This window comes from Talpa occidentalis, unplaced genomic scaffold (assembly GCF_014898055.3).
Source record: "Talpa occidentalis isolate TD23 unplaced genomic scaffold, MPIMG_talOcc4v2.1 talOcc4.5, whole genome shotgun sequence".
NCBI classification, from domain to species: domain Eukaryota; kingdom Metazoa; phylum Chordata; class Mammalia; order Eulipotyphla; family Talpidae; genus Talpa; species Talpa occidentalis.
In genome coordinates, this window is record NW_023604861.1 from 35,078,609 (window position 1) to 35,150,697 (window position 72,089).

General features: G+C 34.7%; 1 non-coding gene and 1 pseudogene across 1 annotated transcript; one reads left to right on the forward strand and one right to left on the reverse strand.

Moving 5' to 3' along the window:
- Nucleotides 1-25,385: 25,385 nt before the first annotated feature.
- LOC119258500 (60S ribosomal protein L6-like) lies at nucleotides 25,386-48,126 on the reverse strand (annotated as a pseudogene).
- On the forward strand, nucleotides 27,443-27,586 carry LOC119260080 (U4 spliceosomal RNA). The gene has a single exon (XR_005128697.1). It is a non-coding gene; the product is annotated as a U4 spliceosomal RNA (small nuclear RNA).
- Nucleotides 48,127-72,089: the final 23,963 nt, after the last annotated feature.

A 72,089-nucleotide genomic window follows, 5' to 3' on the forward strand; every position in this document is an offset into this window, starting at 1 on the left:
AGGACACAGAGTCCAAAGGAAGATCTTATACAGGCATACCTTGTTTTATTACACTTTTTTTTTGTTGTGATTTGCAGAAATTATATTTTAAAAATGGGAGGTTTGTGGCAAAACTGCCTGGAGCAAGTTTACCAGCACCATCTTTCTAACAGAGTGTGCTCATTTTATGTGTCACATTTTGGTAATTGTAACAACCCTTCATCCTTTTTCATTCTTGTAATATTTGGTATATGGTGTTCCGCAATCAGTGATCTTTGATGTCACTATTTTAATTGGACAGGGAAGGCTCCATGAATTATGCTATGTAAATAGCAAAACTAATTGATAAATGTTGTGTTTTCATAGTTCCACTGACCTGTTATCCCCTTTTTTCACCTCCCATCCCAGTCTCTCCCTATTCCCTGATGCACAACAGTATTCAAATTAACCCTGTTAATAGCCCTATTATGACCTCCAAATATTCATGTGAAAGACAATTTGTACTTTTCTCATTTTAAATCAAAAGCTTGAAATGATTAGGTTTTTTGAGGAAGGCATGTTGAAAGTCAAGATAACCAAAAAGCTAGGCCTCTTGGGTAAAACAGTTAGCCAACATGTGAATGCAAAGGAAGAGTTCTTGAAGGAAATTGAAAGTGCTACTTCAGTGAACACATGAATAATAAAAAAGCAAAATAACTTTATTGATGATATGGAGAAAGTTTGAGTGGTCAGGATAGAAAATCAAATCAGCCACAATATTCTCTTAAGCCAAAGCCTAATCCACAGCAAGGCCCTAACTCTTCAATTTAAAGGCTAAGAGAAGTGAGTAAGCAGAAAATGAGAAGTTTGATACTGATAGAGGTTGGTTCATACAGTTTAAAGAGAGAACCCATCTTCATGATACAAGTGTGCATGGTGAAGCGGTAAGTGCTAATGTTGATGCTGCCACTTAAATATCCAGAAAATATGGCTAAAATAATTGATAAAATGAGCTATATAAAATAACCAATTTTTAAAATAGGCAAAATAGCCTTATATTTAAATAAGATGCCATCTAGGAGTTTCATAGCTAGAGAGGAGAAGTCAATGCCTGGTTTCAAAGCTCAAAGCATAGACTGATCCTCTTGTTAGGGGGTAATGTAGCTGGTGATTTTAAATTGAAGCCAGTACTAAATTACTATTCGGAAAATTTAGGTGCCCTTAAGACTAATGCTAAATCTATTCTGTCTGTGCTCTGTAAATGACACAACAAAGCAAGGATGGCTGCACATCTGTTTACAAAATGGTTTACTGAATATTTTAAGCCCACTGTTAATACCTACTGCTAAGAAAAAATATTCCTTTCAAAATACTGCTGCTCATTGACAATGCACCTGTTCACCCAAGAGAGCTGATGGAGATGTAGAAGAAGATTAATGTTTTTACACTTGCTAACACAGCATCCATTCTGCAGCCAATAGATCAAGGGGTAATTTCAACTTAAAATCTTATTATTTAAGAAATGCATTTTATAAATATATAGTTATTCCTCTGATGGATCTGGGAAAGTAAATTAAAAAACTTCTAGAAAGGATTCACCATTTCAGATGCAATTCAGAACATCCATAAAAGGAGGTCAAAATATCTATCAATATTAACAGGAGTTTAGAAGTTGATTCCAACCTCATGGATGATTTTGAGGAGTTCAAGTCTTCAGTAGGGGAAATAACTGCAATATGGAAATAAGAAGGGAAGTGGAATTCAATGCAGGGCTTAAAGATGTGACTGAGTTTTAATTTGATGACAAACTTGATGAGGAGACATTTCTTATGCAAGAGCAAGAAAGTTGTTTCTTAAGGTGGAATCTACTCTTAGTGAAGATGCTATGAACGTTGCTGAAATGATGATAATGGGTTTACATTATTACATAAATTAAGTTGATAAAGCAGTGGCAGGATTTGAGAGGAATGACTCTGATTTTGAAAGTTTTGCCATGGATAAAATGTTATCAAAAAGCATCACTTGCTCCCAAGAAATCTTTTATGAAAGAAAAAGCCCATCATTATGACATACTTGATTGTTGTCTTATTTTAAGAAATTGCTATAGTCACTTCAACCCTCCACAACCACCATCTGATCAGTCAACAGCCACGATCCCCACTCACAAAAGTTCAGATGAGGGTTAGCATTTTTCAGCAATATTTTAAAAGTGGACTTTTTTTTTCATTCATAATGCTATTGTACATTTAATACAGAATAATGTAAATAAAAACTTTATGAACTGGAAAACCAAAACTAATAGTGTGACTCACTTTAATGTGACATTAGCTTTATTGTGGTGATCTGGAACCAACAAATATCTCCAAGGTATGACTAGGTTGGGTAGTGGGAAGTGAAAAGAGAGATATAGTTAGATAGAAAGCAGATAGATAGATAGATAGATAGATAGATAGATAGATAGATAGATAAGAAGTCTGCATGCTGTGTGCATGTTTTTGTTTTAATAGCTTGAGATTAATAGTAAGCAATAATCCTAGTATTTGAATATGTATAATTTCAGAATATTTAGGAAAAGAGCAGGGAATCAAATTCTATTGTTTTTTTTGTCAAAACAGTCAATATGCAAGACTGAAGAGTAAGTTTTGGGATTTGTTCTATTGAAACAATAGTTAGGGTCCTGTGACTTTAGATAGTCTCAGTTTCATACGTTGGCTTACAAATCAGTGACATAAATTGTTAATATAATTTTCCTGTCATTTCATGAATCTATTTTTGTGCTTATGTTCAATATAAATCAATAAATTTCTGAACTTAGAAGGTATTCCTATAAGTCCATAGAATATAGGTTATAAGCTGTTGCCAAAATATATACTGAGTGAGTTAGGTAAATAAAAACTAGGTTTTGTTTCCTTGAAATACTCTACATAAAAAGAAAAAGAGTTTTCCTACTTCAAACCCACTACAGAAAAACAAGTAATTTATATTCTTGACTTTTTATATCCTCTACCTTAAAATTATTTTATATTAAATAATATATGAATGTGCATAATACATAATATAAAAATTTTTGTTTTTCCCTCTTATTTGATTTCTAAAATTTTAATAACTATTTTCAGCACCATCAATAACTATACTGTCCTTCTGAGTTTGTACATGAACAGCATAAACTTAGCCCTGATTTATTCATTTCCATATTTTTTTGTCAGCAAATCTTACCTATATTGTTTGGAACAGTTTTTCCCTTTCCTTTGGTCTCATAATCAAAATAACTAGGTAAACCCTAACCAAATACAAACTTTGTTTGTATTTTCCCCATTCTTTCAAAATAATCAACACAGAGACCCTTATAACTTTTACCCTAATATTAGTCAAGGTTTTTCAGAGAAACAGAACCAACAGGAGATTTATTACAAGGAACCGGATCATGTAATTTTGGAGTCTGAGAATTAGCACAAATTGCTCTCTGTAAGTTGGAAACCCAGGGAAGTGGTGATACAAATCAGTCCAAGTGAGAATGCCGAAGAACCAGGGGAACCATGGTTTAAATCCGAGTTCAAGGGTCAGAAAGATAAGTAAGCCCAGCTCAATCGGTGAAGCAGTAAGAAGGGATCAATTCCTGCATCCTATGCATTTTGTTTCATTTAGGTCCTCAATGGATTTAAGGATGATCAGGCATAGTGGAAAGGATACTCTAATTTACTGAATCCACTGTTTGAAATGTTAATCTCATGTGGAAATATCCTCAGAGACAGCATTCAAAACCAATATTTAATCTGAGCATCCATGACCCCTTCAAGCTAATGCATACAATTAGTCATCACAACCCTGTACCTTCTTTTAAAATATTTATTCAGAGTTTCACTTATGCATGATTTTCCCCTTTTATCCTTTATAAGCCATAATTTGTATATGGCTTTTTTCCCCATGAATGGTCTATGTCTTGAATGAATCTTGATGACTCCTACCCTCCCCTGATGTACAGGCATAATTTTTTCATCTAAATAGTTTTAGTTCTAACTGGGATTCTCTAACTTGCATATCTGATGTTGGTTTACTGTTTCTCATATACTACACCATCCATACAACAATCAGTTATCAGCCTTCTCCTGTGTCTCATGCATCATCACACTGTTTGGGATACGGTGGTCAAACAAACAAGCACACCCAGATTCTTTAGTTTTGGACTTTCATTATCATGAGGGAAGTTCTTTAGTATTTGATAACAGTTATTAAACAATAACTAAAGTAGAAATTCAAAGGATAATTTGAGATTGTGACAAATTCCATTAAGGAAATATACAAGGTAATGTGTAAATGGGAAGCTCCTTCACATTGTGGATCTTTGTAGGAAAACTTCTCTGAGGAACTGAGTTTGAGCTAATATCCATATGGGAGTGAGGATCAGTCACTCAGAGGCCCTCAGAAAAATTCTAAGAAGGGAATAGAGCAAGGCAAAAGATCTTGAGGTGGGAATGATTTTGAGATTTTAGATAATCAACATGGTTATGGAATAGTAATAAGGATGGGAATAGGGGTTATAACATGTAGCATCAAATACGGGCAGAGTCCAATTGTGTAAGATTTTGTATGCCACAGAAAGAAGTTTAGAGTTTACTCTAGCACAATGGTCTGCAGGAAATGATACCTAAAGGTGCATTTCCAAAAGATCACACTGATAATGCTTTGTAGAATGAACTTAATGTGGTAAGGAGTCAGGGAAAACAGACATCTGCTACGTTAATCTAGGCAATAATAAAAACTAGCATGATGTGTACATTGTCATCCTGCATTTATGGGTGTTCTTAAAAAAATAAAAATAGAACAATATTATCAAGAAATTCCACTTCTGGGTGTTTATCTGAAGGAAATGAAAATACAAGCCCAAAGAAAATATGCACCTCCATCTTTATTGCAGCATTATATACAATAGCCAAGATGTGAAAGCAGCCTGAATGTTCATCAGTGAATGAAGTGATAAGTAAAATGTGATATATATACCCAATGGAATATTAGTTAGTGTTAAAAAAGATGGAAATAATTTCATTTGTTACAACATGGATGGTTTTTGCTGCATTATGATTATTGAAATAAGTTAGAGAAGGGCAAATACCGTATGTTCTCACTTAAAAGAAAACAAACACAAAACATTAACAACAAAAATCCAAGATCATAATGCACAGAACTGACTGGTGCTTGCCAGAGGTAGGAAGTCAGAGGTGGGAAAAATGAATAAGGGAGGTTGAAAGGTACAAGCTTCCATTTATAAAATAAAGAAGCTCTCAGGATGTAAAGTAACATGCTTGCTATAGTTAGTAGTACTGTGTAGTTTATTTGAAAAGTTGCTAATGTAGATTTCAAAGTTCTCATCACAAGAAAGAAGTATTATAACTGTATTGTAACTATGTATAGTATTGGATATTAACTAGCATTAACATGGTGACCATTTTGCAATATGTGCAAATATTAAAAAACTATTATATATCTGAAGCTAATATAGTTTGATACATCATTTATATCAATAAAATATTTTGCACAAAAGATTCAATATATCTGTGATCTCTTAGCTACTTTCTGTGCCAAGAATTATGCTATTTCTATTTATGTTATCTGACTATTCTCAAAATAGTCCTGTGATATGAGTATTTTAAAAAATAAAGAAATTTAAGCAAAAAAAGATTAGTTGCTTGTCCAAAGTGATAGTCTGTGGCACAACTTGGATTAAAATCCATATTGTCCTGGTAAATAGAGACCCTCTTTGTTCCATTTTCTTAATTAATATATTATCTTTTCCTGATGGCTAAAACACTATTTCAAACAGCTATATTATTATATATCCATATGTGTATATATACTTGTGTGTGTGCATGTAGTTATATCATATGTATGTAAGTATATGTTTTATATGAATAAATATACTTGAATATCATGTATGATTTTAAGCCTTAAAGCCATTATTTAAAAAATGTTAATGTCATTTCCTTCAGCTAGATCTTTAGAACAATTATTTAAAAAATTAAGTAAGCTTAATATTTAAAATTAGTTTGAAGTAAAACAAAATGAAAGTATAACATAATGATTACTCATGTTTTGCTACTGGATCATTTTGCATTTTAAATATCCCCTGTGTGTACCTTACCCCACTTTGAAAATTCTTGGAAGAGAGGTATGTATTCTTTTTATCCTCTGTCCCATAGAATTTTGTCTTCAATATATTCTTTCATTGACTAATACATAATTAGAAACCTATATAACATAAAACTGAATTCAACTCACAGTGAAATTCCTATGTTATCTAGACATGGAAAACAAACCCTGAATGTTATGTCATGAGCTCTGTGTGGTTTTTAGGTAAAGATCAGAGACAATTTTGTTAACTGATTAGTCTTCCCGTAAACAATGCTTTCTCCAATTATGACCTCTGCACTACTCTGCAAATGGATCCTGGCTATCTACATGCATACCCCATAAAGTCCCTCCCTTTCTCTTAGTCTCAGATATCTTACAAATCAATAGTCTTTACTGTGTGTTTACTTTCATCCTCATTCAAGTGAAAAATAGGATGTTAAAGTGAATGTGCCTTTTCAGCCATACTGCCTCCCACAAGGCAGACTTCTTTCTTGCAATTTTCTTACAATGGATAATGTTGATAAAGTGGAATATAAAGTAATGGAGGGTACTTTCTCTAGACATTTCTGTGGGTAATGTTTCTTTAAAAAATCATTCACATCCTACACTTCTAAGAGGTAAGGCAAAATTTCTCCTCTAGACAGCAAGCAAGTAAATGAGCACTAAGGTGGTAGCTGAAGAGGAAGATGGACAATCTGACACCTGATGGGTTGCGTCTTGCTGTAATCTCAAATTTGCTCTTGCCCATGGGGAAATTAGAAGGGAATAGCAATAAACCACTGCTTGCTGACAAAGCAGACTGCTTTGTGAAGGCATTCCAGCCTATTGACAAATACATGGCAAAGTATTTAATTTATCAGAGCACATGGTAGTTCATTTTCCATTCTAGGGTCAGCCGACTATTTATCTAGATCTTGAAATGCATATCCAGTGCATCAAAGTAAAGAGACTGTGTGAAGGCAATGAGAGTTAAATATAGATGGACATATAGGTCTTAGAGACATCTATACATATATATAATTTAGACATTATTTATAAAATGTAAATCATTTTATTTTTATCTTCAGTTTATTTCATTCATTCCTTTAAAAAAATAAATAAGGGCCTCCCACTGGTGCAGCGGCTTGAGTGCAGTGCTTTGAAGCTGTCCGAAGCCTCTGCAGTACATGTTTGATTCCCGGCCAGCCAGTGAGATACCCACATGGCACGGCATACCTCTCCTGTCTCGCCTGCTGCTCCCCTCAGCAGTATTTTTGGTCCGTCTGCCTGTTCTGCTCCCTGTGCTGTCTTTGGTGAATCCTCTCACCCTCCCGTGCTTCTGGCCTGTACCCCAGTTCTTGTATAACTAAATAAATCTTTAAAAAATAAATAATTAAGACTAGTCCAAATCTTACATAATGTCATTTGTTCAAAAAAGAATAGCAATTAGAATTTAGGGGTAACACAGATATTTGAGCACACACAAGAATTTTCTTTGCTTATTCTTCATTTTCTTTAAGGTTGAGACACAACGTTTAAGCTCTGACTTATTTCAAACAATGTTTGAAAATACTGAGTATTAAAATACTCAATTGAGTATTAAAATACTCAAATACTCTTTGCCTTGTGTTCCCTCAGATATTAAGATACTTAGCAATGTTGAACAAGAGGAAAGGGAAGTAGTTTGCTATAAATTGCAATTAAAACATTAGTACCTCTTTTTCTTTTTTTTTTCATATATTTTATGACTACTATCTGGATCCAAGAGAATGCTTTGAGATGTAAGATGTCTGTTGCTGGAAGAGCTTCTTTCTACCCAGCTTCACTTTGGGTTATATGGGGCAAAAAAAAATCTCATTTTTTAAAAATAATAATCATAGATTCTTCTCAATTTTCATGTAGCTATTTAAATAGGTGTGCTTTCTAGAATTCATTATAAGAAAATATTTGTTTTCTATGTGTTCAATTTTACAAAGAAAAATTTCAGTTAACTATTTTATAGAGCTACCTGTTTGTCAAGAACAATGTAATATTCTGGAAATACAAAGAAGAATAGGAATTCCCTTATTGATGATGAGTTTAAATTCAGTAAGGAAGCTGGAAAATATGGGGTTTAATGGGGGTACACAATTTACAATGTAAGAGATGGCAAAAAGATTGTAGAGTCTTGGTGATATTTGATCTAAGTTTTAGATGATGAATAACTGTCCACTAGGCAACTTGGAAATATTCAGAGTATAAATGTGTGTGTGTGTGTGTATGTAATGGCCATGGGTGACGTATTCAGAGAGTAGCTGACAGAAGAAGACAAACAAGCACAAGTGCCTGAAACAGACTGTCACAATAGAGGAAATATGAGGGATAGGCCTTTGGCCGACAAAGAAAAACAAAGAAAGAGGAATCTGGAGTTATAGGTAGGGACAAGATCAAGGAGAGACTGTGTATCATACCAAGGAGTTTTATTTATCCGGTAGTAAACGGGGAACTGTTACAGGGTTTTAATCAGGAACAAACGTGATTAGATTTGCATTTTAGAAAAATCAATCTGGCAGTAAAAGCCAGATGGATTGTGCAAGACTGGAGACAAAACTATTTAGGAGTTTATTATTATAAATCAGACTGTGACTAGGGTCTGCACTAGGGTAATAGCAGTGTCAATTGAAAAACAGAGATCAGATACAAAAATGTTAAGGAGGTACAGCTCTGAGAGAATCTGACAATTGATTTGTTCATGATCTGGTAGCAGGAATTGTAGACACAACTGTTCAGTTTATGGGTTTGAAGACAGCGTTGGACTCAGAAATTTGGAACCCAATATCTAGTACAAAGGCCAGAGTTGAAGACATGAAAGAGATTGAAAATACTCCAAAATCTTTTTGAATTATAAAGGTTAAGAAGAGCAATGATAAAAATCTTGAAGTGAAAAACAAATGCTTAAGACACAGGCAGAGAAATTAGAGCCAGCAAAGACAGAAAGACTGGTTGGTGGAAATGAAAGGGAACATAGAAATAGGGGTAATATTAAAACTCATAAGGGGAAGACTTTCCAGAGATAGCTAGTAGTATCAAATGCCTCATAGTGGTCAAGTAAGCGGAGGACCTAAAATATCCTTTGGATTTGGTAATTGCAGATTATTATACTCTTTATAAAATTAGAGTCAGTATAGTAAAGGTATGGTCACCAGATAGCAATAGAAGAAATAGTGGGCATTGTTAAATGAAAATAATGACAGTAGTGTCATACGTGATAGAAGGAAGAAATTAGAAATACTGCTGATAGCTCCATTAATTCCACATTAAATGGTATATTTTTTTTTTTAAAAAAATGGATCTAGATTAGTTAAAATGCATAGTAGAAACTAGGGCAACCACTAAAGTTTTTAAATAAATAGACATGAAAAACAAAGGAAGGAGAATAAAAGGGATCATATGTAATGCTCTATTGAAAGACAAGAAAGGAGAATAATAAGGAAAAACACACTCGCAAAATCGTATATTGCATGATTACGTTCATATAACATTCTTAAAATGAAATTTTAGAGATGGGGACAGTTTAGTGGTATCCAGGTATGAGGAAAGCTGGAAAGCATAGATATGCTTAAAAAGTATGTAGGGGATTGGGGCCTACCCTGGTGGTGTAGGCGTTTGAGCGCAGTGCTATGAAGCTGTCTGCAGCCTCTGCAGTGCCGGTTCGATTGCCGGTTCGATCCCCGCCGGCCACAGAGCAACCCACATGGCGCGTCACACTTCTCTTGTCTCACCCGCTGCTCCCCTCAGCAGTGTATTTCAGTCAGTCTGCCTGTTTCAGTCATCTGGCCTGTCCCCGGTTCTTGTATGCATGAATAAATAAATCTTTTTTTTTAAAAAAAAGAAGAAGATATGCAGGGTAAATGGTTTTCAGGTTTTTCTGCCCTTTGCTATTAGGGTTGCCCTGCCTGATGGGGGCACCTGCATTTTGTTACGTTGTTATAGTTGTGTTGTTTAATTCTGTGGGCCATGGCAGCAGCATTGAGATATCTGCCAAGAGAAGCAGAGGCAAGAGAGTGGCAGGAGAGAGAAGGGGAGAAAGAAGGCCAGAGAAGCCCAGAGTGAAGACTTGCTGGGGACTTGGAGGCCTGCCAGCCTCCTGGCCCCCTGCCACCCCTGCCTGCCATGTGCCTGGTTGCTGCACTAAACGTAAAAGCTCAATAAAAGCCTGAGAAAGCCAATGAGGGCTCCAGGACTCTCCTTTCCCAGTCTGTCTGCTCGAATCATAGAAATCCTGCACTGTCTCATCCTGCGCCTACAAGGTAGCACAAACGTGTGGTAATTGAACAGTTCTGTATGCTAATTAAAGTAGAGGTTACATAAACTTGCATATGTAATAAAGTTGTGTGGACAATACAATATAAATTCTGTGGATTGTAGCAATGTCTGTTTCCTGGTTTTTGTATTGTGCTAGAGTTATTCAACTTATTACATTGGGGAAAATTAGGTTAACGACTGTTAACAGACTTTCTTGCTACAGTTTTTGCAATTTCCTGCAAAATATTTACAAAGAAATTTAAAATAAAAAAATGTGGGCATTGTTTTTGAACCTGTATTGGATTCACAGGACTTAATTAGCTTAACTTGTCGCAATTATACACTAGGGATTTAAATTAGAACATTTAAAAAATATTACTTATCTACATGGGGAATTCTTTCCATGAATCTCAAAGAAGAGATAAATATTAGCTAGTTTATAGGTCATATTACCCTGTGCACCTAGGATCTTTATGAGTGTGCAGATCATTCTATGGAGGATGCAGCAGAACTCAGTGGTCTCTCACCTCTCTATATGGCACGTTATGTCTGTCAAAGTTTTCTTACGTGTAAAAACAAAGTCACACAGTCACAGGTTATCTTAATTTTTTCAAATTAGAATATTTGTATCATAAGTTAAACACTGCAAACAATAACATTATAGATAAAATCAGGAAAGGAAGTTATTTTCCGGTCTCATCCATTACAGAATGTAGCTTTAGTTACTACATGTCTGATTGTTGTCTTTAATACATGAAATATAATCAAAATCAGAAATTTTTAAGGATATTGTGCAAAATATTGGGCAGCACAGTAAGAAATAAATATAAGGGTTAATAAGGGTTATCTTATTAAGAAGATGAAAAGTGCAAGTCACTAAGATGAATGCAAATGTTAAATGTATAGGAAAAATATAGGAAGTATTTTAAGTAAAAGTTTTATGACTACCTAGAAAATAAAGTCATGAGCATAGAAAATATTATGACCATTCTAAGAACAATTTGTGCTAAATTAAAATTTATTAACTTTCTAGACACGGGTAATGATCAGAATGCATTTTAAATATCATTGCTCGGTTAAAGTGTTATATTTAAGGGACATTAAAATTAGAGTGAATCTACATAATGCTAGCCTGGACAGTACAAAATATGATGAGTCAATATGAGAAGCAATTGAAGGGACTGGATTTGTTAACTTGGATTTAAAAGGTAAAATTTCAAAGAGACATTAGAAATTTCTTGACAGAATTATTATCTATATTTAATGGAAGGGAAAAGGAAATTTCACTTTAAATAGCATGATTAGCCCAAATAGAGAAATATAGTTTGGGTTAAAATAAGGAAATTAAAATATTAAAATAGACAAAATTCAGAAATAAGACCTATGTTATCAAGCGATGAGTTCATATTATTAGGACGACTAATGAAAAGATGTCAAGACATTTCTCAAGTATGTGGCATATAGTTTCTTATCTTGAAATCATACTACCGAAATAATTTCAAGTTTCCCTCCAAATCTAACACACGCACTTCTTGGACATATAACAATGATGTACATATGTAATGGGTACATAAACATGAATAATTTGGAAAAATAAAAAATCTAGTACATAAATCAGTGATTTGAATAAAGTGGGGGTGACCACCTGTCAGGGAATAAGAGGCGCAGCTTTGGTATAGCTGTGCTCTGAAGCCTGTGTTGACATTATGCAGCAGAGATTCTGGTGAATGTCTTTTTTTTTAAGATTTGTTTATATATACAAGATCTGGGGTACAGGCCACAGGTGTAGGGGGATGAGAGTATTCACCATAGCAGTAGAGAACAGAACAGGTACATCAATTGAGATACACTGCTGAGAGGAGCAGTGGGCGAGGCAGGAGAGGTCTCCTGTGCCATGTGGGTCAGCTCCCTGGCTGGGGGCGTGCAGCAGTGACTGGATCACTTCCTTGCACTGCGACTTAACCCCTTGTGCCACCATGCAGGCCCGCTGGTGACTGGCTTTGAAGAGAGAATTCCTGCTAGCCTCTATGAAGTCAAATGTATGCAGGCAGCTGTAGGATTAACTAATAAAGAGATAAACTAGTGTAGCAATGAATAGTAAGAGAAGTGACAGACATTTAAATATATCAGTTTAATATTTCCCCTCTCTCATGCAGAAAATAGAAGTAAATGTCAGTGTAAGTTTCTTGTGGTCATTTGGTAGTAGGTGACAAGAACTTTAAAATGGTAACAGATTAACTTGAATTATGAGGGGAATTTGTGCGCCCTTTTCTTCTTCATACGTTAAATATATTAACTATGGTGGATTACAAATACCTTGGTGGTAGGTGTATTGTGGTAACATACATTTGAAGAGGTATGAGCCTATATCCCTAAATCATATACAGTGTTATAAAACTATGTGTCCTCAATACAAAACACAACTGATAATTTTTCACTTTAAAAAATAATTAGTAGAAGAACTGGGGTATAGGCAAGAAGTGTTGGGGGTGGTGGTTAGAGGATTCACTGGAGACAGAGTGGGGAGCAGAACAGGCAGATCTACTGAAATACACTGCTGAGGGGAGCAGCAGGTGAAGCAGGAGAGGGCTGCTGCACCCTGTGGGTTAGCTCCCTGGCCAATGATTAAACTCAGGCCATAGCAGTGATAGCACTGAGACTTAACCCCTAAGCCACCAAGGAGGCTCACAACTGATAATTTTTTAAATTCAAAATTTTTTCCAAAATTCTTACCTTTTAGATGTCATTTTTTATATTCTAAATAAGACACTGATATTAAAATGAGAAGGGAGAAATATGTTAAAATATTTTGAGGAAAAGATAATAGTAAACATGAACTTCAGTTTATAGTGTAGATTCTTCTATTGGTGACTGTCAAGCAGTTTGCTCATCTTCAACTCTTACCCATAGTAGATTATGGCACAGTGATTACTCAGTTATAATATTCTGAAAGGAAAACTCTTTTTTAATGTAAAGATTCATGTTGAGCTTGGGGCTGTTCTGTAGGACGAGGATCAGAAGAAAATGTCAAGGTAGCAATAGGTCAGCTGACATTAGTGAGTGTAGATTGGCTCTTACTGAGGCCTGTAGAGTCAGTGACTGAACTGAGTGGCAGGAAATCCTCAGGTTCCAGCTGTCTGCAGCCTCCGTGATGCTGTGTGGAAACCCTTCATGCGCTCACCTATCTCATCAGGAAAATGCCCCACTTTAGGACATTATCATTCCCATTTCTTCCTTGGCTCCATTTTTGCTTTTGGGGGTAAGAATCACCTCTTTGTACTACCTTATTTCATTCTTTCTATTATCTCCTTTCCTTTTTTCCTTTCCGAATTTTTTCAAATGACCGTTTCTCTCTTCCCATATCCACATTTTTCTATTTTTCTTTTCTAAATGATATTCTGGAAAGCACTAATGCACAGCAAGATAACTTTGAATATGCAGCCTCAGATCCCTAACTAGTAAGTTACACTTTTGTTAGTTTTATTAGAGTCTATAGAACATGAGGATGCATTCTTATTCTTTCTGGGGTTTCTGATCTTCCACCTATCCCCAGGGTTGCTATAGTTCCCCACCTGTCCTAATTTTGTGCAATTCTCTTTCAAGATCATTGCCTTTTGAGATATAGGAAGATCATTCTTTAGTATGATGTATACTGTTGGTTAAAGAGAAAAGAGTTTAAAGTTTCTAGCTCTTTCTCCTCCACCAATTATCACAACACCTATCACAACCACACTCTACCACCAGCAAAGAAAAGTGCTAATTGGAGCGATCAAAGGACCTTAATTAGACTTCTTCTTGTTGAGGAACATCATTAGTTGGAGGGACCACCTCTATTGGGGGAGGGATGGCTTTTTCCTTTTGGAAATTTTTAATAAATGCAGAGTGATAAAGTGGACTCCTCCCTCACAATCCTCAAAGACCCTATTTCATCTTTTTTCTAAGCACCTATCTCTATATCTTTTTCTCTGTCATGAATCTGAAGAAATATGGCATAGTTAGCCCCCTTATTTATGTGAACAGTCAGGTAAGATTTCCCTGAAGGTCACTACTATGGACACCGTTCCATTCCTAAAAAATCTTTCAGTTTGAAGGCTAAGACACCTTTCCCTAGACAGCAGGTAAATCTCTGTGTTGACCTATCTCTACTCTGAGAACTGATATGATCCAGGATTGCTTACTCCTGCTGCTGGAAGAGGAAAGTCTATGTATGGCTGTGAAAGGTGGAAGGACAGACAGTTCTGTAGTTCTGGACTTAAGGTCATCTTCAGTTTAAGAGAGGCTTCCATTGCTCCCAATAGAACTTCCACACCTGAGTTTGCAGCACAAATCTAATAGTGACTTGTTTCCTTAGGCACTGTAAAATCCTGACTGATAGATGCACTAAGATGTAAAACACACAGTATGTTCTCTTCCCCTCTCCTCCCCCATGCCATCACTATTCTATTCTATTCTATTCTATTCTATTCTATTCTATTCTATTCTATTCTATTCTATTCTATTCTATTCTATTCTATTCTATTCTATTCTATTCTATTCCATTATATTATATTATATTTGAACCAACTTAGAAAAAAAATAGAAGGAAATACTTCTCAACTAAAATGATTTGTATTCTATGATGCATTATAAATATTATAATAAAATATTATAATAAATATAATTATAATAATAATTATCCCTTAGTTAACCAAAAATCCTTGCACCCTCAGCTTTTTTTAGGAAAAAAAAAGTCAAATAACCCCAAAAAGAAATAGATTGATGCTAGGTTTTGGGTAAAAATGCAATTTTCAGAGTTTCACTTGTATTCACTGGAGTTTCAGTCTGATCTATGCCCATAAAATGAGGATTGATGTTTAGAATCATGTCCCTGAGGCATTGCCAGATTCTGAATCATGAAAGATTCAATTACCTTCAATAAACTGAACTTAACTATCTCAGGAAAGGTGATGAATACAAATTAGAAATATCATCAACAAACACTGCTGAAATACAGAAGTTTTTTGATTAAGTATCAAGTAATGAGCGTTTCTGATTTATTATAAACTCTATCTTTAAGCATCCCAGGAAACTGAAATTTACTATATTCTTTTCCTTATGGTTCAGCTGACTGTGGTACAACACCAGTAATATTTGAGCTGTCTAAAGGTTACTCCATATAATAAATACTACCCCCAAACCCAGCTATTTAGAGTTAATTGTGCTCCATCTCTTCTGCTTGAATCCCTGCACTGACTTTTTAAAATAGATTTGTTTTCTTCTACTGTCTTCCCCCAGATCAACCACCTGCACTGAAGATATGTTTTAACTGAATTAGTTCCCTTACTTTTAATTTATTTATTTTTTTTTTATAGAGGCATGCTTTATTTATTTGTTTGTTTTGTTTATTTGTTTTGTTTATACATGCACTGGGTACAGTCAGAAGCAAGGGAGGGCGAGAGAATTCACCAGAGCCAGAGCGGGGAGCAGAGCAGGCAGAAGGACCAAAGTACACTGCTGAGGGGAGCAGCGGGCGGCAGGAGAGGTCTGCGCGCCATGTGGGACCCTCCTCTGGTGGCCGGGGAGCAGCCGGGGATCAAACCGGCGCCGCAGAGGCCGCGGGCAGCTTCGCAACCCAGCGCTCAACCGCTGCGCCACCGGGGAGGCCCACTTTTAATTTATTTTTGAAGAGCCTACAAGACACTGTGATCTGGCTTTATCTTCTTATCCAAATTCATTTAATGTCACTCTCTTTCTGTTCACTATAGTACTGACAAACATGCTCACTCAGTTTCTTTAAACAATGCATCAAAAAGAATCTAGAAATGGATCCTTTCACATATGAAGATTTAATATATAATGATATTATATATTGCAATAGCTTTTTATTGCCATAGCTTTCATTACTCAATAAATGATGCTGACCTGCATGGATAGGTATATGGAAAAAAGGAATAATAGGCACTATCCTATATTATCAATACATAAAACATGATTATAAATTTATGCTGACTTAGTTATTTAAATAAAAAAGATGATTTTAATACTATAAATGTAAAAATATCAATACTATCAGTGTAAAAATAACTTATAAAGTACAGGAAACCTACCTGATTAAATATAAAATTAGCTAAGGGATTTTGAAAAAAGTATTCACAATGTGGAAATTAAATTCACATGAAAAATTGACATACATAAGTCAAAAGAAAACAAAAGATTTAAGGAAAATATTGGCAATGTGGAGCTTAGAAAATATAAAAAATATTTAAAGATTCAAAAGAAAGGAATAAGTTGTATGAAAGAAAAATGAAGAAAAGGTTATTACTGGGCATTTCACAGAAGAGCACATCCAAATTGCTAATAAACATGAAGAGATGCTTACTGATGGTGAAGGAAGTAAAATCAAAGTAACTCAAGGCATTGATTTATTTATCAAACAGGCAAAAAATTTAAAGTCTAAAAGGCCACATCCCTGTCACTCTCAGTGGTGCATAAGAGTGCTCTCACTCATTGCTGCTGGAAATGGGAGTTGTTGCAACCATTTCAGAAAACAGTCTGGTGACAGCTACTAATAAAATAATGAAAAATATTTGTCTACACAGTCAGGTAAGTGAAATATTTACTAAGGTATTCTGAACCATCTTTCAGAAGTGTGTGTGTGTGTGTGTGTGTGTGCTTGGAATTCTTCACAGTGACAATACCTGGAAAATAAATATATGTTGATATATATATATAAGATAGTAAGATAGTAAGAACAAAAATTGTGAAGGAAATATATCATCAAGACTAGTTATGGGAATGGAAGAGATAATGGGAAAATTATTTAGAACTTAGAATGTACAGAAGCAATTATAAAAAGGTTTACTAAGGGCCTCCCCTGGTGGCGCAGTTGTTGAGCGCTGGGCTGCAAGGCTGCCCGCAGCCTCTGCAGTGCCGGTTCAATCCCTGGCTGCTGGCGAGGGCCCCACCAAAAAAAAAAAAAAAAAAAAAAAAAAAGTTTACTTAAAAATATAGTGTCTGTATTATCTTATCATGCGTGTAAAATAAGGACATTTTAAAGTAACGTATCTCCTTGAGAAAGTTGATCAAAAATAGTAAGAGTCACCCCATAAGTAACTTTTGTGGCATGGGGCTTGCTTTCCTGGCTCTTCCCAGACTCGAAGAGTCTTACCTGCTTTGTATGCCTGGCTCCCTTCCCTCCAAATCTCTGTTTCCAAATGTGAGCACACTCTAATTTTCTCATTGTTTTTCATCTTAACACTTTATACACTAATCATTTGCTTCGTTGTTGCTTTTTTTCTCTACCATAAATGCATGCTTGGTAAACCCAGCCTGTCCCATTCACTATGGTTGTCCTTTCGGAACACCATGACTGCCCAAAGTAGATGCTAAGAACCTATCTGCCAAATTAAGGACTAAACATTTTTCATCCTTTTTTGCATTGAAGCAGTTCTTTGCACAGCAAAGAAATTGAGTCACTTGAAAGGGAGAGAAGAGAAATTGTTACAATCATATTCCACCCTAAACACTGGTCTAGTGTCTTACAAATTTTGCCTAATTTAATGTCTCCCATGACCTATATCATGATTCTTGTACTGAGATGGAAAAACAAGTTATTTCACCTCCCTGGTGGTGCCAGGGGTTAAGTTGCAGCACTATGAAGCTATCCACAGCCCCTGCAGCACTACTTGGATCCCTGGCCAGGGAGCTAACCCACATGGTGCAGCAGAAGTTTCTTGTTTCTCCTCCTGCTCCCCTCAGCAGTGTATTTCAGTAGATCCACCTGTTCTATTCCTTATTCTGTCTCTGTTGAATCTTCTCACCCCCTGCATCTCTGGGCTGTACCCCAGTCTTATATGCATAAATAAACCTTTAAAAGAAAATGTGGAGACCAAATTTGGAATAATGTCTATTTGTTTCCCCAATCTTTGACATTTACATTCTCCCATACTACCTGATTAAAAAAAAAAAAAAAAAAAAGCAAAATCAGAAGTTCATGGACATTATAATTTACTTTTTCTTGCTTTGTATGGTGTATCTTACCTAGTGTTCACATGCAATGACTTATTTAATTCATAGAAAATCTTATAATTTTTATTCTCATTTCATAAATGATGATACTGATAATAATTGAGGTTAAATAATGTGTCTAACACCATAGTCATAGCAGTTAGCTGAGTCAGGACTGAAACACAGATCATTCATATTCATATTGTGTGCCATGCAATCATCAAATCTTAAAATCTACTTTTGAGTTTAAAAGTTCATTGAAGTCATTGTATTGAATATCAATTGAATCTAAACATTTTAAAGTGAGTGTTATTAGCTTTCTATGAATAAGACTATGGACAATTTAATTAACCTGTCTAAGTCTTAGTTCCTTATTCATAAATGTTGATTAGTATCAATCTCATCAGATCATGTAAAGGATTACATAGTTAATGCTGTTGGAACTGTATGTTGAGGATGTGCTCAGCAAACACTAACAACTAAGAATTATTCGTGAAATTATTATATGGCACCTGAAACAAAAAAAGTTCAGTGGCCTATATAGAATAGTATTCAGCTCTAAAAGAAAGAAATCCTGAGCCTCCCTGGTGGCACAAGGGGTTAAGATGCAACCTATGATGCTGTCCAGAGCCTCTGCAGCACAAGTTCCATCCCAGGCCAGCCAGGGAGCAACCCACATGGTGCAGCAGACCTCTCCTGATTCACCTGCTGCTCCCCTCAGCAGTGTACTTCAGTCAATCTGCCTGTTCTGCTCCCCACTCTGTCTCTGGTGAATCTTCTCCCTATCCCACACCTCTGGCCTGTACCCCAATTCTTGTATGCATAAATAAATAAATTAAAAAAAAAACAACAAAGAAATCCTAATTTTTGCAATAATAGGGATGAACCTAGAGTGTATAATGCTTAGTGAAATAAATCAGAGGCAAGACAAACATTGTAATTCCACACATATGTGAAATATTGAGAAAACAAACACATGAAAAAAATAAAGCAAAACGAAACTTTTAGACTATAAGACCAACTAGCAGTTCCCATAAAGGAAGGGGGAATGTGAGGTATGTGAAAGGGGTCAGTTACATGCTGAAGATAGCATTGGGCTTGTAGATCTGAATTTAATTTAATGTACACATACTGATTTTTAGGGATGCCTATCTGAACTTACACAATGGCATAATGCAATGTTACTTCAATTTAATTAAAAAAAACAGATGGGAAAGGACTTGAATTTATTATATATTATTATAAGTCTTGTGCTCTTTTCCACTCACTCACACAAATGTGTTCACTGAAAAAAACATTATTACTTGATAAGCATTGCCATTCATCAAATGGTTAAAAGTGAGTATTGCCTCTAATCAGATCATGGCCTCTGACGTTTTCTTTGGACCACCTAAAGAAAGACTAGGGCTTCTCTTGTGTTTAAACAGTATTTGGAAGGGAGTTGAAAATGTGAATGTTCATAACACTGATTGTGGTATACCCTGGAATTTTTCACTATTGAATACTCTCAAATCTGTCAGAGCTAATTTTGTTTTACCAAGGTCACTGGTGTAGCATGTCTGTTTGTAATGATTGACAATTGGAGGTATTAAGATCCTGGGGTTATGCACCTCTCTGATCAGGGTTGCTGTAAACAAGTGTTGACAATCTGGACCATTTGACAGTATGCAGGCAAAGGGTCAAACAGAGCATCTGAGCCTTAATTACTTGCATTCACCAAATTTGAAATGGCACTTGATACTCACTTTAATTCAAAGATCCAAAATATGTTTTTCTTAAAAAAAAAAAAAAAACTTTTAATTGCAAATTGTTTCTATTAAAACAAAGACATGTTATATTTCCTTCATTGTATCTGTTCACTGGGTTGATCTATTTTTTCAACTTCATAGAAGCTTTTTGTAATGACTAATGTTGGATTTGTCATGGATGAATGTGGTGTTTGGAGAACAATAAAACATTATTAATGTGGGCCTCCCTGGTGGTGCAGTGGTTGAGCACTGGGTTGCAAAGCTGCCCACAGCCTCTGCAGCGCCGGTTCTATCCCCGTGTACTATCAGCAGTGTACTTCGGTCCTTCTGCCTGTTCTGCTCCCCACTCTGACTCTGGTGAATTCTCTCACCCTCCCGCACTTCTGACTGTACCCAGTGCTTGTATGTATGTATAAACAAATAAATAAATAAATAAAAGATTTATTAAAAAAATATTAATGTGATTAAAATTGTTTTTTTCACAAAAGCATACATAATTGATCAGAGTGTAAAATCTTGCAGACTGATTTATAACGACATTTACTCAATTCTCTCACTTCCTCCAAATTCAGTTTTTCTTTTTAAAATATTAGTTGTCAATTAAAAATAGACAGGCATTCATTTTGGTCACTCTCAATAATTTAATTATACCAGTGGCCAGAGTTCTCATTCTCTTGATCTATACAATATTTTCTGTAAAAGAGTTCAGAAAGAGAAGATATTTTGCCATGTGTAGTGAGAGGAAGGTCATGCATTTCATATTATTGTGATCTGGTTCTCTCTGAGAGTTCATGGTAATTCACAGAAGAATCAGAACCTTCTTTGGATTGAAGAATTTTAGGCAGTCTTACTAATCAATGAAATTTTCTGATATCTTGAAAGCAGGCAATGATAAATATTACTCTCCCTTGTCTTTTTACCAACACTATAATAATCTACATTTTGTAGTGTGGTAGGCTATAAGTGGCTCCCCAGTGATCTACATGACTCCAAATGATATACATGTCCTAATTACCAAATCTATGGCTATATTGACTTACATGTGATTAAGTGAAGAATCTTGAAGTAGGAAAATTATACTGAATTATTTTCATGGAACCAATAAATAACAAATGTTTTTATATGGGAAGCAGAAGGATCAAAGTAAGAAGAAAATAGATGTAAAGATGAAACCACCAGTTGAGTGATGCACTTTGAAGTTGAATGAAATGACCTGGATAAAAAGCATGTAGCAACCTCTAAAAACTGGAAAAGGCAAGAAAATGGATTTCTTCACTAAAAGCTCCAGAAAAAATACAGTCCTGAGTGCACCTTAATTTTCTGACCCTAAAACTGTTAAAAAAAAAATGCATTGTTTCAGCTACTCGGTTTGTGATAATTTGTTACAGTAGCTATGGGAAATTAATACACAAAACATGCAATGAAGATACTGTCAACAATGTGCAAGTACTGAATGGACTTTGCTTCCTGTAATAGATGTTTCTCATCGGGGCAATTCATCTCTTTCATGTGGGCTTTTGATAGCCTATAAAATTATGGCCATATGCAAGTAAACATGGTCATAATGGCCAGCGATAGATACTCTAGTTCATTAAATCCAGTTAAAATGAATTACATATGCAAATCTCATGGAAACTAAGAAGATTTCAAATAAAGCATTTGAAGATAGGGGATTAGGACTGCTGTGGGTGTCTCTGCAACAGGGATTTATAGTTAAACAAGAACATTAAAGTGAGGATGACTTGGTCTCTATCAACTTTAGGTTTCTGTGTCTCTCATATAAAAATGTTATAAACTCCTTATTGATCTGGATTAGACCAGTTGTTCCTACTCTCAATCAATGAAACATGGTGTAAAAAAAAAATCAGCATAGTACCAAGATGGTGACTAGAGTGTCACCCTGTGTGTTCCCAGCCATGCCAGAGGAGGGAGATCATATAAACTAAAAGACCTTGAGAGCTGACCACTCATGGAGGTGATGATGCCAACTATACTGTTAGATCCCTGTGTTTCTTTCCAGAGGCTCAAATTACAGAGGTAATAGTAGAAAAAAAAAATTAGCTCAATTAAAAAGGGAAGAAGAACATTATGACCTGGTAGATAAATAGGAAAATACTGAATGCTAATCACAAAACACTGCCTAGGAAAATAGGCAAATTGTTTTATGTAATAAAATATCAATGTAATGAAATATCAATGAATAAATATAAGTATAATAAAATCATATAAATAAAATAGAAGGGTAATAAAATGAAAGGTAATATTCTGCATTCAGATATTCATCACTGAATCGATGTGTCCAGAAAGATTCTCGATTTCATTTAGGTTGTCCTCGTTTAAGTCAAACCTAGCACACTGGGTAAGATGATGTGGGTTACGATCCTCTCTCCACTGTCAACCAGCTGTGTGGTTTGGGGCAAGTCTTTTAACCTCTCCATGTTGCAGTTTTTTAATGTACAAAATGAGGACATTAACAGTATGAAGGATTACTAGAAGTCATGTGAAAGTGGCTGCTACTTAGCAGGCATTCAATAAGTGCTAGATATATTTTCATTTTCCTCAGTACAATTTGGAGAAGTCAAGGTCTACATGTAGTGAAATAATCTAAATGCTGAATATAAAGAAGAGAAGAATTATCTTGAAGGACTAGTCTGTTCGGAAACTATTTCTAGTAAACAGCTCTTATTTTTCTGCAAATGTATTTAAAAATCATAAATAATTTATATACTTAAGGAGTACATGTGTTTATCTGTAGGGGTTGCCTGCTTTTAAGAAGCACATTGGTGTTTAATAACCTGTTTAAATATGCCCTTTATGTTACTGCCTTGCACTTTCATATATCTAGGAAGGCTTAATTTATACAAACACAGGAAAAGCAAAGTATATATTACCGTATCCCTGGAGAAATGGACATGAATAAGATGATGAAGGCATGGGATGATGAAGAATGACTAATAGAGGTGAAGAATTTTAGATACCTATTTTTCTCAGTGTGGTCACTTTGGGGCACTTGGACAGATTATCCTCAGAGGTAAGTCTTCATGTGGGAGGGGGTCTTAGCCCAGCTGATGAGTGCAGAGTAGTGGTTAAATAGCCTCTGGAGTCAGCCTACCTGGTTGCAAATCTCTGATGCTGCTTTCTAGCTATATGACCTTGAGCTAGTTTGTTAATCTGTTGGTGTCTATGTTTCCTCCTTGGTAAAATCATGATAGGTCCTTTGTAGGTTTATTTATGAAGATTTAAAGAGTGATAATATAGATACTTAGAACAGTGCATGGCATACAGTACATGTTGCATAAGCACTTGCTTAAAAAAGTAACATTTAAAAATGTTGATATTTAGGATTATAATTATCATTAAGATACATTTTACTCAAGTAGTTTAACATTCTTAAATCTATTTTAGGTAACTAATAATTCTACTATAACCTGCATATGAAAAATAAGTGCAGTTTTGGATTGATTTCTTTTTCCTCCACACTTGGAACAATAGTGGATGTTTATTATGAACTTTCTTGAATGGAATATAGATTATTGGAATCACCAACCAAATGGAGCATATGAATGGCAATTAAAAACCTTAACTACTTTAAGCACCTACAAAACACCAGTTTCCTTATTATAAACAGAATGCAATCTAACTTCTTTGTAAGGTTTAAATGAAGATTTTTATAATATCTGTAGAGAGCTGGAACCATCTTTGTCTGTTGTTATTGCTGTTTTGAAGTATTCTGAGTCATATGTGTAGCTTCCTGGCTGGCCAGGATCAAACTCGTGGTGCAGAGGCTGCACATAGCTTTACTGCGTTGAGTGTAACCCCTTGTGTGTTATTGCTGATTTGAAATACTAGATATCCTGTAGAGTAGAGTTAGGCTTGAGGATAATGGGTGTAGGGTAAGGAAAAATGTCAGGCTTTTCTGCCTTCCCGCCATCAGGATAGATGTTGGATCCTTGCGGTCCTGAATGCATGCCTGAAGGTGGACACCTGGAGTAGGGTGTGGGCATAGGTAGATGGGATTCACTTTGGCTGAGACTGGGCTTTTAAGGGCCGTGTCACGGGGACGCCAGCAGACACCAAAAGAGAAGCCGAGAGAGAAGCCGAGCCATAGAAAGAAGCAGAGAACGCCAGAGAGCCCAGATAGAGTGAAGACTTGCTGGGGTCTGGGAGCGCCCCTGCCTGCTGTGTACCTGGTAGATCCCAATAAAAAACCTGCAAAAGCCACTGAGAACTCTGACTCCTCCTTTACCCGGTCTGCATGGAATCAGAAAACCTGCACTGTGTCCAGTTCCTGACTATACAATGGGTTAATTCTAATTAAGTAAATAAGGGAGAAACGCAATACTCTTCAAATGGTGCCACTGGTTTGGTGGTTAGCATAGGATATACTTGAGTATATGGGGATAATACTGAGACTGTTTATACACTGATTCAACAAAATGCAAGGAAATTCATAAACCACTTCACAGACTCATTTTATCTGATATATTCGTATATTGTTATCATCTCCATTTTTCCCATTTGTCTTGGCACTAGAGTCTCTTTTCCACTATAACTGATAGTCACATCCTTTGTTGCTGCCGTTTGTGAGTCTCCTGCCATGTGTGTTTAACTATACACTTAGTCTACCCATTGGCACAAGTATCTCAAACAAATGAGAAAATTAGCTTCACTAAGTCAATAAAATACTAATGTAAGTGAATAAACCGAAAAAGATAATTTTAATGCTGGAAACTAAGTCAAATATTTATAAAAATTTTTGATTCCTTCTTATTTTATCAGAGTATTTAATAAAACATAAAGAAGACACTAAAATAGTGCAGTTTATGTGTTTTACCATCCAGTCATGGCAGTCCATAAAATCAGGTCGATACATTTTATCTTCAAACAGAATGCTAGGAATGAACGTCATGCTCTTTCTTAAAAAAGCAAACCTAGTTTCAAGGCTGGAAAGATTTATAAACATATTTAATTAGCTGATATCAATAAACTTGATTTTCAAGGTTCTGGGCCTTCAGCAAACCAATTGATAGTGACACAAGGTAATATAAATTGACTGAAGTATCCTCATAGCAATCCAAATGTACAGTAATTTGGCATATACATAATCTACAACAGTTTGTTTTTTAAAGTTTTTTTTTATAAAGTACATTTAATTTCAGGGAAAAATTTAAAAGTTAGATGTTTCTTTTAATATTTCTTTTGTAATAATTCAAAATTTGGGGTAGTCTTAAAGCTAGTGATTTTTTTTAGTTAGGTTTTCCTTTTAATGGATCAGTTTTTTAATTCGATTCTTTGTAAAAAAAATTAGAACACCAATTTGTAATGTAAATTCCATTTCTGAGAGCAAAAACAGAGCAAGGAAGCCCTGGACCTGAGGCATAGCTTTGATTGTTGGCAGAATTTGCCAGTCCACAGCTTTCTGATGGACCTTGTGCTGCTCTGTAATCTGTTTCTCCTTCTGTGTTGGAGATCTCACCTTTCTGATGTTAGGACTTACATAGCTTCTTCTGTTTGTTTCTTTATTTACTTTTTTATATTTACTTCCATGTTTGTTTATTGAAGTAAAGTTGATTTACATCATTGTATTTGTTTTAGGGTTTACAGATTCAAATATCTACAAATATATGTTTTCACATCATTCCACCACCAATGCCCTAATAATCCTTCACCATGCTCCACTGGGCCCCCTCAAAACATACCCAATAACAAATCCTTGACATTTGATGGCAAAATTGAAGTAAACTTCAATAAGATATTTGGGGAATTTCACACCAATAGCATCTATTTTGGTGGAGATAGTGATGGGAAATTACTGGTGTCTGCTGCACAGATGAATTCTACTGAGGAAAAGAGGTCCAGTCCCACTTAGCAGCTACTGCTCACCCGCCTTATGAAAACCAGCTGCTGGCCCCGATGGCATCCAGTTATGATGATCAGAATGGCCCCCTGGTAGTGCTAGCTCATAGATTTCTCATATGATCACTGGCTTCCCCGCACCCCGCCCCGCTGTGGCTCAAGAGCTTTTGAGACTCAACCTTCAGTAGGAGTATATCTGGCATTTTGCAAAGTGCTACCACTCCCGTACTGCCGTTCTTGTCATCACCAACTGGTTTTGTGATGGTAGCAAGAGCCATTGCCTTTTTCTTTGCAGGTCTGGATTTAGCTGTGAAATACTTCCTCTTCTGTGTGGCCTTGGAATCCATAGCAGATCAGGAATATTGGACAATTCCTCTAACTAGGACATGCTTTGGGCTTCAGTGGGGCTCCCCCTTCTTAGGTGGTTTGGTTTTGGAGTTATCTTTATCTTAACCTTGCCAAAGCTTCAGTTTTCTTGGCTTCTCTTTAGTAACTGGTTTCTCAACTTTTTCACCTGCCATCATGCAAGGTGGGAAATTCAAATTAGATTCTTTAAGGGAATGATACATCAATATCCTCTCTGAAAACTGAACTGTCTCTCCAATTTTGATGAATTCTATCTCAATATGCATACAGGAGTATAGTTTATGTCTTCCTCTCCCTCTTCTCCTCCTTTCTTTTAAGTTCTTACTTTCCAACTTCAATTCTTTCCTTTTTCTTCACTAAACAGCTACTGTAGGACAAGCATTGTTCAAGGGTTCAAGGATACATAGTGATCACTACATGGCCCTGGACCTTAAGAAGCATGTAGGAAATGTGTCACTTCAAACATACTCTGTTTATAAAGTAAAACTACAAAATAATGCATATGTCTATTATTTATTTTTCCCACATATCCCCAACTTCTTGAACCTAGCTACTCTTCTTTCTGATGTTATTCTGATTTAAATGAGTTACTACTATAACAGTTGTGACATGTTATTTTTCTAATATGGTATTATATTAATTTTCTAGGACTGTTATAAGAAAAAAGTACAAACTGCGTGGGTGAAAACAGCAGAAATTTATTCTCTCAAGGTTCTAGATACTAGAAGCCAAAATAAAGGCATCAGCAGGGCCATACCTCCTCTGAGGTTTTGGTAAAATACTCTTTGCTTCTGCCTAACTTCTGAATGCAGTAGTTAATCCTTGCTATTCCTTGGTTTGCACATACTTATCTCCAGTTCTTGCTCTTTTGTCAAGTTCTTCACACTATGTCTCTCTTTTCCTCTTGTCACGATGGATTAGGAGCCCACTCTATTCCAATATAATACCAATTTAACTAATTTTATCTCTTGAATATTATAGCATTATCCCCGAATCAGGCCATATTCTCAGTTTCCAGGGTTAAAATTTCAACATGTCATTTTGGAAAACATAATCCAACTTAAAATAGACTGAGATTCTAGCTGAGTGGCTTTATCAAAATTATGGCAATTAAAGTTCACGTTTGATTTTATAACCGGAGGTTTGCGCAGTGGCAGTATCGTAGCCAATGAGGTTTATCCGAGGCGCGATTATTGCTAATTGATTTTATAACCGGATTTGGAAACATTATTTTGTCCTGTCTGGATTTAACTTGCTTCCTAAATAGGATTATTTTAATAAATGAATGTACTTAGTTTATACATCTGCCCTACCTTGTAGTTTCTGACTTTTAGATAAAAAATATTTAGTTGCTTTGGTGTCAATATGCAACTGTTAAATCTAGAGTTAATTTGATTTCAAAATAGAAATGTTGAGCTAGAAGAGAAGTTAACAACATTAGAACAACCCTTTCTCCAAATACATCATTCCAGAATTCTGATCATCACAACGACCTGTAGCCCTCTGTAGTTCAGATGCTATGCAGTTAGAGGGAGAGGCATACATCGAATATTCTACATGTGACAGCATGTCATATATTATTTAATTTAATCCTACTACCTCCCAAGGAGGGAGTCAGCATGGCCCCTATTTCTGAGATGAGGAAACAGTCTGAGACATTTTAATTGCTCTGGGAACACAGCTACTAAGGAGCCAATGATGAATTGAACAAATGAAGTATGTACCTACCTGCCTGGAAAGTATAGAACTACTGTGCCTTTTACGGTATTTACTACCTTTCAAATAGCATAGACACAAAATATAAAGTAGCTGTAAATATATTAATTTAAACACATGATAGGTGAATAGCAAGAAGAAAAATAATATTAGAAGCCCCCAGTATAGATTGTGTCCTAACTTTTCCACTTCTCATCTAAACTATTCAAGAGGTGGGTCTCGCTGGTGGCGCAGCGGTTGAGCGCTGGGTTGCAAAACTGCCCGCAGCCTCTGTAGCGCCGGTTCGATTCCTGGCTGCTCCCTAGCCACCGGAGGAGGGTCCCACATGGCACGCAGACCTCTCCTGCCACCCGCTGCTCCCCTCAGCAGTGTACTTCGGTTCTTCTGCCTGCTCTGCTCCCCGTTCTGGCTCTGGTGAATTCTCTCACCCTCCCGCACTTCTGACTGTACCCAGCGCTTGTATAAATAAATAAATAAATTTTTTTATATATATAAATAAATTAACTATTCAAGAGGAAGGAGAAGGAAGGGCTAAATTATAATGCCTCAGTATAAAAAGATTACATAAAATTTAAGGTGTGTTTTCTACACTAAGATTTTAAGTTAAAAATTGAAAGACATGGACAGTCTCTAATTTAGTTTACTAAATAAGGGTAGTCAAAAAAAATCAAGCTTAAATCAAAATTTTTTCCTTTCTTTCATGCTTCTGCAGTAAAGGATAAAAAAAGTTTTCTTTGCTCATTTGTATAACTAATTCATAAGTAAGGTAGGGTTTCTGTATGGATGTATGTTCTACTAACAAGGTGTGGTGGGTTTTTATCTTCCTATTTAATTAATATTCAGTTTTGAAGAGTGGAAATCAGCTTACTTATTTTAAGTAAAAATAAAGGGCAAGGCTGTTTGTAACTAATTGCTAATTGGGCAATTACTTTATCATGTGGCACTGGTAAAAACCATTACTTGAGGTTTTGAGCAACTTCTGATTTTAACTTAATAATCATTTGAATTGAAATTATTTAGTAAATTAAACATTTCTTTACCAGACACTCTTTATACTTCAAGTAATTTCTAATTATGCTACCTAATGTAGTAATTATATCATTTGAAATTAGCCAGAGTATTAAGTCTCATTTAAAAGAATAACAAAATGTGGTGATGTTGTTTTCATTAAAAAAGAATCTATAGAAAGTACAAGCATTAAAAATACTTGCCCAAGTGTGCGTCGATTTCTAGTTCGTGGAGAAAAAATTCAGAAGAATCTTACCCTTACCTCTGTCTGGTGCTGATTCATAACAAATTAACCAGAAGGTCATCGGGGATCAACAATTCAGTCCTAACTACCTTACTCTCACTTCCATTTCCTCATTCCTGCACTGCTGGCTTCTTGCAGAATCAGAGTTAGAAAGACTGACCTAGGCACCCAGTTTGATCTGTCGAGTCTTCTGTCTGGAACCTTTGGAAACGGTCCAATTGCTAGAGCAAGGGATCAAAAACCTGCCAGGACTCATCAAATCTGATTTTAGTGTAGAAGAAACTATTGCAATTTTGCTAGAGCTCTTCCTAATTATTAAAACTTTTCAGCAAATAGAGATATACTAGGGCAAACTACACTTATGCAGCCCTGAACAAAAGGCATCTAAAAATGGAGAGAACTTTCAACCAATTTCTTCTGCTAAAGAAAATGTTGTATTAGTCTGCAGAGAAAATTGGCCATCACTACTCCTTCAAGTCCCTCTCCTGTAAGTGCTGCCAGTTCATTTAGCTCATCAGCCAAAGCTGAATTAGAAGCCACCATCATTTCTGCTCTCACTTGTGCTTTTTCCAATACCATTACTACAAAGCAGTACTGTCTGCTGGGATGTGCACTAGACTTGGCAAAAAGATTCTTAGATTGTTGTCCCCATTAACCAAAACTGACTCATTTTGTGAATTTAGATTTTTTTTGTCTCTGAAATGATGTGTTCTATTTTTAATAACAAAGTATACCTATTAAAATTTTAATAGACTATATTATACCATCCTGAAATTTCCACTTATATTAAGAAAAACCCTCTCTTATAGATCCTCAAATATCATAGCCCTAACTAATATGTAGAACATCTCTAAAGGATAAATTAAAAAAGGATCAAACTATATTCTCAATAATCTTCTCAATTGAAGTAAAGAGATTAAGAGGAGACACATAATAATGTCTTAATTACTACATAATGTATAGAAAGATCTGGTGCCTCCATATCTATGATAAATATTAGGATAAAAGCTTTAAGAAGGATTCACCTAGCAAATAAAGACAATAAGCATGGGAGCCTGATTAGCTACCCTTCTGAAGATGTGTTAGATTGCTTTTGTAAAATTATAACTTTTACTATGCTTTCAGCCACTTCAGATTTTATATTTAAAATCATTTGACCCAAATGATTATGGTTTACCATTTGGTGATTATTGGCAGTAAAATTCACTTTTGTTTTCTATTTGGCCCTAATATATTTATAATCAATGAATTAATTCAAAAGTAGTTGACAATATGCCTAAACTGTCCCAGCCATTTCTACCAGTATGCTCTGGTTTACCAATAGAACACATTTCTCCTTTCATTCTAATTAAGAAAAATAATCAAAAATACAAACACAGAAAGATTCATATTGTGGAATTATGTTGAGAACCACTGAGGAAACACATCAGAATAATGTGAGAGTATGTCTGCAACAAAAGACTAGTTTCAATGATGTTCTCAGGAAAAGGTTTTTTTTTTATTTTATATATATTTTACATCATTCTTCCTTTTAGTACAGTGTATGTTTTCTCCTCTCAGGCATAGTACCCATATAATTCCCCTACCAATTTACCCGTGCACCATCGCCATAGTCCCTTGTGCTCTTCCCTCCCTGTTTTTAATCCGTCTCCCTCCCCCCTCCCCTGCTGATTTATAGTTGCCTTTGAATTTCATTTTTTAATTTATGATATATTTTTTCTTGATCCCTTATTTGATTCCTTTACATTCCTCCTAGATATTAAACCATGCTATATTTTTATTTTTCTTTCTGGCTTATTTCACTGAGCATATTCCCTTTCAGCTCCATGCATGTTGCTGTGAATGGCATTAGTTTATTTTTTTTGATTGCTGAGTAATATTCCATTGTGTATATGTACCACGTCTTCTTGATCCAGTCATGTATTTTTGGGCATTGGTTGTTCATATCTTACCTATTGTAAACAGTGCTGCAATAAACATAGAGGTGCAGGTATCCTTACAACTCTCCAGAATGTATGGGACACAACACAAGCAGTTATAAAAGGTAAATTTTGAACCAATACCTGACAGAGAGTCATGCAAAGATCTGAGAGAAGCATTTGATGCAAGGGAAAAAGAAAGGCAATCAGACAGACAAAAATGAACTTGTGATGTTCAAAAGAATGCATGTAGGTAAGGCTGAGTGAGTAAAGAGTGAGGTAGATGAGGAAGTGAGAGAGGTAGAGAGAGGACACAAGTGTGGAATAAGTAGAAGCAAATAATATTCCTGAATTCAGTCCAGACTTTACGTTCTGTTAGATTCAAAGGGAAAAGTTGTAGTCTTTCTTTTGTAAGAGCTTTTGTTTCCGTCTCCCGCAATAAAAGCAGCAGTTAGTTTCCATGTATCTTAACATATGAAAAAGCATTCTTCTTTTGCTTTCATTCTTAGCTAAAGTTTGAGTAAAATAAGTAAACAAAAACCCTTCCAATTTCTGGAAATTAATGTCTGGAGAGGCAGGAAAATAATGGCCTGATGTAAAGACCTTAGAATAGTCAGTCTACTCGAAGGGTGATGTCAAGAGTCGGGGACCTACTGGCTTACGTGTGGGTAGTTATATGTTTGGCTGGCAACAAGTCCTTTTGTATGTGTTTTGTAGTTTGCAAGAAATACAAAATTGTGTTTTAATTTTAGTTATTCCCAAAATGGGAATAAATAGAATAGCAAAAGTTCACTTATTTGGGCATTGTTATCAGAGACACAAGTGAAAAATTGGATTCAATTTCTGTGTTTTTTATTAACTCCCTTTCTTATGTTTTTATTTAACCCCGTGAACAGTGCTGTGGCATTTGAAATAAACATTGAGAGGAGGAAAACAAACAAAAAAATTGAAGAAAACTTATTGATGCATTATTCTTAGAGCATTTATTCTTAGAGCATTTCAAATATTAAGGTCAGATAGTAATACAATGATTGATATTTTAAGGGGGATCATACTTGATAGGAAATGAGGACCCAAAAAATTTAAGAATTTTATTTTGCATTTTTAGGTGCCACTCCCTTAATCCTACATAAGTTCCTAGATGTAGGATAGATTCACCTCTGCTGTACCTTTAGAGATTTTTTGATCATTAGTTATCTGTCTTTTTTTTTTTCGTTCTATTATGATTTCTCACTGCTGCACCACAGCAATACTGAGAAAGGAAAAAAAAAAAAAAACTGAAACTGCTCTTATCTCTGGAGCACAGATAAAGGAAAGGCAGCCACTTTGCTCCTCAGACTCCCAACTCAATCTGCCAATTTGCAGAAGTGGGTTGGTTACCAGTTTCATTGCTAATGATGAGATCAGAAGATGCCATAGTTGCTCTCACTGCAGCAAGCAATAGCTATCCTCCTGTCAAGGATGTGGTTTTCTTGAATTTTTCTAAAGGATGATCTGTTAGTACTACTGCTAAATGCCAATATCAGAGAAGAAGTTTTAAAAACCGTGGGGACCATTTCTTTTCCACTACCCAGAAAGCAGCAAGTCCACCCATCTACAATCAAAACAAAAAAAAAATTAGACGGGATAAATTTAGAGGCATATTGAAGTGAGCAAATCCTGTAGTAGTGGAGACCATATCTGCAAACTCCAGAAATATTCTTATACCAAAAAATGCCATATGTGTCATAGTACTCCAGAGCTGTGAAAGGTCTCCTGTGATGCCTCTGTGTCTCCTTTCCAGGAAACCTGGAATTATAAAAGAAAAGGTCACCCTGAGTGAATAAACTCATAGGAAGAGAGACGTTTTCATATTTTCTGAAAAAGCTACCATAAATTTTCTCTCCCCCACTTGTCTGAATCCTCTGCAAACTCCATTTTGATTTCTTAAGTCATTTAGATTAAGTAATCAACAAACAGTGACCTGAAGTTAAGTAAGGTGCAATGTAACATAAACAAGTGATTCCTGCAATGTGGAGATGACTGGAGATTTCCCTGTGGCCATGTGCATAGAGCAACGGTGAGGCTGGTGGACCCTGGCCCAACATCTTCTTTTAAGAACATCAGAATGAAGCAGAATGTGCTCTATTATTTTAGTAGGATTTTCCTTAATAGAAGCAGAAAAATTCTCAAAGCATCTCCAACCACACTAAGAATATATACACTGAAGTGTCAATATACTTCCAGACCTTGATCTTAGGGACAACTTCCATAGCAAGAAACAATGAAGAAATAAAAATACGCAAAACCACAACCACAGCAGCACGATCCAGTGAGGATAGATATATCAACCAATCAATCAAATCAATACACATATAAACACATAACTAAACTAAGTATGTAAGTAGATTGGCCAGCAAGGTGAAGACTGCAGTCCTGAAAAGTTACTCTAAGGTGCTGATGTGCTTACTATGAACAAGAAATCTTCTCTGGAGGTTAAACTTACTCTTCCTTCTGGAATGAGTTTTAATTTTTTGAGATTCTTCATATTGTTTTCCATTGTGACTCCACCAACTTATATTCCCACCAACACTTTACAAAGTTTTCCCATTTCTTCACTTCACCAGCATATGTAATCTCTTGTCTTTTAGATAGTAGCCCTTCTTATGGGTATGAGGTGATGTCATATTGTGGTTGTGATTTACATTTATTGACTTAGTGCATTGATGTACATCTTTTTATCTCTTCAAAATCATCATTCTCGTGTCCTATCTCATTTTTTAAGTTTGTATCAAGATTTCCTTAATTTTGTACCTTTTAAACATTTAGATTTTGTTTTTCATCGATTGCCTTTTATAAACACTTATTCATGTTTTTAGTAAATTTTGTTCTATTTCACTCAGTAATTTATAGAATCAAAAGTAATGTTCAAGACTATAAACATATATTTTTCCTTCAAATTGCCAATATGATTTCCCAATGGTTTATGCCTATTAATTTACATTCTTGACAGAAATATGTCAGCATATTGTAAATATATTCAGTTTAAAATATATTTTTGCTGCATTTATAGATGTTATGATGACTGTTGTCATTTTAATTTTTCAGTAGCATAAAAAGAGAAATTAAAAAAGAAAAATGTGTTTCCAGAGTATCTTATAATTAGGTAACATTCAAAACAATATCTATTTCATCTACCTGTTTATAAATAGCTCAGAGATGATTAATGACTCTCTGATGATCCAATATACATAAAATTTTGAAATGCTATTTATATTTTCAGTTAAGGAATAAAAATGAATTTGTTACTTTATTATTAGAATTTCTCAAAGAGAATAGTGTATATCAACTAAAATATCTCTTTAGAACATAGTTAGAATACTAGATGGATGGACTATATTTGCAAAAGTTGATAACGTAAAGTTTCTTCATGCCTATAGTTAAAAAAATCAAAATCTTATTAAATAGAAAAAGAATCAATAAAAATGTAAGAAAAGTTCATGAAATTGGATGAAAATCAAAGATTATCTTTTGTAACCAGTACTTGATGAACAATTTATTGAAAACAGTTAACTGAAAATTAGGATATAAAAAGGAAAAGTATAAAACTAGTTAAAGAATAAATACAGACATTTCTACCCTGAAACTTAGCATCTTTCAAAGATGACATGAGGTTTTTACTCGAGCTGTCTGTGGTAGCTACAACGTGAGTTCCAAATATCAGGCACAATGTAAGTCACTTACAGTCAGAAATCAATTTCTTTAAGGGGTCTCTGGAACGAATCCAAATTCAATTTGAAAATTAAAGAGTTTCATGGTCATGATAACAGCAGACAACAGAACGGGGGTAGAAGAAATAGTGTTGTTGCACTGATTGACCCATATTGAAAAGGCAGCATGCAAGTCATAATTCTACAAGGAACAGACATTGATCACAAGCACAAGTTCTTATAAGCAAAGTAAAAGCATGCCTTGTTACACTTTGTGTTTCTTTCCTTTTCTTTTTTTTTTTTTTTCTTTTGGCTGTTCTTTCTCCAAGAGCAGGTCAATAATGATACAAATTTTTCTTTAAGAAATAGGGTGTCATTCTCTCCCTGGTGACTGGCCTTTTCAAAAGTATTCAAGTCAATGAAATCTGTGTACCTGAAAATCATGCAGAAGGAAAACAGCAACTCTCCATACTGAGTTGGTTAGACAGACATATTACAGCATTTATATAATGAAGATATTATGTTTTATATGTAATATATGATGTATACATATCACATATGATTGTTAAATGAACATATGTGTGTATGTGTGTATTTATAGTCATTTATCAGCACATTGTTAGCAACTATGTCTAGTATGGGAAATGATATAAAAGTATTTATATTGTATATGTGTGTGTGTTTAAACACACTTATCTTCAGTCCTCCAGTATGTTAAAATGTACACATATTTTCTTCTATGCATACATACACACATTTTAAAGAAAAAATGAGTTATGTGCAAAATTATACTTATTTCCCTGAATTAAATCATTTTTATAGATTAATATTAAAGCACACAAAACTATCCCAACCTAACGTTTTACATTTGAATAGAAAAATGATCACTTTTCTTCAATATTTGATAAGCTGCTCAAGGCTGAAAAAGGTACAGTAAAGTCTAAATGATTCCAAAAAAGAAAAGCGTAAGTCACTATTGGTGTTTTATGGAACATCTTCTAAATATAACTGGACTAGCAAATCCTTCTATTTCCACAGTGTTCAAGAAAAAAGAGAGCTAATTCAATTGCCATAGAAACTAGAACCTTGACATGGAATTGGAGATTATCTATGAGTCAGTAAATAATAAAATACTAATAGATCAGGTAAAAGTAATTGAATGAGGACATGGAAAAATCAGACTACTAATAAAAGTCTTGAACTACACTTAGACAATCTTTTTGGCTTCTTACGAAAGTTATATGTTAAAAGTAACACCTGCATCATTCATGATTAAACTACAGACATTGAAATGGAGATCATTTGTTGCTCCCCATTCATGAGTTGTGTGTGTGCATGAGTGAGAGACAGAGAGAGAGAGAGAGAAACATTCTGCTGTTTCACATCAGAATCAGTGGGGGAAAGAAAAAGCCAGTGTTTAAAGAAATTATTTTCCATTTATGTCTTTGTATTTACTAACTATTCACTACCAGACAGAGTACCCAAAGCTTCAAAGAATGTTTAAGTGAAATAAAAATTTATAGTTTAATTAAGAAGACATTTTGTATATTTTTGCCACTATTTTTTTGATACCATTTAGTTGAATCTTTCATTCACTGTTGATTTTTGACTTTTTGGAAAGATGAAATATTCCTAGTACTTGGTACTACTGTTCTATTGCCTTACTGTTATTCAGTTTCCTTCCATTTGAAATTCAAATTCCATTTGAAATTATTTTCCTATTTATATCCTTAAGTAATCATTTCTTAGCTTTTGGCACATAACTCATCTTTATGGATAATTTTCACATGTAGTTAACATATTTATCTTTGATTATACATCTACTGCCTTTCTGAATTTTTTTTCAGGTCATTTTCATATGCATAGAACATATTGTATAGTAGTTTATAATTCATCGATATTGTGAGATTATTGTCTTTATATATCACATGAATCATAAGGTGATTGTCCTTCTTAGAAACTTTATGTTTGTTAATATATTACATTACAAATGTTAGCAGAATCATCACACATTTTCTTCAGGGCTTTGAGAACATCACATTAATAGGTTGCTTTCTCTCTGTAAAAAAGAACTCCATCATGACATTGTCCTATTGTCTCATTATACATGTCACTGCTCTACTTCCATCTTAATATGGAGATCTTAATATAAAGTCAGTTGGATTTTTTTTTGTAATTTTTTTTTAGATTTATTTATTTATTTATACAAGCACTGGGTACAGTCAGAAGTGCGGGAGGGTGAGAGAATTCACCAGAGCCAGAGCAGGGAACAGAACAGGCAGACTGACGAAATACACTGCTGAGGGGGAGCAGCAGGCGGCAGGAGAGGTCTGCGCGCCATGTGGGACCCTCGCCCAGCGGCCGGGGATAGAATTGGCGCTGCAGAGGCTGCAGGCAGCTTCATAACCCAGCGCTCAATGGCTGCGCCACCGGGGAGGCCCAAGTCAGTTGGACCTTAATATAAAGTCAGTGGGACTCATAGGAGAGTCAAAACTTTTATAGGGACACAGAGGCGATGAATAAGTATAGAGAGTAAGCATAACACAGGAATACCTAGACAATATCTAGATTGAAGATGCTTTATAAACAGACCAAGCAGATGAACGCTTTCTTAAGGAAAGACTAGTACACATCCAAAACTGGGCTAAATGACTGTTTGTTAATAATCCACTAAATATCTTTCCTGCTTTCCTCTGTTAGCTTTGTGGGAAATGAGGTGTTCTTACCCTCTGTACAAGTACAGATTTCAACTACATTACCACATCATCACAAAGTTTTCTTGTATTTAAAGAGAATAGAGAATTACAAATGTAAGACTGACCCTTGAAAGCGGACCATAGATCTAAGACACACAGGGGAGAGGGTGGTGGACAGGGAGGGGGGAGAGTAGAGTGGAGGAGGAGAGCTCTGTGGAGTGTGGTGGAGGACTGTGGGCACTTGGGTGGTGGGAGAACTATGGTGACCACACTTGATGGGAGACATCCCATACTCTGAAAAAATAAAGATGTTTAATAAATAAATACATAAAAAAGAATAGAAAATGCTTGTGTGGATTTGAATAATGTTAGTATAGAAAAAAGTAGATTCAAAAACTGTATGCATTATTCAGCCAAAAAATAAAATGATTAATAAAATAATAAAATGTTCAACATGAAGTTTGCTTTCAGGATTGATGTTAATTATTTGAACATTGACCAAGAAATATTTTCCACATGTGCATTAATCTTAAAGTTGACAACAATATAACACTGTTGGTGTTATAATAAGACTCAGGTTACTTTGTTCAACCAGGAAATATGCATTACAAATCCTTTGCTCTGGGTACAGAGCAGAGAAGGAATCCCCAGTTCATTATTCCATCAATTCTCCAATCTTATGATTTCTTATTCTTCTCAGTAGTTTTCAATTTGGAGATATATATATATATATATATATATATATATATATTCGAAATATATATATTTCGGTCTTTTCCTTACATGCTTTATTTTTGTTCTCTCAGTATGAGAATTGTGAAGTGCCCTCAAGGTACATATCCACCTTTAGTTATTCAATTCAATTTCATTATGTTTGTAGATTTCACTCTAGAAATAATAAAGTCTGCAGCATGTGGTGGAACAATAAACTTTGCACCTTCTGGTGCACTCGGAGGCATGAATGTGACTATGCCTGTTTTACTGTCTTAAACAGCTACAGCTTTCAATTCCAAGTTACCAGATTTAAATTCTAAATGTTGTGTGGTGAAAAAATGGGACTACCCTGAACTGAAACTATATACTAAGTGTCTACACTTGGAAATGACAAAAGTAGATTTATATGGCATTGTTGGAAGAACATGCTCTAAGTAAAATTGCATTCATCATTTCATACTTTCATCACTACCTACAAACATTTTCTTTCTATCAATGCCATACTCAGCCAAATGGCAGGGTATTGACCCTTGAATTGAAAATTTTCTGGAAGGCAAAACATTCCTTGCAAGTACTTCAGAAAGCAGCAACAGAATTTGACATATATAATTGCCAGAAGTGACCAATTTTTCTTTGCATGTGGAGACCAATAAGAAGGTATGCATTTTCTAGTGTCATATTTTTCAAAAACCATTAATAATCACATAGAGCATTTTGTAAGCTCCAGTGGAAAAGAGAGATTAATAACATGGAGTCATGGAGTCAATCAGCCTACTTTCTAAAGGAAGGGGGAAGCATATAGGCATAAGCTTACAACCCCATAATGCTTACTAAAATAGACCTGTATGTATACACAGTGAGAATGGAGAGAAGTGTATAATTGCTTTTGACAAGTATGAACGTCACAGAGAGATGATAGCTCTGCTTAAAGCAGAACAATGCTAAACATGAAAGGTAAAGAAATGAGAAGGATTTCACGGCATGTAGAAAGTAGTATGGAGTGACAACTGTCGTGACAGTGTTCTACTTCAGTACTAGCTCATCTGTCTTTGTTATTCCCTTGCTGCCTTTAAATTGTAAGGCTAAGGCCTCCCTGGTGGCACAAGGGCTTAAGCACCACACTATGAAGCAATCCACAGCCTCTGCAGCACGAGTTCGATCCCCAGCTGGCCAGAGAGAAACCCACATGGTGCAGCAGACCTCTCCTGACTTGCCTGCTGCTCCCCTCAGCAGTGTATTTCAGTCATTCTGCCTGATCTGTTCCCCGCTCCGTCTCTGGTGAATCCTCTCACCCCCTGCGTCTCTGGCCTGTACCCCAGCTCTTGTATGCATAAATAAATAAATCTTAAAAAAAATTGTAAGGCTAGAAGGTAAATGAATTTATCAGAATAGAGGGAATAGGGTTGGGGAGGATAGATAATGTTGTGGTACTAGAATTTGAACAGATTTTTTTTTTTTAGTGCAAAGCACAGAGGACTATAAAGAAATATGACAAAAATATTTTAAATAAAAATAACCATAATTTATCATAAATTTTCTTTCAAGTCCTTTACATGTGTTTATATTTATTGTATACATTTTATATATAATTATATAATTTTATGATCCAAGACACAATTTAATTTCTTTGATACTTAAGAGAAAGCACACATATGTCACAGATCACATATGTCACATATCACATACACGATTCTGTAATAAAATCTAATTTAATATTGTGCAAGGGAAGTTCTAACTGTACTCAGACCATGGGTCCAAAAGAAAACAGTTGTATTTATGCTCTTCCTTGGTTTTCTAATTTCAGTCAATAAAATTTATCCGGCACACAAGGAAAATTTGCAGTATAAATAACAACAGAGAAAATAAATGTATGTTAATCTTAATAAAACTATTTTTTCTTTTTTTCCTCTAAGAGAAATCAGTGAGAGTATAGTAACAGAATTTTGTCTATGAATTGGACATAAAAAACAGAAAATTCTTTCCCTACCTGGAAACTAGCTATCTGTTCTTAAGTCCTTTAAGTCCTTTTCTTTTTCACATCAAGAGGCTGGCAATTGGGTAATGCATTCAATCTTGCACTTCTTATGTGCCTACTATACCTATTTATGTCGAGTTATAATTGTGTGTTCAAAACAATGCCAATAATTCTAGAATGTAATGGAACTAGACCAAAGGATTTGGTTCAAAGTAAGTGATTTTAGACTCATCATCTCAAGCATTTCTTCTAAGTAATTTTCACTGGGAAAAAGATCATTTGCTATAGCACATACCTTGTGTTGCTGATCCAAATGCACAGCATAACTTTCCTGATACTTAAGGAAAAACAATATATAGCACTGTGTGCATATGGAAAAAGTTTATGAACTGATTTTGTGGTTTATTACCTTCTAGTCTTCTCTTCCCATATTATGCGTTGATTCAATGTGGAAAGGATGAATAACACTTATTCTGATAGATGTGGATTTATCTATAATATCAATTTGCAGTATTATAATTATAACATACAATATACAATAATATATATAAATTCTGCCCTAACTCATTCAATATTACTTGGTATCTCATTAACTCAATAAAATTAAAATAAACCTTTACCCAATTTAAATATTAAGCACAACAATTCTTAAAGCAATTAAAACATATAGATTAATAATATATACTGAGCTTATTTCTGGAACTGTAAATGACATCTAGTTAGTACACAAAAGTATGGCAGGGAGAAAACATGGTGGAAAATAAAAAAGCTGGATTTTTCATCATTATAAGTGATAACTAGAAAGAAAAACTGTATTGACATTCCCAATGTTACTTTCAATAGGTTAGTAATTCTTTCTTAAGAAATTTCTTATTTAGAGAAACTTCAGATTTATAGGAAAGTTAAAGGATTTCATGGATACTTTCTATACAATCCTTACCCAGTTTTAATTCTCTCTATAATTATGATTTTTCATTTCTGAGGGTCCTTTGTCAAAACTAAAAGAACAATATAAGTACGTTACATTAGCTCATCTCCAGACTTTATTTAGATTTCAGTTTTCCCATTTATGTCTCTTGGATCCAGTGTGGAAAGCTGCATTGCATTTTGCCATCATGTGTCTTTAGAGTCCACTAAAGTTTTATGAGATTTTCTCAGGCTTTTCTTAATTTTCTTAAAATGACCTTGACAGTGTTGAAGAGTATTTGTCAAGTACTTTGAAGAATATCCCTACATTTGGTTGTGTGATGCTTATTCTTTGGTTAGACTGCAGCTTCAACATTGAGGAATCATACCACAGAGTTGAGTGCCTTCTCCATCACGTCATATGGTGGCATCATACTATCACCACTGATGATAAACCTGGGTCACAAAGTTTTGGTCATGCCCACCAGACTTCACCATTACAAGGTATACGCTGTTATTTGGAAGTGAGATACTATGTCCTGTCAAAAGCTAAGGGGAGAAGAGGGATTTCTAAGCTTGATTTCCTGGAGGACTATCCACATATATTATTTGGAATTCTTCTGTAAGAAGATTTGTCTGTTCCTTATGTATGTATGTAAGTATGTATGTATGCATGAATATAAACTCATGGATGTTTCTTTTAACTGATTTATAATCAAATACTATATTTTTTACTTTTTTATCAATTTTTTCTGCTTTGGTTGATTCCTGTGTCTCTTTGACATGAGCTGATTGTTCAATTTTTGAATATTTTTCTACTTTCTAGCTGTGCCAGACTTGTTTTATGTTCTCCTTGCCTCAGTCTTATATCAAAATTTCTTTAGGTATTCCTGGTTTCTTCAGTCAAGACATAATTAATAATTAAGCTAGTCCCACCTATATTAAAACATAAAGACATTTGTTTTCTAGGTCTATCCAAATAAACATCACCCTGTATTTATCTGACATCGACTCACAAGTGCTTTAACTATTTCACCATTTTCTGAAAGTAGCTACCTCAGCTAACTTAAAGATTTATTTATTTATTTTTTAAAGAATTATTTATTTATACAAGAACCAGGGTACAGGCCAGATGCGTGGGAGGGTGAGAGGATTCACCAGAGACTGAGCGGGGAACAGAACAGACAGACTGATGAAAAATACTGCTGAGGGGAGCAGTGGGCGAGACAGAACAGGTCTGCCGTGCCAATGTGGGATTCTTGCTGGGCGTGCAGCTGGGATCAAACCTGTGCTGCAGAGGCCGCGGACAGCCTCACAGTACAGCGCTCAACCGCCTGCACCACCAGGGAGGCCCCTGAAGACTTATTTTGACCATTTGTACTTCTTTACATGTATTTTAGTCACCATGGACTAAAGCAATGACTTTACTCTGCACGTCTAAAGCTAGATTTCTATTTAAATCTAATATTCTTCTTCATTTTACATTCTAAGCATAGTCCTCTCAGGTGACTTAAAGGGAAGAAATTATTCAGTAAATATTTGGGTTTTCATAACCTTTGAGGACAAACACACAGTAAAGGCACATACAATGTTTTTATGATTAATGCATGTTCTGTGGCCTCAATATTTGATGGCGTATATGAAAATCCTGCCTTATGATTGGCTGCCAGTACTTTTATGACTCAGGCTATTTCTTTTGCATTTCATTTCAGGACTGTGCAAACGAAAGTCTGAGACAATGCATGTAGCTGATTCATGCCAATCAGCTAGACCAGAGTTCAGATCATAGCTTCACACTCTACAAATTAATGTCCACTCTAATTTTAAATTTGTCTTTCTGATGAAAAAAGTAGAATGACTGTACTACACTATTAAATTCACATTTCATGAAATATCAAGAATCCTTTCAGTCAATATTACTAATCCTCTGAGTAAATATGCCTTGTCTCTCCCTTATAGAAATTGGTATTTCTTTTTATCTGTCCTAATGTCCATAGATGTTTATTATTTATTTCATTTTAGAAATAATCCAGATAAGGCTTTTATGGTTAAGTACCTGTGACAGTCAAAGATCTTAGCTATTATAAATTCAGTTATTAAGTGTTAAATTTACTTTATCAAAATAATGAAAACACATAACATAGAATGTACTTAAAATAGCTGATACTTTTTCATGTCTTAAAGTGTAGGTATAGTTTTCAATCACAAGCATTTATTTCTACAAATTTCAGTAAAATATTGTTTTGTATTTTAAAATAACATTTATTTTAGAGTTTAGAAAATAAATAACATTATAGTGAGAACATGCCTGGGGAAAAAAAATCTCATCAAAGTATAATGCAATCCCATTCTGTAAATAATTTGTGAGGCACAAGCGCAAAGATTCTTGAATCCACTTCATTGGCCCCATTTGAAGAATCACTGATACAGGTATATTCATGTATACCTGTTTCTTTTCTCTTTGAAACTTGCATAAGCAACGTCAATGCAAGCTGTTTTCTAAAGATCAATGTCTCGAATATGTATGATTTCACAAAGCTCTTGGAATTAATCTATGATACTTAACAAATTGAAACCAGAGAATACTGCCCCCATACTAGCTCCCAGAGGGTTTGGAAAACTTGGAAAAACACTTTAATTTATATGACTTCACAATTGCTAGGCTGCTGAGACTCTCCAGTAAGATTTGGTGTTGATGTTTTTGTCTGTGAAACTGGAATTCCATTAGTTGATCAATGAAGGATATTTTCTCTATGCAGACCTCAGGGTAAAATCTGAACAGGATCTCTCTCTGGCCAAAATGCAGCTTCCCAGACGTGTACTACTTTAGATTAGATAGCATAATACAGAGGTGTGAAGGGAGAGGTGAGGGGGAACATTTGCAGAAATTTACCGATAGGCCAGACATTCCCTACAGTCCATTGTCTTTTCTCTGGCATGTGACAATGTGTCTACATGATTTAATTACACTTGGAAGGCACACAAATGGCATTTATTTTTAACGTCTGTTTTCATTCATGCTTAATTGGGCTGATAATAATAAAAAAAAATCTATAGCCAATTAAAGCAAAACGGCCTCTGTTTAATTATTATATTGGGCAGATTAGCTGATTTGTAGAAAATTCTATAACATAAGCATTTTGTGCATATATAGGCTTTGTCAATGACAGGCCAAGGTTTAGAAAGACAGGTTCCTCCTCTGTTCCTGGGAACAAACTCTGGAGATTAGAATTAATGGAGCTAATAAGCCTCAATCACTGTTAGTAGGACAAGCGCTCCTAGGGTCTAGGATAGAGAGCTGGTTCCTAGGCAACCAGTCCCAGTTGTCTTGTAAGCAGTATCCTTGGCATAAAGTTCACTTGTCCAGATATTGGTACCATGGACTCCATAGTGTCTGTGTGTGTGTGTGTATGTGTGTATATGTATATATGTATGTGTGTATGTGTGTATATATATATGTGTATGGTGTAAGAGTATGTGTGTATATATATATATATATATATATATGCACACAGCCATTATTGGGAATAATGAGCAAATGTTAAAGCCCCTTTCATTTTCCCAATATTATTTTTATTTGTATTTGAGGTGATCCAACAGACTGTATTTTACTATTACCTAAAATAATTGAAAGACAAAGGCAAACATATAATTGAGACTTTTTTAAAAGGAAAGAGAGAGAACTAATTAGGATTTTCAAAGTCACCAGACATACTTTCAAGACAGGAAATTTAAGAAACGGAGTCAGAACATGACAGACATTTCAAGATGTAGAGAATAACTGCCATTTTAGGAGGAGGAAACCCTGAGTGAACCCGAAGTGCCTTTCAAACTTCAGTTCACCCCAGGAAAGTAGTGGGTGAAGTAAAATCCCTGGCCTCAAACCAGGATTCCCATTGTGGAGTTTAATTTCCATATGAAAGGATTTTATATTATCCTTTGTGTTCTGACTTTAAGTTTTGGGTGAAGACTCTCTTTGTGTCACTCTTAATATCAGCTGATACATTCTTCAGGTACCTAACAGCAACTGCATTAGCAAAAACCTTGAGTGAACCATAAATGATCTTTTATAGCTTTTTACTACACAAGTTATAACTAGTACAGAAGCTCCATAGTATGAGAGGACTTGGTTTTTTGTGTGTGTGTGTATTTTTTTTTAAGATTTATTTATTTATTTATACAAGCACTGGGTACAGTCAGAAGTGCAGGAGGATGAGAGAATTCACCAGAGCCAGAGCAGGGAGCAGAGCTGGCAGAAGGATGGAAGTACACTGCTGAAGGGAGCAGCAGGAGAGAGGTCTGCGCACCATATGGGACCCTCCCCCAGGAGGCCAGGGATCGAACTGGTGCTGTAGAAGCTGCGGGCAGCTTCGCAACCCAGCCCTCAACTGCTGCGCCACTGGGGGAGGCCCAGAGAGCACTTGGTTTTAAGTAGCCTTTCCCACAAAATATTCCAGAATAAAATGTCAACAGCAGGTTTAGACAAAGGAATATTTGCTTTTGTCAATGGATTAAGAGAGGAGGAATTTGATCTCAAAAAGTGATTTGATAAATTGATCATCTTGAAAAATGTTGCATTTAATTACCCTTTTTTATTCCTTTTCTTAAAAATTAAGCATTGGAAAAGATACAAATGTCTACTTTTGAGCTATCTTATCATTGAAGTGAGCAAAGTATTTACATGCCTTATAAAATAATGTAAAAGGTATTTTAAATAACATAAAAGATATTCAATAAGATACAAGGGTTTTTTGCATAACTAATCTTATTTAGAATTTTTCTATAAAAATAATTTTCTTGGATATTTAAAATATTTTCAAACAATAGTAATAGATAATTCATTTATTCTGACCATATTTTGTCAGTGAACTTGCTCTTTCTTTAGTAAGTTAATTTCTCTTTCTCACTCTCTGTCTCTCTATCTCTGTCTCTCTATCTCTCTGACACACATACACACACACAAGCACCACATTTCTAAAGAAATTCTTGAGTAGTTGCATCTGTCGTATTTCCTTGTCATTAACTTCTGACAATTTCCCAAGTTAAGAATAATCTGTGCGCAAGATTTCATCAAAAGCAGGGTAGATTTCCTTTTTCAACTGTGCAGGGACTCACTCAACAGTTTCTCTATTATTAAACAACTCATGGAGGATATTAATGAGTGCAAAGAGTTGCACAGATGCCATCAAACAAAGTGACCAGAAAGCAAGAAACAATAGAAATGACGGAAGGGAAACAGCCAAGGACAATACATACTTAGATAAATGAGGAGACTAAATGTCACAGGCAGAAAAACAGATGAGAAGGCAGAGAAAGAAACAAATGAGCAATAATACAAAACACACATGGCACAGAGGCATGTCTGAGATAATGAAGGCCAGCTGTATATTTTGAAGACACAACAGGAGGAGAATCTTATACAAAACTTTGAAATGGCTTCAAAATGATTGCTATAAGCACAAAGATAAGAAATAGATTCATTGTCATCACTATCACCAATAGCAAACTTTTAAGGAAGATAATATTAGACGTGGCGCCAGTTATGGTTTGTAAATTGTGCTTGTCACCACCTGCTTTAACAAAAATATGTGTTCCAGTCTAGCAAACAATAATGAATTGTATTCTAATTTAATATGCTGAGCAGGAAAGCAAGAGCACTTTCTAGCTCAAATTGAACTGAAAGCAAAACTACAACTTCACAAGAAGTGACTATGTGGATTTGAAAGCACTTGGTGCTACTCAAGAGGAAATGGACTCTTCATCATTAGAAGCATATTATTACCAACTGAATGAATCCTTGGCAAAGAAGTCAGAGAGGTTAAAAATGAATAATATTAATGATAGCTTCCATTTGCAAATTTTAAGCACTGTGATTAGAGCAGCTGAGTTTTAAGTGACTCACAAATTTGAGAGTCTGATATTGTATATGAGGAAAACTTGTTCTTGTAAGCATCACCAAGTGACAAATGTTATGACAGATCAGTTACATACACTTTACCATTTGCTATTTACAACACCCCTTCCAGGTAGACATTTTTCACCTTCATTTACCAAAAAAGAAATGAAAGTTTAGTGAAATCAAATTATTTGCCCACGTGCACACAGCAGTCATTGTCAGAGCCAGATGTTCTCTGATCTTTGATGGCATATTTAGCCCATTACACTGGTGCCTGCCATGGTAGAATGTTTTTCATTCTGACTTTTTCCATTACTTTTCCTGCCACAGAACCTTCCAATATTCAAAATTCCTTTATAACTTTACACTTTGGAATCATTAGTTCATTTGCGTATCAGGAACTCAACTTAACATTTAACTTGTTAGAAATTCTCAGTTTACACAGTCTGTATATTTCTTCCCTCTTCCGTGAACCATTCTGGCTAAATTTCATCACATCCCAATCCTTCATTAACTGACTTCTTCCAGTTGTTCAATTTGATTTTCCAGAAAGAATGCGTTTGTACAATACCTTTCCCATGGATTGAAATATTTACTTTTTACTATTCCTTTAACTAGCATCTGTACATGAACATCATGTTCTTCCCTTATGCATTTTATTTCTATTGCTTTATTAGCTGATAGAAAACAATGAAATATGGTACAATATATACAAGAAGTTTTGGAAAATGATTTCAATCATTGCTATATACCAGGAAATTCTTTTTTAAAGGTTTAATACGGTAGGATCAGAGGGTACAAATGAAATGATTACCTCATTTGGGATTATCTGGTGAGAAGCATAGATGATATTATAGCACCCTCTTATTCTGTAATCTTTAATGGCAAAATCTTGTTTATCAAGAAGAACTCTGAGCAGCTGCAAACAATTTGCCTTTATTGATTTTACTGCTAAGTCTGACTGACTGCTGCACCCAGTCTCCACAGGCCTGGTCAGAACCACGCCCCCTTCGAGAGCATTTCCATCTAGTGAACCAGACGCATTTGCCAACTCCACCATCTCAATCAAAAGCCTAGTAACCAATTAACTACTCACTTCTGCTGTCGAAAGACATCTTGCCTGTAATTGCAGTAATAGAGCAGGATAATATAGGATCTTAGCATTATTAGCCTTGGTTTAGATAAAAATTTACCTGAATTTCTAAAGGAGGGGATAAGGAGGGGTTGGGAGGAGAGAGAAGAGGGAATGGAAGGGAGAGAGAGAGATTAAATATTAAAACATATGAAAGAGATAAAGACCAATTTAAAGTGTAAATACTATTTGCATGTTAATTCCAAAGCAAGTAAACAAACTGAAAACAAAATTGAGACAGAAAAATTTGAATATGGATTAGATAGTTGAGAGGATTAAAGTTTTGGTTGTGAGAATGGTATTTGGAATATGTGCTTTTTTTTTTTTAAAGATTTATTTATTTATTTATACAAGCACTGGGTACAGTAGAAGCTCTGGAGGGTGAGAGAATTCACCAGAGCCAGAGCAGGGAGCAGAAGAGGCAGACTGATGAAGTACACTGCTGAGGGGAGCAGCGGGAGGCAGAGAGGTGTGGGACCCTCGCGCGGTGCTCGGGATCGAACCAGCACGGCAGAGGCTGCTTCGCAACCCAGCGCTCAACAACTGGGCCACCTGGGAGGCCCTGGAATATGTACTTTTTTAAGAGTTCTAACCTTTTAGAAATATATTATGAAATATTTATGAATGAAATGACAGCATTTATTTTCTAATAATCCATTACTAAGGAGAGAGGCGTTTGGGGTTGAATATAGAGACACAAAGGCATTTATTGTAATATTTTCTTTATCCATGCATGTTATTTAAATTTTCAGTATTAAAAAGGCATTAAACCATAATTTAAACTGTAGCTTTAAGTCAGTTTAGCAGAATATAAAATTACTAATGATAATTGCTGACATTTTTAACACTTAAATGTGTGCTATGCTAAGTAGTTTCCATATATTATTTCATTTAATTCTATAACAGTCATTTTACAAATGATGAAATTATAGCTTAAGGAATTTAAGTAACTTGCCCAACATTATTTACCTGACGACTGGCAGTCAGAATTTCTATACTACCTGATATCATTGCCGTGGATAAGGTATATACTCCTTCATTATTGTTTGGTTTTTGGTTGATAATTGAAATTTCATTTTAAAAATAAAATGTATAAAATCCACATATCATTTGCTTGTTTTCAATTTTTTATTACTAAAAAATTTTATACCCATGAAGCATTTTCATCAATTTTGCCTTATGAATTGTGAACTGATATCAACTCATTGATAACTCTTTAGCATTTTTATTAAATAAAACACCACAAATGACATTGATGGATTCATCAATGTGATGATGAATATGATCACTTTCATAATTGAAAGTTCTACTTTATCTATGGAAGTTATCGAACCATTCTGCACCTCATTTTTCTCATTTAAACAAAACATAAATTGACTTTTATTTTTATTTAAAGAGTTTATTTTTGATAGAAAAACTGGGGTGTAGGCCAGAGGTAAGGGTTGTCAGAGGATTCACCAGAGACAGAGTGGGGAAAAGAACAGGCAGATCTACAGAAATACACTGCTGAGGGGAGCAGTGAGCAAGACAAGAGAGATCCGCTGTGCCACATAGGGGCAAGCTCACTCACATTTGCTATTTCCGTTGTCTGGAGTGTTCATCATTCAACTTCTAGGTACTCCATAGCTCCTCTTTCCTTTTGGTTTCTGTCCAGAGATCCCATTATCAGAGAAGACATATTCTAATACTCTACATAAACAGTGCATCTTTACTCTTTCTCCTTATCTTACTTTGTTTTTTGTTTTTTTATTTTAGCCCTAACAGTTGTCCAAGCAACTCTGGACAAAGTTAAACTGACAACAAAGGCTTTTAAAAAGGCTCTTACAGTAGGGGAAAATAAGAGCACAAGTTGAACCCAATACCTTTGAAACAAAAGACACCAAAAATGAAGGATTAGTACATACTGGAGTGAGGTTGTAATCTTGGCCATCTCTGAAATCTAATTAGCATTACCCCCAGAGGGAAAAGAAACTTCCACTTACCATCGCAACATAAGGGAGTTTTACAATTTTCAGCAAGGTGCCCTCAAGTACTAGGTTCATATATTTTCACAGAAACTGGGAGATGGGGAGGTAGTAAATTGACAGGATTTTTTTTATGAACTTATATCTCAAAGGAACAGAAAAATAATTTACAATTATAAATGTTTAAAGTTAATGTTCTAGGAAAAGGGAGGTGGGAATGGGTGCACCTAGAATTAAATAAAAAGCTGTGTAAAATTTACTCAAGCTCTGAGACACACTGGTGAGCCCTCATACTGAGAAGTTCAGGAAGAAGCCTTAGACTTTCTCTCTGTGTCACTGTCCTCTCTCTCTCTCTCTCTCTCTCTCTCTCTCTATATATATATATATATATATATATATATATATATTCACCTAACATTTTTGATTTACAGTATATGATATACTCTAGCCCTGTGCAACATAATTAGAAGACAGGAGAGTTATTGGTATTTCTTTATCATTTTTTCTCCCTTCTATATAAAAACTTGATTTTACAGAATTAAAATAAAATGACATGCATTAAGCTTTTGTAACACTGAGACTTGAAAAATTCAATATTTGGGGGTAATCTGTGTTTTATGAAGCAATTCAATAGATAATACAGTGAAAAAGAGCATTCTTGGTTCCTATTAGGCAATTAAAAGTTACTTTAAAGTCTGAGGTGAATTTTCTCTGAAATCAATCATTCCCATGAGATATGGTTTATAATTTAGCTTTTGTCATTAAAAAAAATCCTATTTAGTTTTCCATTGTCAGGTTTCATTCATTTGAGGTAATTCTTTTCTCTAGTAACTAGTTTTGCACTGTTTAGAAACATGCTTCTTTTTAACTGTATTTACACAAGGCTTTTTATATATAAGTACTATATAGTTGATAGTTGTTTTCTCTGCAATCACAATTTTTTTATTCATAACCATCCATAAACCAGAATTTTCTCTTATAGTTTAGAAATTCTTTGAAAGAAAATACATATTTTGAGATCATTTTGTCTTTTAAAAATCTCAATGATACAAAGGGTAACATATATTTGTAAATATTTACTACATTCTACAAAAGGAGATAGTTTTTTTTAATCTTATTTTTCTTTAACTCACATGATATCCCTCAGTCGTCATATGTCCAAGGACACTGGCTAGTAATTGCTAGAACTGAAATGAAACCTTTTCACTGAAGCTGCTTTTCCCCCTGTTATGCCCCAGTGCCTGTTGGTTATGCTTTTGTTTATTATAACAGTCACTGACTTTAATATAGTTCAGTTACTCAAGTATTGTAAGTGATTGTATGACCTGAACTACAGAAAGTATTTTATGCATAGATAATTATACTTGTGGGAAGTGTTAGAAAATAGAAACTTAAGTAATGATTAAAGTGTATTAGAGAAGTAAACACATTGACTATCCCCATAAAGAACATATAACCTAATTAGAAGAATATACTAACCAGCTATATAGTATGGTAATTAAATATTGAACAGAAGGAAATTATATGGATATATTTTCTTCTGAAATATTCTAGTGTATCAGTTCTTTCAAGTGCTTTTTGCTAAGTGTCTACACATTTTGTACACACTGTGAAAACATATATCTTTCCCAGGTTGATTTTATTGTTTCCTTTCCCATGTAAGAGATGTTTCAATCAATGATTAAGTCGTATCAAAGGAACTGGATGGAGTCAAAGTTTTGATCAAGAATTATAGGTGGAAAAGAGAAAGCAATTATCCTTTGATTAATCATAGAAGAAGAGAATACTTCTGAAGTGAGCTTGGAAAAGAGAGAAAAGAAGCAGAACCTATTATGAGTTGCTCTTTTTTTTTTTTATGAGTTGATCTTTGAGAAGATTATGAAGCTGAAATTTTAGAAGTCTTTTATTGAAAAATCTGGATATTCCATCCAGCACATGCTTTTCAGACTTCACACTATATTTTGAGTTTTGAGCTTCAGAGGTAGCCAACTCTGGGCTTGAGAGGCTGCTCATTAACCTTTTAAGTTAATACTGGCCTCCTATAAAACTAAACCTGACCACCAACTGAAAGTATAAGATATTTATTTCTATGTTATTTAAGACTTCTCTGTGGGAATTGTGATATATTATGGACCTAAGAACATCCTATGTAAGTGCAATGGAATGAGGATAACAATAAAAAGTTGACATATATTTTACAGAAGCCATTGCAAGGATATTGGGTTAAGATTTTCTGTGAACATCAACTTACAATAGGACTCATATTAATCAAGGTTTAGTAATAGACAATAGGACTTATAATTAAAATAAAAAATGTTATGTCAGTAGGATGTAGTACTTGGGGATTTTAAGCTGATCTGACAATTTGATTTTTTTTTAATTGCTATTAGTCATTAGCTCTTAGAGTGAGAGATCTAGGAATACAAAAAAAAATTTAAAAAACAAACAAAAACTGAATATCTCATGCTAGGTTAGCCCATCCATACAAAAACACCTATAGACATACAGCACAAAAGGGATGCAGCCTTTTACTGTAAGCTTGATGAGGGCCAAGAGGACGGCTTTTTAAGCACTCCACTATATACCTTGCATAAAGGTTCTTTGGAGGCAGCTATAATGATATTTTAACTGTAACATCAACTATTAGCAATCATCAGAGGACATAATCTCTTTTAATTTGGCAGAATAAAGACTGAGTTAGAGTGGGGCATCCAGTGCTACTCCCACAGAGTGTTGGTTGTCTGTGTTTATCAGATCCTATACACCAATCATCCAATTACACCAGTGCCTGTACAATAGTCTCGCTAATTTACAAATTGAAGTCTCCTTCATTAGTGAAAAACTATTTTTAACACCTCTTATGCTAATCAATGAACTTCTTATGATGAGGTAGTAAGGGTCAGTTGAAGCAGTTGTAATGGTCATTTCTAGAACACTGATGCTGCTTAATGTTTTTCAAATGTTAACTAACCATCTCTAGAGTGTTGATTCCATGTTAGAATACTTCAACATAAGTCAACCTCTCCTAAAACATGTAGATTAAAAATCATATACATTTATATGCAACAAGTGGTCTATGTTGAAAAATTGTGTGTTAAAATTTTGAAATTAATTATAGGCAGTCTAATGGTCCTACTATCTGTTAGAGCACATGTGTAGGTAGTTCACTTGGATTCTGTGAGAAATGAAGCAGCAATTCTATTTTCACTTTAGTCTCTAATTTTCACTATGTGATTAGGAGTCTATATTATTTATTCAATGGAGATGACAGTGATGACAAGAATTGTTCATGGTCACATACAACAAACACAGACAAATCTACTTCTCTGTTAATGGTTGTGGTGGAAAAGGCCAAATAATAAATTAGATCACTGTTTGGTCATACTTCAATGCAAGTGCTTTTTCCCAATATTTCTCATTCAAAGTACATCTTTCTATGATGACATTTTCACATTTTCTGTCTCTGCTCCGGACTGTAAAGAGAGAGAATCCATCATGATCATAACTCATCATATTTTCTCAGGTGGTACCATGCATACTTTATAACATATGCACATACAAACATTTGAAAGTGGTGTACTTATAAGTTCTAATGAAAGTAAGATAAACAGTATTTCCAAGTTGGAAGAAAAGATGAGAACTGGGAGTTAAGAACTGTAGACGAAACTCCAACTTTTTGTCAAGACTATGTTAAATCCCAGATTTCCTATATAGTAACTGCATGAACTTAGAAAAGTTGTTTAATCCCAAATATGTAGTTTGTCATCCTTAAATGATATTGGTGACATCTTCCCATATATCATATAGAGATGTGATTAAATAAGAGAGCACACACCTAATTTAGAACTGGGGGGTCAATTAGAGCTATCACACAATGTTAGTTTTTGTTGCTGTTATTGATATTAGCAATGGTGGAGGTAGAAATATTTACTAATCTATCTGGTCTTCACTTTCTTAATGATAGTCTAAATCATAATTATCCCAAATGATAATTTATTATTATTGTCAGAATAGCCCAGGAATTCTTTTAATTATATATTATATTTTCCTTGCTATGTTTTTTTTTCACTTCAAATTCTGAAAAAGATGAAATGATTTTGCCAACATTCCATTTGCTAATAAAATCCATCATGATAGTGAAGAATTGGGATGGATAATTAAATCAAAACAATAGAAAGATTTTGGTAGTAACAAATACATGGGTCATAGAATTATAGTACCTTTTTCTTTCTAAAGAAACATGATGGTTGGTTTAAAAAACTAGTTATCATTGAGTGCTATTAAATTTCTTAATCATTATTATGGCATTATTTTTATTTTATGGTTGAATTTAACACATGATGGATTATTGTATGTAGGTATATCCTCTTATCCAAAAATTGGATCAAAGAAAATGCACTGTAAGATAGACTGTGATAAAGCAAAACAAAAATATGCTGCTGGCTCATATGTTTTCAATGATGCTTAGCATCATTGGTATAAATCATTGAATGAGTAAAAAAGATGAGAACAAGTAAAATGTAAGTGCCTATTAGAGTAAAATGAATAGAGTGATGACATGAAAAATTGCAAAAAATCGGGAACTAACTGTTTAAATACCAATCTGCCATAGCCATGACCAATGGACTAGAGGAATTCTAATGACCCATTCCAACATTATGCTTCCTGTGTTAAAAATGGAGGATACACAGCCAATTCTACAAGATCTATATGATTCCTATCTACCCTTGAGAATTATTCTATTTCTTGTGATGAGAGAGAAAAAGGGAGGGGAAGAGAGAAAATGGTGGGGAGAGGAGGAGGAGACAGCCATAGAGCAGAAGACTATGTGGAAATTTTCAATCTATAATATGACAAAGACATCATATGCTGTTAAAATACAGGTTTGAAAATGTAGTTAGAAGCTCGTATTTCTTCATATTAGGTAGGTCTGCAATTAAGTGTTGTGGGCTACCTTTGATTTTAGAGAAGTGATAATAAAATTGAGGAAAAATTGCCCTGTAATCTCAGGGGGGTATATAAGAATCACCTGAATTCCAGTCCCAGACTCTCACCCACCAGATTCAAATGTCTAAGTTTCCACACTTACCAGCAAGAATCACTATTTTGTGAGCTACTGGTGGTATCTTGTATGCCTTAAATATGTTCAATCAACAACAAAAATGTGGTAATTCATTTCTGAAAGACTGAATAAGTCAATCGCTTCCATCTTGACTAAATTATTTCAAGATGTTATTATTTGTTTAGCTATTAAACATTATCTTGCCATCTGATTTTTAAAAGAAATTCACTTCATCATAATTGTCCATAAACACATATTACTGAACATTTTTCTAAATTTTAATGTCTTATTCAATCTGCTGGATAACTCCAGTAACTCAACTATAAAGATGCCAAAGGCATTAAGAGAGAAAGTAAAGAGTCTGAGCAATTAATGCAGAAACTCTGAAAACCCCTGAGTAAGCAGGCAGGGTGGCTTTGAATGGGGGGCATTATAACCTACTAGAAGAAAGCTAAGCAACATTAATTAATGGGACAAAATATAGACATCTCTTTTGTTCTTGTTTTCCCCATAATTGCATAGGTTAAAGACCCTCAATTATGTGGCAGGAAGGAGTCAAGTAAATTGTGATGTTGTATTCTACTTTGGCTGTAATGGATGCAACTTGTTTAGGTAAGTTAATCACCCCAGTATCTCCCTATATCCCAAAGCTGAAGGACATAAAGGTGATTAGAATCAAGGAAGCAGTGAGTGAGATGACAGGAGTTTTCCTGAGGGAGCCTGGTAGGAATAGACAATATACATTTTTAATAAAAATGACTTTTCACTCTTATATAAATTTCATCACTGTACCAACTAATTTTATCCATCAATTTGGGTAAGTTATAGTTCTGAGTTTATGTACTCATATATTAATTTAGAGCTTATTATCAAGATATTTTGTAGACGTAATTAACTTCTACCATCAGTTGACTTCAAGTAAAGAAAATAATCCATTATTAAATGTGACCAAAATGAACTAGTTAACAATTCACTCAAGAAATTAGATAAACAGCCTCCTTGGTGGCCTAGGGGTTAAGTGTCAGTGCTATCACAACCATGGCCTGGGTTTGATTCCCCTCCAGGAAGTTAACCTATCTGGTGCAGCAGACCTCTCTTATCTCAGCTGGTGCTTGCCTCAGCAGTGGATTTCAGTAAATCTGTCTGTTCTGTCTTTGGTGAATTCTCTCACCCATCACACCTCTGGCTTAGACCCTACTTCTTCTATGCAAACAAAAAGTTTAAAAAAAAAAAACTACATCAAGAAAATCAACATAATTTAAAGACAAAAGGAAACAAATGCTATAGCATTTTGCAAAAAATAAGTTAGAGAAAAAAGGTAAATATATAGATAAATTCAAGCCATAAATCCCTGAAAAAAAGAAACATTACTAGTCATTTAATCAATAGCAAAAATATAAAATAAGAAAAAGTACAAGTTCAGAAATTAAACTGACGTATTATTGCAAGAACCAAGGAAACTGAATGAATTGTAAGATATGCTATATTTAATTCTATACCAAAAGTGCTGAAAAGATGAACTGGGAAGGGACAGAACTGTTTTATGAAGCAGTTATCAAAGCAAAGTATAATAAATGTGATAAAACTCCCCTTTTGCCTATATCTATATTCTAGGAACTTATAGCCACCAATTTCACCAAATAATAAATTATGAGAAATAGAAACTTTCACAATGGATTTATATTAAATATATTTAAGGAACTAATAAATCCACCTATATTTAAATTTCCAGCATATAAAAATATCTGTAAAACCTTTATAAAAGCAATTGTAACACTGTGAATATACCAAATATGCAATATATACTACAGTATACAATAAAGAAAACCCAACAATTTACTTCAGAAATACATAAAAACTTTAATGATATATTAAGGAATAAAATCAGTTAATAAAAGAATTGTAAAGCAAGAAATATAATTCTAGATTTCAAAAGTAGTTCAAAATTGTGAAGCCTCAATATTTGAAAGGCTTAAAGTCACATAAGTTATTAATAGCTTAGTGCTTAAACAGATGTATCAAAATATCAATGCATAAGAGCAAAAAATAATTGATGGCTACTCTATTAGGTTAGGAATAGAAAAAGTGAATATATCTAGTATTGCTTAAATTTTTTCTGCAAGTATAAGCGAAATTTTGTGAAATATAAAAATTTTATGAACATTTTTTAAATGAAAAATGTATTTTTCTGGTGGTCAGAGTCTATATATGAGGAAGCACAACTAATCTAAATACTAATAAGTTCTGATTATTTGAATTTGTTGAAACTAATAATATACTTTAAATCCAGTAAGGTGTACAGTAATAAAATATTATAAATCATCAATAAATAATAGCAGCAAACAGAATTTTCAGCACATTGAATGTCAAACATTGTTTTTTAGAGAATAACTTGACAATTTAATATTCTTAAATATTTTTAAATTTAATGTGATTCTCCAAATATACCTAACTATTGGCTTTACAAACAAAACTCAACTGATTCCAGAATACATATAAAAATTTAAACTTGGAAAATAACACAGTGAGGGTATATCTGTGTGTAGAAGTGATACTAGCTTAGTTTTTCAGACATTAAAATACATTGTTTTTAGAATTGAGGTCATTTGAAATTGAGAGATACAGATTAATAGTACAAAACAGAAACACCAGAATATATATATGTATATCTATTCTAAAAATTAACATATCATAATTATAGTGTTTAAAATCAATGTATGGTTAGAACAATTGAGTAGTCATTAGAAAAATAAAATAGAATCTTATTCCTATTTGTGTCATAATAAATTCCATGTGAAAAAGTTTCAGAATAGGAAGAAAATAGATGGTTCATCATTAAAAGTACCTATTAGCATAGTCTTTTAATAAACATGCAGTAAAAGCAAACTTTTAAAATAAGACACAAGCAGTCAGAGGAATGAAAGAAAAGATTGATGATAAATTTGACTTTTATAATTTAAAAATTCTAGAGGGTAAACAATTCATAAGCATGTCAAAAAATTACAGGAAAAAATGTATATAGCAATAAATGATGGACCAGGACCTGATAACCTTATCATAGAAGAATATTTAAAAATCAGTACGGAAGAGACAAAAGTGACCAAAATTAAAGAGAAAAACAGACACAGCATGAAAATTCCATTCACTGTAATAAAAAAAGATAAATTACTTTTAAATATATGAAAGATAATCTTGTGCATAATTAAATGAAAATTAAATAAATAACGAGAAGCCATTTTTTACTTTCCACATTAGCACAAGTCAAAAATATGTGACATTATTATGTAGGTAAGGAAATGAGGAAATAAATCACACAAGTCTATGAGAGTGATAATGGTGAAAACTATTAGAAAGCAGTAACATAAAAATATGAAAATTCAAACCACATATTCACCTGAGAATTACATTCTGAAGAAAGTATTTTGTAGACATGTACATCAAGATGCATGTATGCCTGTATAAATACCTGTATTGTTTGTGATTAACAATAGAGTGAAAAAATATCCATTGAAATATATGTATAAGCCTTGAAAGAATATGCAACTTTTAAAAAGTCAGAGGTAATATATTTACATGTCTGTAGAAATTGATCCTTAATATGTATTTTTATGAATAACAGATCATGTAACTGGGAAAAAGGAGGTCCTAAATTCCTGTGCTGGCCATATTTCTGTGAGTATACACATGCACACGTACTCATATGTACCCCTTGTGTGAACACTGTATTCCTGAAGGGGTACACGGTAATGGGTCAATGTTAGCCTTACATTTGAGGATGGGACACGGAGAATTGCTGGGTGTTACTGGGAGGAATATTAACTGTATGCGGCATTTCATTTTATATTGTTTAGTTCTTTATCATATCATTTTATCATGCATTTCATTAGTATTTCAATGAGGCAATATTATAAATAAAGAATAATGAACATTTCTGAGTAGAGATTGAAGATGGAAAGGCTGCTACAATTTGTGAACCAATTTCACTACACCTTTTGGTTGTGAATAGCAAACCTTTCTCCATAGCTTTGATAAAGGAGCTTTAAAACTTTGCTATCTGTGGAAATATCAATGTTTTAGAGCAAAGAGATCATGGACTTTGAAGTGCAACACTCAGTGTGCAAATCACAGTTCTGTAAAAATAGTATGAACTTAGAAAATATTATTTAATGTCCATTTTCAGTCCACACTGTTTGGTTATCTAAAATAAGGACTCATTTAAAAAAGGTTTATGTAAAAATGAAATGAATTAAATTGTGTCAAGTTTTTAGTGCCCTGTGAATTCTTGAGCAATTCTCAATGGTTCTTGGCTATCAAATGTTTCTGACTCAAGGAAATTCATCTGCTTTGCAGTTTATATCTTCATTCTCCACTGTGGTGTTAAGATGGTAAACAATATAGCCTTATGCCTGAGCTTATTTAACCCAGAAAAGATTTAATTCAACTTCCCTAAATCTTGTGCATGTACTAGAGTCCTTATTGTTTCACTCCATAGGCAACAGAAAACAAATATGAGAAGACCACAGTTTATCACTATAAATTCCTCATTTTTCATACCAAAAATTTTTCTATCATGAAAACCTCTCTTCTTAAGTCATTTTTTCTGAATGGCTACTGTCACAACTTCTAATTCTGTATTCATTTTATTCATCATGTGTACATTTTTAACGTTCATTGAGTAACTACAATTGAGAGCATTATGCTAAAATATAGAATAAGTAGTATTAGAATCCCTGTCCTAGGGGAGTTTTTAGCCAAGTAAAGAGATGGTTATGTACCTGAAAATACATAAAACAGGAGACATGTAAGCACAGTCAGAGACTAAAGTCATTCCAGAAGTAATGCATGAGCAGAAGCACACAGGTAGGAAAAGAATCGACTGCATTGTTTTGTGTTTGTGTTCTGTCTCCAGTCTGCATGATAACATTCTGGTTGGGCTTCCCTGGAGTGGTTGGCTTGTTTGAAAGAGAGCTGTGCTTGCTTTTGTGTGACAAAAACTGTCCTTTCAAATCTCTGCCCTGCCATTAAGACTTTTAGTCTCACTCTGGGTCAGTGTCTCCTTATCATTGATGTGGAATATGTTTCTTCAGTTGTATCAGCTTAGTATACAGGATTTTTTTTCTTTTTTTAAACATCAGCATCAGGGTCATAAATGTGATTTTGAGGATGGAACGAAGAGCATTTGGAAAAGAGGAAGGTGAAGAAATATAATCTAATTCTTATTTAGCTGTAAGCAAAACGCTGACTTTATTTTTAAAAATATAACCAGGGTGTGAGAGACCGCAGTGTGATTGTGTGTAAATGCCAACAAATGATAAGAAATTTATTCTTAAATGTATTTAAATTATTTTATCTTTTCTGCTATTTTACTAGATTAGCATTTGAATGGTATTTTTCAACTGTTCATTTTCTTTTGCTGCATATATACAGACTCCACAGTTTTTCTCCTTTTCTCATTGACTTCCTTCTCTGTGAACCCAGAGAGAAAGTTCACTGGACTAACAAATAATACTAGGCTTCACCATAGAGCCCAACTCACATTTTCAGCCTCCGAGTTGGTGACTGTCTTGCTTGCTGCATGAATCGCTGCCTTTACATTTTCTTTTCATGGCCTATGCTTTGTTATAGGCAATTGTAATAAGCCATTTAAGTAAATCAACAGGAATATGCAGGTTGTTTCCGTGTTAAATTTTCCTTTGCAGTGACCTGCACATATCTATGTCTTTTTATTTTGGCTGTTCTCTAAATTTCAAGTAGGGATAACAATGCCATATGTAAGTAGGGATATATGATGCCATTTATATATATGGGATAAGAATGCCATATATATATATATATATATATGGTGTTTAACTAAGAGCTTTTCTGCATAGGGGAGTTCTGAAGTTTTAGCCAGTTTTGGTACTCCACAGATTCTATTGTATCTATTCATACAATATCATTTTAAACTTACATTGGAAATGTAAAGGTTCGCTGAACATCAATAGCTGTAGGAAAATCAAGCTAAGCTGCATAAATTATGTTTTCTGTAAATTATGTGTAGGTTGATATTATGTTAAAATAACCTGATGAAATAATAGTAGTACATTACAAATCTTCCCTTTTAGAGTAAAAGCTATTTTCTTAATCTAAAATATATCCAAGTTTCTTCCAAGTTGAAAACTCCAGTATTAACTTAATTTTTTTTCTTTGAACATAAAATTCATTTCAATGTAATATTTTCTTGCATTCCACTGGGATCCCCATATTTTAAATGCTGAAATTTCCTTTTCGGTATTACTTCAGTATATTTCCCCATTACAGATTTCATTTTCAGATATCTGCATATCTAGTTTGCAAGTGGATTGTATGGAGTCTCAATATTCAATTTATATGTAATAATAGCACCATTTGTATCAAATGCCATTTTATTTTGTGGACTTTTTTCTTTTCTTCACTTTTGACAGACACAATGAAAATCAATTCCATTTTAGAGATCTAGTCATTTTCTAGTATATCTTTTTTATTCCTATAATGACAAATTCCTTGTTAATGATGACTTAAATATTTTAGATTTTGGACATTTTCCTTAAGTTAGATATTAGATGATAGTCTGCTGTCATAATCTTTGATTCCAAATTTAAACTCTTTTATATCTTTTAAAGAAAATTTGAACTATTTACACCTTTTTCTCTGCTTATTATTGTACATTTGATAGTTTATATCCATAGATATGCTATAGCATTTTAAATCATGGTTTTTTTTTTCCCTTCTATTTTGAAAATTCATTCACAATTCAAACATATAAGATTTTGTGTATACTCGCTTTAGGCTGAATATGATCTACAAATTTAAGTGAACTTCTCCTTCCTTTTAGAATAGTAGCTTGTCATTATTTATAGATATAATTTCTTACTCATTTTCTGTTTTTTCTTTATCTTGAGTCATTTTAATGACCTAAAATTAAAATCGCTTTTCTGACATTATCCCTTAAAACATATAGATGTTTTGCAATAAGATTTTGAAAAGAAAAGAGGGAGAACTGACTTTTGGGGACAGTTCTATATGTCCCTCCTTAAGGATTCTGTATTTCCTGAGAAGGAAGTTGCCACAAAAGAGAATGAAGTGGTTGAAATTTTCAACTTGCTTGGCTTTGTTGTTATTTTAAAGGAATGTGGAAACTTTTCCTGTTTTAGAGAGAACACATTCTTTAATCAATGTATGAAAGTAATTTTGGGTTCAAATGGAAATATATTTGCATTTTAAGTATATAATTTTAGAATTGAGGATAAAAGATATCATTTCTTACATTATTCCTGACAGATAATTATGTGCAAAGTCAAAAATGTCATTACAATACATGCTGCATGGCATAATGAGCAGCATGGACACAGAATCAGGATCATCTCACATGAATGTAGCTTAGTTATTAAGCATTTATAACACACAGCAAAACATTCATGTTCTATACACAAAGCTCATGAAAAAATGTATGCTATTCCCACTAAAGTTTACAGTACACATTAACTTTAATTAATGGGATAGAAAAGTCAAACTACATTGATATTTTATAAATAATGTCTTGGAGAATCAGATTCTGGATGTTTTTACATTTGAACTGAAGGGCAGGTGTTGCTGATTTAACTCAGAATCTGCCCTTTAGAACTGTCTCCAGTGCAAATGATAACCCCACATTCTGGCATTTTAATCCTCCAGTGACAAAGCATATAAACTAACCAGAAACAGAATTCTTCCTTTTTCCTCCTTCTACCTTATCAAAGTCAAAGGGATTAGTGCAACAACAATATAAAAACAAGAACTCTTCATGAAAGTTCAGAGCTTATAGTTTATGAAGTGTTTTTGCATACAATTTTTTGGTTATAAGAGGACTCATAAGACAATGGGGATGGGGGAGCATCTTTCATTTTAAAGATAAGAAAATGGAATTAGGATAAGTTACACAGCATGACTAAGATTAGAGGAAGTAGTGAATAGAATCTGACTTTACTTCCAACATACTAAGACCATCACAATACCCTGTGTTGTCTAGAAAAATAGAAAAATGGGATTTCTGAAAAACTGTAGATTAAAAGGTTTGAGAACAGATTCCTGTCTTGGCATTGGTTTCATTAAGATCAATCAAGCATTGGCCTCCCTGGTGGCGCAAGGGTTTAAGCACCGCACTATGAAGCCTTCCGCAGCCTCTGCAGCATGAGTTCGATCCCCAGCCAGCCAGGGAGAAACCACATGATGAAGCAGACTTCTGTCTCGCCTGCTGCTCCCCTCAGCAGTGTATTTCAGTCAGTCTGCCTGTTCTGTTCCCCGCTCTATCCCTGGTGAATCCTCTCACCCCCCACATCTCTGGCCTGTACCCCAGCTCTTGTATGCATAAGTAAATATATCTTTAAAAAAAAAGATTAATCAAGCATTATTTCCCTGAGTTTTTGTTGTGAAAAATAGTTTGTCAAAGTCCTATGCCTCTAAATAATATACAGTACTGTAAACTGATGCTACTTCAATGAAAATAAAAATTAAAAGAAGCATTACCAGTGAAGAACAGGGAATTATTATTTTTTTATTTGCATACTTTGTGTACTGAAGGTCAACAAGTTTTTGTTGTTGTTGCTAATGAGTAAATGGATGACAGGAGGACTGATTTTTTTTTGAGAAGAGAAAAAAAAAATGTGTCAGTAAGAAAAACAATTTCCAATCCTCTAACAATTTTGCCAAGGTTAATCAGTCTCTTGCTTCATGTTTCTGGATAAGTTTTATTCACTAATTCTTTGTCTTTCTCTAAATGAGGATTTGGTTTATTTATAGATAATGCTAGAGATGCAGCTACTATAGCTCAGCAAACTGCTGGAGGAGACAAGGCATGACCTTCTTTGGCTCGCATAAGTGGATGGTTTGACTCAGGCCATCACTAGCGTGACCTTAGTGACCACTTCAACAAGACTCTGGAGGATGGAGCTAGCATTGTTCTACCAAGAATTCACTTGGCAGGAACAATTGCTAGCATTCAAAATAGCATGTCCTATTAATTGAACATTTTTGAAAGGCTTCCTCTATTATGGAAAGAGTGAGAGTCCTCTTATGTTATTGGTTCTAAACTGTAGTTTCATAAACAGTGATGGCTCTTGGTGACAGTTAATGAATATATGGATAGTTATCTGAGTACTTTCTAAATTATTTTTGCTGATTTAATAACCAAGTACAAAACATAGCCCATAGACAAATTGCCCATCTCAGGTGGCATATAGCTTGCTCAAACCTTAATATTAGGAGAGAAAAAACCCAAGAGATAGAGAGTCCAAGGATTGAACTACTCAGTAATCTTGTCATGCACCTTCTGCCACAAATTCATTAGAACACCAGAGTTTTTAAACCAGAACACGTAGATTGCTACTTGCTGGTAGACATCGGTGGGTGAATGAGAATTTTGCAATCTCTGCCCGAAGTGGTTTAAACAATGGAAAATTCCAGTATGATGAACTATTACTGATAAAGAACACGGTGGATTTGACCACATGTTCATGATCATTTGTATCTTATTCACTTTATTGTATCAGCTTCTTGGAAATAATTTCTGTGAGCATTTGTTGAGCTTACTGAATTCTCCAGAGAAGATGCTGTGACCTCTGAAATTAAAAATGGCTGTTCAGTGTCTCCACGATATTTAGGGCAAATTTGTGTTTAGAATGCTGATTATAAAATGATTTTGTAGTATTTTCTTTATCTCTAAAATCTCCTTGTAGAGCCAGATAATATCATCAGTTGGGCAATTTGCCTGTATGCTCTGTTAAATTTTTCCATTGTTTCCCATAAGTCTGTGTTTTATAAATGACAAAGGAAAACCAGGATTTAAATTATTCAAAAGTTCCCTGAACTTGTTAGTGATGTTAGTGGTTCCATATCACTATTTTTCCTTCCTTCTGGGGAGAGATAAATGTTTAAGTGTCATTATTTACATGAAATTATACATATATTTTTTAGATTACTCATAACAAATATATCTATATGCATATCATGTATATGTTTATATAAATATGTATTTGTTACATTAATTCCAGACCATTTATATTATTAACCCCAACTGAATCCAGTGTCTCATTTATCCATTAGTGTAGACAAAAACCTGAACTGGCATTCAAATATTTAATAATTAGTTTAGCAGAGCAATCATATTTGTTATCTACAAACACTAAACAGTATGGCTTTCCTGAAATGTAATATCTAGGCACCAGTCTGGGACACAACCAATAAATAATTAAATTGAAAGAATTTATAAATGGTCATTATTGTAAGATCATTTAATGATATTTATATAATATCACTAGAACATTGGTTAACATTTGCTGAAGTATACAAAGGCAAAACATTAATGAACCCTAGTTAGTGTCTTGTGCCAGAGGCAATAAAGATAATATTTGTGACAAATGAGGATTTTTTTAAAGATTTATTTATTTATACATAAACAGGGGTATAGGCCAGATGCGTGGGAGGGTGAGAGGATTCACCAGAGACAGAGTGGGGAACAGAACAGGCAGACTGATGAAATACACTGCTGAGGGGAGCAGCGGGCGAGGCAGGAGAGGTCTGCTATGCCATGTGGGAGAACTAGCCCGGATCAAACCAGCGCTGCCGAGGCTGCGAACAGCTTCACAGCACTGCGCTCAACCACCTGCGCCATCAGGGGAGGCCCACAAATGAGGATTTTACTAGGACTTAAAAATTTGTACTTTAGTACCTTCTCTGTTACTACGTGGGAATGTCAGCAAGTAATTTACCCACTGTAGATTTGGTTTCCTTAGTGAAATTTAAATGATGTGCGCATAAATGTGGTGACACCTTAGATATGAATCTTGTTCACTGCTTGAAAGGCCTGCATAAAGGGGAAAAACAGGGAAGCTACTCTTTCACTGAAGCATAAGGACAATGAGAATACATACAGGCAAACATAACACAGGGTTTGTTAATAGTCAAAGTTATGCAGGAGCTTGGGCACCTCTCACAGTCAATGACAGGATGTTTTGCAGAGGAGCTCTGAGGGGACAAGCAGCAGCAGAATCCAAAAAGAGTTTACAGAAAATGTCTCAAGCTCAGTTACCTATCCTGGATAGCAAGTGAAGTGCTGAGATGTAACTTAACACGTCAGGCAATGTGCTCACCAAGCAAAAGTAGAGAGTGAGGTTATCAGATTACATGCATGTGATTTACCTTGGATTCCAGCAAATGTTGGTTAAGGTGGTCAGTGGGAAGCCATTGTGTGCAGGGTAGGGACCACAGCCTTCCTAAACCTAGACATCTTCAAAGAAACAAAATGGAAAGCTATAAAGGAAATATTTTTGTTTAAAGATTTACTTATTTATTTATGCATACAAGAACTGGGCTGCAGGCCAGAAGTGCAGGGCGTGAGAGGATTCCCCAGAGACAAGTGGGGAACAGAACATGTTGGACTGACTGAATTACACTGCTGAGGGAGCAGCAGGCGAGACAGGAGAGGTCTTCTCCGCCATATGGGTTAGCTCCCTGGCTGGCCAGGGATCAAACTTGTGTTGTAGTGGATATGGATAGCTTCATAGTGCTGTGGCTTAACCCCTTGCACCACCAGGAAGGCCCCCCTTTTTTCTTTTGATTCAGATACTGAAGGGGTAGTTGTAGAATTAGAACACCTGGAGGACAATCTTAGATGCCATCAACCCCAGGCAAAATTAAAATAAAACTTACCAAATTCTCAACTCTGTTAACCATTAATAACTAAAGAGGAGCCAGTGAAATAATACTATAATAAAAATTATGTAAAAGAGCAATAAAACTTATAGAGGGGAAACATTCATCAATAAATATGCTGTTACAAAGAAGAAAATTTTAACAAAGAATTTCACCACGAGTTATATACATGAAAGAATATAAAACTAAATATAAGAACTTTTGGAAGATAAAGCCTGAAAATAAGAGGAAAGTATGTAAAGTGGCAAAATTTTGAACTAGCAAAAATTTGGCAGAAATAGAAGGAAAATAGTTTTAGAATTTAAGATCAAATTGAGTGAGACACATATTAAGAGATAGTGGGAAATACTATAAGAGATATGGAGGATAATAATGAAGAATTAACCACTCCCCACAAAACACACACATACACTGAAAGACTTAAACAAGAATTAGAAAATAATAGATTTATGATAGTCAAAAGGAACTTTTTCACACCAAGGGAACAGAACAAATGGTTTCAAAATATAATAGGTTATCTAGAATATATATATTGAAGACTATATAGTGCCAAGGAAAAGTGGTTAATATTAAGGGAGATCCTAGTAAACTTAGTGGAATTTAAAATAAACATTTTGGCAGTAAGGCAAATGATCAAGTCACTTGTAAAGAGGAAAAAAAAACTTTCCCTCAGGCTACTCTATCTAATTATTCAACTCCAGAAGACACTGGGCTTAAAATATTCTTAAGAAGTTAAAGGTTGAACCAAAGATTTTATATCCAACCAAGTTCTTTCAATTATAAATGCTACAGGCAATAGTTTTCCTCAAGAATCTCTTGAGGAATCTAATAGAGAATGAATGCAGACTGCCGAGAGTTGGCGGTTAAAAATTTAGCCAAAGCTACAACGACAAACATTGAATGATAAAACTAAGCTCTAAAGTAAAATGTAGACTAGAGTGAGAAAATATAGCCTAAATATAATTCACTAAAAATATTTAGAATGGGATGAGGGGAAATATTGATAACTTACAAATTACGTAATGTGTCACAACAAAGATTACAGATTATGATGAAATTCTGAAAAATCAATTAGTAACGACAAAATAATTTGCTAAAAGTAAGATCAAACATATTCTTCTATCAATAAATGTAAATGGTTGTAACTTATACACAAAAGAAATAACTGAAACTTTTGGACTGATTATAAACCAAAATTCAAAGCTATAAAATCTAAGTGATTCAACTGTAACATCATTTAAATCTTTACAGTGCTCTCTGATCAAGCTACATTAATTTCAGTATCTTATAAATTAGGACATATTCTTTGTTTTTAGTTCCATGAGATATATAGTATAATGCAGTATTTTATGTGTGTTACACACATACTATACACACATATACATATATAAACAGAGAAAGGAAAATATTCAAGGACCTGTTCACAATTGTCAAGACTGGCAAGTGTAAGAATTACAGGGTAGACAGGCAGACTGGAGGCTGAGGGATGAGCTGATGTTGCAGCTTGAGTCTAAAGACAGTGTAAGCAGAATTTACTTTCCTAGGGGGATGTCAGTCTGTTTTAAAGCATTCAACTGATTGAATTAGACCCATCCATATTAAATCATGCTTTACCCATGATTTCAATGCTAATCTTATCTAAAGGATACCCTTCTAGCAAGATCTAGACTAGTACTTGACTGTATCTGGATACTGTGATGTAGTAAAAAACTGACATATAAAATTAACCATCCCATGTAGCTATATGTGTGAGTACAAAGATGAAGCAATTGTTTTCTGTGCTACAATTATTTTTGGTAAAATTGCTTACTGACATCACTCCCTTCCATCAAATAGAGATGTCAAAATGTATTGACATTACCCTCTATCGTTAGACTTGATGACCTATTTTCCCTCCTTCCTCTTCTTGATATTTGAACTATCACACCACCAAGGTTTAAATGGGCACATAGTTACACACTTAAAAAATCTACACTTTCCAGCATTCTTTGTAGATAGCTATCTATCTACAAACTGGAAAGTGTGCTAATGGGATATAATTTGAGATGCTATATGTGCCTTCTAATCTGCATCTTCAAAAATACAATGATGACTACTCATGCTCTTTCTAGTTTCCTCAAGCTGCATGCCAGAAGTGGTAGTGACCCTATTTTGGCAATCTAGAGAAAAAAGTTACACATCGAGATAACAGAGAAGTAAAATGAAAAGAAAGTGGGTCTTTGAATGACCTCATGGGACACAGCTCTTTCCTTATGCTGGCATAGCCAGACTCATGTGAAATAGGAACAGAATTCTCTCTTCTCTAAACTGTATCTGGGGTCTCTTAATTGCAGGTGCATAGTCTTTATACCAATAATAGAAAATATTTTTTTACCAAATTTTCATGTTAGAGTAACGTTGAAACCTATGTATGTGTTTGCATAGATATATATATATATATAAAACGTGTTTTGCATATTTGTGATATATAAGAACCTTCATTTACATATTACTTTATGAAAAGAGTATACCAATTTATATTGGCATCCTTTGTTTATGATAATTACAGTATCATTGAAACCTAATTCCTTGAGACTCCTATATGACCTAAGAAACTTTTCACATACTCTATTCACCCAACTCCTTTGCTACTGTTTCCCTTGAATCTCATAATTATTTGGAAATGGAAAATATCACTGAGGTTGAAGAGACCGGGAAAGAAAAACTGCATGTGTCTTTCCCTTGGGGCTGAAATAGAGAAAATAATCATCTTAATTATCTGGTATTTTCATCTTTAACCTGACTTCAATAATTAAAACCTGCAATTATATCCATTTAAAATATGGCTTTAAGATTAATGATATTAAGGGGAATATCTATTAAGGGAATTTTATTTTGGATTTTGCTTGCCTCTAAATGTTACTGACTGTCCACTCAGTTCATATTGCCCTCTCATGCGACACTCCGATTACACAGAATCCATTCTGTTTCACGTGAAGGGCAGCTAAAAGCCCATTTGGAGCTTTTATCTTCAGCCCCCTACCCACCCTGTGTTGCTTTGACATACAGTCAATTGGACAATCACTGTGCAAATACCCTGCTGGTAAAATATAATTTAACCCTATTTTTACTTTGTTTGCATGAATATTTTCCATAAATTTTTGGAGACAGTGATTTTTGACAGCAATTTACCTACCAAGTTAACAGTGACTCAGGGGGCAAAGATGAATCCCAAGCATGGTGTGAAAACAACACCTTTTAGCTGACAGCTTGGGGAACTCCAGACCTCCTTTCCCTTGGCCCGTGTTGCTCCCTTGAGGAGCTCACCAGGTTCCCAGACATTTGCTCAGACCCAAACTGTCATGACAGAGGTAATTAATGTGGTAATGAGAGTTTGGCATCAAAACATTTTTTTCCTGTAGGGGTTGTCACATATTTCAAAGAACATTAGGAACAAGCAAAATTCTCCCTTCTCCCTTCTTTTCCTCAAATAGTTGAACCTTGAAATTCTTGTATATTAGTGCATACCGGAGACACAAAATGGCAATTATTGACAAAGGGGGGAGGAAGAGCACGTGAAATTTTCAAGTTGAGAAAAGAGGTAAAAGTTGTCTATATAACGTTGTATATAATTTTCCCTATGCTGTTATATTGTACTCTTAGAAACTAGTATTTCTATTATGCAGATTTACTTCAAGTTTCAAAAAATATTTATGGGAGACTGACCTTTTTCCTGAGTTTCAGAGGGTCTCACCTTTTCTGAAAGTGCCCTGGGCGTGTTGAGAAAGAATGCAGGAACCTGGAACAAATCCTTGGCAAGTCAAAAATTTGTAAGCATATGATGATGATGTAACTGAACTTGATTTTAAGGTAGGAAAGTGTTTTAATTAATAAAGTGAGGTGCACTGTGCAAAGTTCTTTCATCAAATGTCCTGAACCAAAACTGTAGAAGTATCATCCTTTAATGGCGTCTTGGTATCCTGTTTAATGATTATTCTGTGAAACAAATACAGCAAATTCATCAATGTGCTGTACCTACTAATTAATAAGTTAGCTGAACATCAGTGATAAAAAGTATTAAAAAATTGATAATATTTTGGGGAATAAGTTTGGCCTATTCAGGCTATTTTGTCCCATTTTATTGTGTGGGATATTTTATTATTTTTTTATTCAATTTTATTTATTTATTTATTTATTATTTTTTTAAAGATTTATTTATTTATGCATACAAGAGCTGGGGCATAGGCCAGAGGTGTGGGGGGTGAGAGGATTCATCAAAGACAGAGTGGGGAGCAGAACAGGCAGATTGACTGAAGTACACTGTTGAGGGGAGCAGTGGGTGAGTCAGGAGAGGTCTGCTGCGCCATGTGGGTAGCTCCCTGACTGGGGATTGAAATCATGCTGCAATGGCTGAGGACAGCTTCATAGGTTGCGTCATAACTGGTTGAGCCACAAGGGAAGCCCTCAATTTTATTTTATGTCATGTTATTTTTATTACTGTTATTGAATTACAATTATTTTACATCCTTGCTGGTGTTTTGACGGTATAGGATCCCACGCCCCCCCCACCAGGAGGTGTCACTCCCACTGCCGAAGCAACCCTATATTTTGTAATGAAACCCAAGTGTCCATATGAGATCTAATGTCCTAGTATTCTGTGACCTACATGATATGACACACTCTCCAAGAGGGGGGTCACCCTCCATAGGTATCTTTCTATTATGTATGAAACCTTGTGACATCTGGGCTTCCCACCTGTGCGTTTATGGAGCACTTTTAGGAGAGTGGTGCTTTGTGAGTGGAGCTTCATAACTGCAATGCAATGACTGTGCAGATGGCAACTATGTGTCCAATGTCCTTAAATCCACAACCTTTTATAGCTCTGACAGCCTAAGAGACATGACATACTGCAACTGTGTAGTGTCTCCATATGTGCCCATAGAAACGGAGCCATTGTCTCTTGCATAAAAGACTGTATACCTTTACTCATCCCTATTGCCTAGACAAAAGTCAACCATATTTGCTCTCCTTATCACTCAGTTATAGACACATGCAGATTTACAAGGCATGCAATGCTACCATGTAGGAAGAATTGAGGCTACAAGAGGGGGAGTTATGTATGGTGGGAACAAAGGAGAAGGCACAAATGGTCTGTGATAAAGGATGCTTTTGGTCGGTGT